At 39.4% G+C, this 72089-nt stretch overlaps 1 protein-coding gene across 3 annotated transcripts; it reads left to right on the top strand.

Moving 5' to 3' along the window:
- Nucleotides 1-30420: 30420 nt before the first annotated feature.
- On the top strand, nt 30421-63355 carry ELOVL4 (ELOVL fatty acid elongase 4). Of its 3 annotated transcripts, none has more exons than XM_017823756.1 (6): nt 30421-30726; nt 48852-49039; nt 52344-52424; nt 59017-59188; nt 61366-61493; nt 61998-63355. In XM_017823756.1, the coding sequence occupies exons 1-6, from the start codon at nt 30627-30629 to the stop codon at nt 62271-62273; spliced, it is 945 nt and encodes a 314-aa protein (XP_017679245.1). In that variant the 5' UTR covers nt 30421-30626; the 3' UTR covers nt 62274-63355. The 3 variants fall into 3 exon arrangements, with proteins under 3 accessions (XP_017679245.1, XP_017679254.1, XP_017679264.1); XM_017823765.1 differs by lacking the exon at nt 30421-30726 and adding an exon at nt 31195-31277; XM_017823775.1 differs by lacking the exon at nt 30421-30726 and adding an exon at nt 31350-31427.
- The last annotated feature ends 8734 nt before the right edge of the window (nt 63356-72089 follow it).

Raw genomic sequence — 72089 nt, 5'->3', positions numbered from 1 at the left:
GGTGGTGAGCAACTATATTTTGCATCAATTGGTTCTCTTAGGTTTTATTTCTCTCTATTTTATTGTTATCTCTCTTTTTTTCATTACAATTATTATTATTATTTTGTTATATTTCAATTAATAAACTGCTTTTATCCCAACCCATAGGTTTTATTTTTTTTTCCCCAGTTCTCCTACTGGTACCACTGAGGCTGGGGTGGGGGTGGTGATGAGTAACAGCTGTGAGGTGCTTGGTTGCTATCCAGGGTTAAACCCTGACTGTCCTTAACAGTTCTTTTTGGCTCCCAACATGAGGCATGATGTCTTGAGATAATGACAAATCTGACTAGAATGCATTAGAATAATTTCATTATAAGCATTTGTTATGTTAGTTTAATAGTCTCTGATCACAATATTGATTTATTTGCTCTCAAAGTTTGTGTGCTTGTTCTCAAAGTTGCATTTTGTAATACTTTACTTGCAGTATATCACCCGTAGGAACCAGGCTATGATTATCATGTTGCTGTACTTTGTAATGCTGGCTTATGATATGATAGAATTGCTGGTTGTGAAACTAATCTGGTATTTGTTCTCAGCATTGCTGTCATCACTGTACTTTGAGAGCCATCTATTGGAAGCTATTAATAATTATAACCTTTTACCTTTCCTTGGAGGGCCCATGCCTACCAAGCCCTGTTCATCCCTATTCAGTACCCTTCAGGGGAAGAGAAAGTCTCTGGATCAGAAAACAAAGTAACAGGCACCATCATTACCCCAACCCAATGACAGACACTGCGGCCAATCCAACCCCTGTGACCGCCACTGCAGTTGAACCTGAGAACCAACCCATGCTGGTATCAGTTGCCCCTATACACAAGAAGAAACGAACATGAAAGTTCACTTAGTAAAGAAGGACAAACCAGAGTTACCACAAGAACAGGAGGAAAAGGAAGAACGAGAGGTAACCAGTTGATCCCTATCCCTGAGTGATGTTTTAAAAGATTTCAGCTGTCATCCAGATGAGCACATTGTCACCTGGCTGCTCTGATGCTGGGATAATGGGTTCAGTGGTCTAGAGTTAGAGGATAAGGAAGCAGCTGTCTACCTTGCTGGGTCTCTTAGAGAACCCTTTTGTTGTGGTGAAGAACAGCAGGTGCTGATCAGTACCATTGCAGTGTATCTGCAGCAATATTGCACTGAGACTCCCTGATTCCCATCCATAAGCTGATTTGTCAGCTGGAGAGCCAAGGAGTGATCAGCAGGACTCACCCTTTAATAGCCTCATATGGCCAGTGTGAAAGTCTAACCGAGAATGGAGACTAAGAATAGACTGTTGTGGCCTGAATGAAGTCATACCACCACTGAGTGCTGCTATACTGGACATGCTGGAACTTCAATACGAACCGGAGTCCAAGGCAGCCAACGGGTATGTCACAACTAATGCATTTTTCTCAGTCCCCTGTCAGCAGAGTGCAGGACACAGTTAATTTTCACTTGCAGGGGCGTCCAGTACACCTGGAATCGACTGCCCCAGGAGTGGAAACAAAGCCCTACCATCTGCCATGGACTGATCCAGGCTGCACTGGAACAGGGCAAAGCTCCAGAACACCTACAATACATGATGATAAATAATTGAAATTATGCAAAGTGGCTTGGTGAGCACCTCTTCCAGTTCCCTCAGTATCCTCATGTGGATCCCATCCAGCCCCATAGACTTGTGCATGTCTAATTGGTGTAGCAGTTGCTGTTTCCCCTTGGATTATGGGGGCTTCATTCTGCTCCTGGTCGCTGTGTTCTAGCTTGGGGGGCTGGGTACCTGGAGAACAACTGGTTTTACTATTGAAGACTGAAGCAAAGGAGGCATTAAGTACCTCAGCTTTTTCTTTATCCCTTGTCACTATGTTCCCACCTCATCCAGTAAAGAATGGAGAATATGAGGAAGAACTTCTGTACTGTGCAGGTGACTACCACTGGAACAGATTGCCCAGAGAGGTTGTGGAGTCTCCCTCAGTGAAGATATTCAGGAACAGTCTGGATGCAATCCAGTGCAATGTGCTCTATGACAACCCTGCTTGAGCAGGGAGGCTGATCCAGATGATCTACTGTGGTCTCTTCCAGCCTTACCTATTCTGTGAGATTCTGTGAGATTTTCCTCAGCCCTCCTTTTGTTGATGAATTTATGGAAACATTTTTATTGTCTTTTATGTCAATAACCATATTAAGTTCTAGTTGGGCTTTGGGCTTCTAATTGTCTCCCTGCATAACCTCATGACATCTCTGTAGTCTTCCAAAACTGCCTGCCCCTTCTAAAGGTGATACACTCTCTTTTTTACCCTGATTTCCAGCCAAAGGTCTCTGTTCGGCCTGGCCAGACTTCCCTGCTGGCTCATCTTTCAGCACATGGAGATGGCCTGCTCCTATTTGTTCCTGCTTGAAGAATGTCCAACCTTCCTGGACTCCTTTGCCCTCAGGATTGCTCCCAAGCCCGTCAACCAGGCTCCTAAACAGGCCGCAGTCTGCCCTTTGGATGTCCAAGGTAGCCATTATGCTGACCCCCCTCCTTACTTGTACAAAAATCGAAAAGATAGGGTTAGTTATACTTCTTTTTTATATGTATTATATATATATGTATATATTCTTTCATAATAAAGACACATCTTCACTCATGTAGTGGTGCGATGTCTGATTGTTCATTATTAAAAGATAACTGCTAGCATTAGGCTTCTAGCTATTACTTAAGAAAAAAAGTAGGGTAGGGTTAATTTTTCCTCTGAACTATCTGAAAGGTGGATAACCAGGCAAAGCTAGTGATTCGTGTTCCCTTTGCAGCCAGCACAGGGGAGACTGTCTAACCCTGCAACCTTTCAAACTGCAGATGAGGTGAGAGACTCTCTGGAGGTATCTTTCTTCCTTTCAGCTGACTATTGAGAGAATGTCTACAGCCATCTTAGTCTTAATGTGTAACTTGCACTCAATTAAATAAGGTAAAATGAATTCTTTCTAAACTGCTTCATTCCACAGGCAATACCGTTTGTCCTCATTCTGTCCTCTGCTGTATCTCCTAACCAAATTTGTTACTAGATTCCTGCTTTCATGGATACACTTTTTCACTGAGTGATCTGTATTTCATTTAAGTTAAAAACTAGATGGCTTTAATTCAGCTGATCACCTGCTTTCCAGGTTTTTAACCTACACCCCTTGGAAGTAACAAGGCAGCCTGTACATCTCAGTGATGAACTGCTAATGCAGTCCAGACATCCATTTTCATCCTATCAGTGCCTGTTCATTTTCAGATGCTTTCCTGTGCATCGCCATCTCATCAGAATGCCTTGAAAGTATCTGAGAATTTTGTATTTGGCACATATGTAAGGCTGAGAAGTATTATTCACATCTTATATTGTAAAACTAAATTGCGGGAAAGTAAGTGGCTTACCTTACATCATACAGGATGCCCAAAACACATCTGTTGATCAACCTCAGAGATCTCAATAGCAATTCAAGCACACTACGAACTTTCTCATTTGAGGATTTCCTTGGTACTCAATAGCTGCACTAATCTTTGAGGAAAAGCATATTATTAGATATAGCCACTTCAAGCAGTGATAATTGTAGACGTATTATAGTGTCAGCTTCTACAGATTGGCACAGAGTACAACAAACAGTAGATGATTGCTCATCTGCATACTGGATAATTACTAATCTGCCATGGACAACTTTTCAGCTGGAGTTCCCCTGTGCTTTGTTTCTGTTATCTGGCCAGTACAATGTATGTAGGAGGCCACACAGGAAATCCATGATGATATGAGAGTTGTGGTACCTCCAGTAGGAGGATAATACCCAGCTGTACACATTGATTTCATCAGATCCAGCTGGTGTTGTTCAGCAGCTTATTTCATATATGACCAAACTGAGTTACAAATTTATGTGGGCTGGAAATAACTAGAAAAGAACAGAGTTGAGAAATTGTAAAAAGGCACTTGTGCAGGTTCACAGCTTTGGGTCATGCTGGCTCCGTAGGTTCTGTTGGATGTCCATGTAAAAAGAACAGAAGACAACATATTTTTTATATATATCTGTCAGAAATTTCCTTTTGAGAGTCTATTTTATGCAGCTAAGCATAGTACAGTTCCCATATCTACTGCACTACACTTTATATTAGTGCATTCTTGAATATTTCTAAAAATGTTAGATAGTATGTATTAACTATTAATAAAACCTTTTAAACTTGCTACACTGGCTGGTACTCAGTTCCTTCGTGAAACGTTAAATCAGACTTTTGACTTCTAAAACTGTCAATAATGCTGACTACTACTTCTGTGATTAAAGCTTTGGCAAAAGCAGTCAGTTTAGGCCAATTATCAGATAGTCACACGTTGCAATCTTTTCTGCCCACATTCTGGTCCAGTTGGACATGGAAGGAATCCAGTTCAGAAAAGACACAATTGTACTGGGAAAGTCCTCTGACACCTGCCTGGAAAGTGCACAGAGTTCCTCTGCCCAGCCTTTAGACTGCATGTGGTTTCTATGTGATTAGCCTAAGTGCGACCAGAGAAACTTGAACCTATTTTTGCCTCTCCCTTAGAAAGCCCTGCAATTTACTTTTTAATGAAAATAAGGGGTGTGGTCGGGGGATATAACCTGTGAATGCCATCCAGTTTGAGAAATCCGAGACTTGAGTTTGTTCAACCTCTATTCTTAACATCATTCCTCATAAATGACTGAATTGAGACTTTGCTATTGTTAGGTTTTGGAGAAAATGCTTAAAATATCAGAAAGACCGAGTAAAAGTAGTTTTATTTGGGCAGCTCGAAGTAGTAAATTTAAGTATGTGCATGAGTGAAAGATGCATTTGTTTGCAATACCAGATCAGGGCTTAAAGTTATTATTACAACATATTACCATTGTTCACTGCATTATTAGAGTGTTTCAGTGAGCAGGTGGCCATAACGCAATAATGTATATCAGTCATTTTAACATGTACCTTTCAAAAGAGCTGTAATAGACACCTAAACAGCAATCAACATTATAGCTGTAATATGACCTACATGTTATGATATCAGACACTTCTTGTTTCAGCATCTAAAAAAAAAAGACTAATACCAAACCACTTTTGTTTATTGCCAGATCGTAGGACTCTGCAGAGAAAATAGGGTAAAGATTTGTATCTGCTAATTCCTGAGTCCATGTGACTGTGTGGGGTCTTTAGAAGGCTGGGAGATCTATAAAATGTTGGTCATGGTGCTCCACAGACTTTGTTAACTCCTGAGATCACTGAAACTGTTAAAAGTCTCCTTTGGTAACTACTGTACTACAACTAGTGAAAGCAAGAAAAGATACTGCATATAATTGTGAATTTTGTCCTGAAAAGGTGATGTCAAGATCTAGATTTGGGTAACCTAAATGATACTCTTATCCAGAAGGACATGAAGTGACTTCTAAATATTTAGCCAAGAAGTCATTTCTTATCAGACTAGTTTCATATGCAGCTTCATAAGCCAATGTTACTGTGATATTTAGTAACAGAAAAAATTCTAAAACAAATAAACAAAACCAACAAAAACAGAAGGGTTGATTTTCCCAAAATCATCTACTGGGAAAAAGAGTAGGATTAGAGAATTAGAGAACTGGAAAGTCTTTGAGGATAACTATATCCGAGAAGGCACAGTCAAGGTCCAACAAGCTTAAACAGAGTCTTCAGACAACAAATCCAACATATAGGAATATTTGCTCTGCCCCTCAGGGGTAATTATGACCCTATTTCTATGCCACCTGTTACTTGCCAGCTGCTTCTTTTCCTAGCATTCCTTTTCAACAATTTTATGAAAACTGACCTGACAAAAAGCTAGTAGGGAAAAGGCTTGTGTTTTCTTTATGTCTTGCACTGTGTTACTGACATGTAGCTAGGGTTTAGAGCTTTGCTTTTTTTTCTTCTTCTTTATCTATGAAAAGTGATGATAATAATGGATTTGTAATCATTGCAGTTCCTCATGTGAAAGATAGTATTATAAATATGTAAATTCAGTTACTGTTATTATTGCATATATAATAACAATAATATATTTGTACTGGAACAAAGTGTCACCTCATGACTAGAAGAAGTAGGGTTCAAAATTTATTTAAGTATCCAATCATTAATACTCCACCCTCTGAATTATCAATGCATCCAAACAATGTATCATTATGCCACGGAGATTGCACTTCTGACCTATCTTCATTAATGACCTTAAGACGGAAGTAAATAAAATAGTAGTGAAATTGGTAAGTGAATGGGAGGAGTTGGAATATAAGTAAAATAAAACAACCTTAGAAAAATACAAAATAAAACCAGAACGGAAAACAAAATTATAAAAAAAAAAAAAAAAACAACAAAACAAACAAACCTGTAAGCATTCAAAAAGAACTAAGAACTAAGTGGGCAATCAGTAAGGCTGCAAGGGAAGTATAGGTGATGTTACACAAGGGCTTAATATGTCATAACTGTCCCCCAAAGCAATTGCCATTTTAAGCAATTGAACTCTGACAGAGTTCTCATGAATCTTGCTTTTCGCCCCTTACCTGATTTCTCCCTCTTTTGTTGGTGGTCATCACTTTCATAATGCAGATAAAGAATGCAGTGCACTTCTTTAATCCCAGTGAAAGCAGGATGCTCCACTGAGGTAATGCACCTCAAATACATGTTCCTTTTGATGCACTCTGCTACAGGGAAAGTGATCTGAGGCAGTGGGATGGAGTATTTCAGACTGATTCACCCCTTTTCTCAGAAGCATGATCAAAACATTCAAGGCCAATTACTCTCAAAATCATCTCCTATCCCTGGAAATGGGTAAATTGTTTTCTACCTTGACAGTTTTCACTGTTTTTGCTGATAATAATGAGAAAACAACTCAAATTATAATAACATGCAGCATTTGATATTTGTCTCACACTCAAGCATTAGTGGAAGACTCCAATGACACAAAGCATTCATCTGCTTATTTCACCAGGAGATTTTCCTATGTTAGATGAACTCTGAGCATGCACAAACCACAACGATACAAGAAATTAATGATCTGCTAATGAAGAAGCCTGACATTTCAGCCAGGATGGCAGGGACATGATTTCAAATATCTTTGCTGCCAGAATTAGCAGAGAGATCAGATTCAGATTTTCTGATCTTCTTTTTCTTTGCAGCCCTGGACAGATTGCATCAAAAGCATATGGCAGCTCCTGATCACCACCTCATCACATCGTTATTATGTTATCACAAACTTATTTACGAATTGGAAAGAGTTTAGAAAAACATTTAAAAATGTAGGCAGTTAGTAAAAAATTGCATAGGGACAAAATTCAATTAATTTTATTTATGAAGCCAGACAAGAAGTAAGAATTTATCCTACCATAACATTCAGATGGACTGATATTTAAAATTACATGCAGTAGCAACAGCTTCTAGTACGATACAGATAGGTCAACTTTGTGTTGCATCATGTCGTTAATTGTCTTGAGCACTCTTTGGATGTACATTGTAATTACTATCCATCAGTAGTGTTGAGAAAGAGAAGCCTGTTGTTTCCAACCATATAGGAAATAGGGATTAATCAGACTTTGCCAGGGAGAAAGATAGAACCCAAGATACAAACCATCTGTTGCAGTCTTAGAAAAATACCTGCTTGTGGATACTACTTAGGCTGAAGTTACATAGATAGTTTTTTAATCACTAATACAGACAAATAATCTCATCAACACTCTCCACAAAAGGCACAGTGTAGAAACTCTTTTCTTTCATTGTCTCTGCTATGAAATTATTTCCCTCAATTTATTTTCTTCAAAAGAGTCAGTAATTCCCTGGAGCTGAATTTTGTGGTTTGATTTTTAATGTTTGAAGAAAATCACTAATATTTGCTCTGCAAGTTTTTAAAATGTGATAGGTTTTAAATTAAGGCTTCTTTTCTTTTTAATGAAAAAAGAAAACTTTGGTCAATTGAAGATAAGTGTTTAAGGGAAGTGAATGTTTCTTTGGCTGTTTTTGAGATACCTTCCAGTACACAGAAGTAAAGAGCTTTTTTATTTTCGTGAGACCATGTAAACAGTGAAGAATGGTATGATTTGAAATATGAGGAATTGTTTCCATTGATGGAATTAAAAAACAGTTTTTAAAGTTCAGCAAAAGAGAAGCAAACTGAAGTTTTAGAACAGACTCAAAATTGATTGAAATGTTGTTTCTGTAAAGCATGAAGGAAATCAAAATTGAAGCTGAAGGAAAAAGTCATAGAATCGTAGATTGTTTAGGTTGGAAAAGACCTTTAAGATCATTGAGTCCAACCATTACCAGCACTGCCAAGTCCACCATTAAACCATGTCCCTAAGTGCCATACCTACATGCCTTTCAAATACGTCCACGGATGGTGACACCACTACTTCCCTGGAGTCTGTTTCAATGCCTGACCACCCTTTTGGTAAAGAAATTTTCCTCAGTATCCAATATAAACCTCCCCTGGTGCAACTTGAGGCTGTTTCCTATTGTCCTATCACTTGTTAATTGGGAGAAGAGACTGAATACTAAGTAAGAGAAAGAACAGGAAGGTATGCTCCTCTCTTGAGAGGGCTATGGGTGGTCTTCTCTGTGACACTCCAGGAGATACGCATTTCAGTCCCTTTCTTCAATCTGTCCCTTCTTTGAAATGATGAATTTGATTAAATTTTCTTATAATTGCTATCATTAAAGGCAACAATTTATGGTATTTGCAATGCAGCTTCCTGCTATGAGCACAGTTTTACCACAGAATATTACTCAGTCACTGATTGTTTAAATTATCTGTGACTGTGATCTGACATCCAGTTCTCAGGATGTACTGCTGAATGCAAGTTTCTAGGTGTCTTTCCAAAGCAATGGTCTTAAGGACTTAGCAGCACTGCCAGTCTAGTCCTCAGTACTAAGTTATTAAAAAGGGCTAATATTGTGATGTTGTCCCACAAAAAGAACTGACTTTTTTAGCTGAAAATGTGATTCAAGATGACACAGCAAAGCAAAGCGAGTGAAAGTTGTTACTAGGCAGATCGCCCAGGACAGAGCCTCAGGAGATATTTAGAAGAGAAAAAACGGATCTAAGCCTGCCAAACATGAGGTACATTTTAAGATCTTATTACTAGAAATAAATATGTAACTGATTTTTATCACAGCTGTAAATACCAGCATGAGTGCCAAAAGATCCACCTCAGGACATCCTTGTTAGAGCTCTTAATTTAACTCATGTTAAATGAGCTAACCTGGTTATTGAAAGCAGTCCAAGAGCAGGAACAGAGAACAACATGGGCTCCCACACTGAGAACTGTTGCACTGAGAAGCCATGCACTATCCTGCATGGTTCTCCATGCCGTCACTGTTACTTCTGGTACCCAAATAGCATCTTTTTAAGGAATACCTATAATATATAGCATGGTACAGACTACTGCTTGATAGAAGGTGTTGCTTTCTCCATAAGAATTTGACTAATTTAAGAGATGATGATAATTTTGTACAGAGCCAGTTCCTCTTTTGTGTCCTGACAGGTTTGAAAGGTGGTTGATAATGAAAAATCAGGTTATTTCCCTGGGAATCAGATCTTGCAGGCTGAGCTGTGCACTTCTCTAATTGATGGGATGAAGCAGAAAATTAGGAAAGGAACCATGGTTTCAGTAGCAGACAGTACTTTTGTTAACTCACTGCAGCAACACCTCCTCCCAAGATTTCTTCAGGAAGGAGGTTACTCAAAAATTAACCCATAGATTAACAGCACAAAGGAACCAACCACCAAGAGTGATTTAATCAAAGGTATGAGAGTTGAAATTATCAATTAGCAAATGTCCAGACACACAATACTGATAAAAAAACCCAACAAACTATTAGAAGGCTTTGTCCACCCTGCTTTCCACTGTGTGTGGGAGCAGCATGAATAGACATGTACGAGTTAGGTTTAGTCCAGTAAGCAGAGGTAACATAGCAGTCAAGACATGGCAGTACAGTGTGGGCCAGTAACCAGTGTATTTTGTATTCACTGTATAACCCTGACTACTGCTGATGTTACAATTATCAGCGCTGTGGCTAACTGATCTAGCCAGAGGACAGCCCACACAGTGGTACTTACCAATGCTGCTGTCCACCCCTTTTGTGGGTAAACATGTGGACAGGCCAGTGGAGGCAGTGGATTATGCTACCAAGAGGTTTCCTGTGGTTACTTGCCAAGGTAACCCCAGGCTCAGTGCAAGGGCTGACCTACTTGTGGTAATCTTGCAGCAACACTTGTTTTCATTGTGCATGAAATAAATACCCAGAGGTAAGACAAGAGAAAACAAAACTTATTTTTAAAAGCAAAGATGTGAATAAACAGTTATTCCATACTTAGAGTGCATCACAAGAGGATTTGTCCCCAGGGAAAAAAATGCAAGAGTGATGGAAGGGGGATCATCATGGCACTGCACATTTCTGATGCTGTCTAGTGGAGAAACAGTTGTCCAGTTTATTACTTTATGCCCTGAGAAGTTGAAGACCATAGGCACTTACAGACCTTAAGACCATTGTCTTAACACAGCTGATACTAAATCCTTCAAAACTGGAGTACAGTCACATTTAGACCCTACCTGTGTGGGTCTAAACTTGATTATTGACTACAGCAATCATTTAGTAGGACATTGGCACTCTAGCCTCACTCTTGCTGAAGAGGTTCCTTATGCCGCTGTAGCTATGTGGTACCCCAGTGTATGCTTATGTAGACTCTGCATGAAAACTAGTTTGAAAAGCTTGTTCCTGACTGCAGTAGCAAGAAGGGAATTTAATTATGATGAAATGAAATATCTTGATTGTCAAAAAGGAAGATCCCATAAAGCCAAGAAGCAATGCAAGGGCTATCTTCCAAATAGAGAATCCAGTCAGGAACCCTTCAAGTTTAACACTGTTTGAAGAATTATGTTGGAAACTTTAAGCTATTAATATCTTTAATCCCAGTAAATGTTTAGAAAGTACTGAACCCATTGAAGATGGCCTGAGTGTTCAACAAGGTAGCAGCAGAGATCAAGGACTGAGCTAGAGGAAAAGTGTGCAGAGGAAGTAACTGGGATATGTTAGAATTAGCAATTAATCTGACCTATCAATGAGTGATACAAAGGAAAGTGCATGGCATCTGAGTTCCTGATTTATTGCATTTCTTCACCAAAAAAACCACAAACCACCTTAAAAAAATGTGCCTAGTTCTCACTCAACATTAGACAGACAGCAAAATTTTCTCACATATGAAACATTATACTCCATGTTGATTGTTTAATTGGAATCTGAATTCCCATGTCTAAAAATACCACAATACTTTATACTAGCTGTCCAGAAGACTGGCAGGGCAACCAATAACATCAGATTTGGGTTTGCCCTAGTCTTTATCTTGCATGTCTTTTGATAAGAATCCATATGTGGTCACATATTAATACCACAAAGGTAAATTGAAGAGATGAATGTATCAGCTAGTTACTGTGGGTTAAGGTAGGACCTGAATTTAGCATAATTGCCTGTGTTACCATGCATTACTGTCTGGTTTAATCTCCAAAGAACATGGTAAATAGATCACTTCCTAGTGAGCTCACTTTTACCACAAGGTGAGAGTAGACACATAGGGAGATACTGATGAGTAGCTGACATATGGGAACTTCAGATCTCTAGATTACTGCTGGCCATCTGTTGTCGAACTTGCTGTTCTGTTCTTGAACCACCACAATACCTCCTGGAGGGAGAAGGCAACCCGGGAGATTTCTGGAGTGCACTGATTTCAATTTCCTGGTATAGTTGGTCAAAGAGCCAATGAAGGGACATGCTCTGCTGGATCTGATAGTTACAAACAAGGGTGTGGGAAGGTTGAGGGCAGGCTTGGCTGCAGCATCCACGGGATGATGAAGTTCCAGACCCAAGGAACAAGGAAAAAGCAAGATCCCTTTTGAAGATTGGACTGACATTTGCTTGCTCACAGTCCTCAGTTACCTGCTCCATTGCCATTACCTTCCAAAGATTAATAGTGTCTTTGCAATGACATTGGCCAGTATTTGTGGGTGCATCCCATCAGGTCCAATGCGTCTCTCCAGTTTATTTAAATAGTCCCTAACAGGATCCTCCTCCACCAAGAGAAAGTCTTCTTTGCTACAGAACCTTGATGTATCTTGGAAAACTCTGAGATATATATGGATTTTCAGGACAGCAAACTTAAAACTCTGATGGTATTGCAAAAGCAAATTATTCAATTCTCATGTATAAAAATTAGGTGGTTAGTGAGTAGGAGCTCAGACATGATTTTACTTTCACATGGTGCTGGTGAGTCTCATATTAGTCAAGAGCAAAGAATCCTCATCTCAAAAAATGAGTCTTTAATTTTAAAAAAAGTCACAAAAATACCTCACACCTGAATGAAATTCCTTTCTAGTTATTTAAAGAGGGGGGAAAAATATGTTTGAGAGATAACTTGGTTGCTGTTTCTATTGTTGCTGGGAGCAAAAAGTGGCTGTTACAAGTAGTGGGAAAAATTCCAAGGAACTAGCGTCTGGAAGATGGAACTGGAGACAAAGCACAGCACTGAGCAAAAGCACTGAAGTAAAGCTTTCAAGAGGACTTGTGAATAATCATCTTTGAATCAAATGTACTCTGAAAGAATGTTTTTGTCAAAAGTTTATTTGTCTCAATACAAAGGTGATACAATGAAATGCATTAGTGGTGATATATCAGCACAGATGTAAATTTCACAGTCCTGTCTGACTTAAAACTATGAAATAATTAATTACAAAGGTCCTGACTGAGTTTGAGGCCAAAACCAATGTCAGACTTCAAAAAGTACTGTCTGTACTGATGGGCATGGTTGATGCTGTACATCTGAAGAATACCAGTCAGGCGGAGGTATTATCTCTGGCTGCTGTCAAGGCATGAACAGCACAATTAGATGGGAACTAAAAACATGTTGTGCATGAAAGATAGATCAGAAAAAGCAATCTAGTAAAACATTAGTTCATTTCATCAGAAGGAGAAGAGATCCCACTAAACACTGAACATTTTGAAACTCCTACTCATCAGTGTTTCGATATAATTTTTGTACAAATGAAGTTACCATGAAATTACATCCATTTTTTGTCATCTTGGAATAATTATTTGTGTATGTACATTGCTCTACATTTTAAAAAATGCAACATTGACTATGGGATTAATTTTGTTGTAAATAAACTTCCCAGAACTATAAAATGCATTGTCATGTTTATTAGTTACATTTTGCTTCCTAAATGACTTGCCATATGCTGAGTGACTGGGTTGCATTGCTGTATAGGAGGTGTAATTCATATGACACGAATATTTTGGGGAACTCTTTTTTGCATCACAAGCCGTTTTCACCACTATGCATCTTAGTCTCATGTCTTCTCTGGTCCATCTGTTTAAATGGTGAATTTGCTAAAGATAGCTTTAAAATGAGACTTCTGAGAGGTAGTTCTCTCAGATATGACCTTTCTGTTGAACAGAAAATACATAATTGTTGCAAGACTTACACAGCTTTTTGTGGAATAACGTATTTATCAAAATTTTTTTCATAAGAAGCAATAAGGAAGAAGAAAGTAAGCTACATTACAGAACTGTAGAATTCCAGAACTCCAGAACAGTTCCAAAGGAATAAACTGAATATTCAGCTATGGTCCCTTTTTAACATACTTCTAAGAAAGGTGGTTGTAGTGCACTCATAAGAGAAGCTACAATTAGATTTACCTGTGCACTTCCTCTCCAATGGTGGAACAGTTCAAAAAGGCCGAGCTCCCGTCACAGTTGAATAATGCTGAAAAGACTCAACATCAATGAAACCCCCATATGCAAATGTTTTGGTGATTTAACAAGATTCTGAAAGTCATCGTAATGGAAGTGTAATAGCACACCTTGTCCTTAAGGTAAAAAATATATAGATGCCTATAATAACACATGGAATCCTGAGGCCTGGTCCAATAACTTCACCATTAGTTCATCTTTTTTTCCTTTTTCCACACTGAATTCTCATCAGCTTTCCATGACACACATATCTGAGGCCTCTATCACATGGCATTATTTTGGAAGTACTATATTCATGTCTTCTCAAACAATCCCATCCTCTTTGAGAGAATTCCTTCCCAAGTCCACGTTATAAAATTATACTCTTATTCTCTCTGACTTCTTATCATTTTTCCCAAACAGAAACATCCATCCATTTCCTTACCTGCATTTGTCTTCTTATTTGCATACAGGTGCAGCTCTACTGCCACATGTTTCACTCCTGTTCTTTTTTTAATGACTTTGTTAGAGTAGCACTGTACTGTAAAAGCCTAAGAAGATAAGGGGCTAATGTGTATGTCTCAAATACTGATAGCCAGATAGCTATGGAGCGAGCCAAGGGTTGTTGATAAGATAAGCACTTTTCTGGGACAGACATCCTTCTTCTGGCTCTTGGAGTTAAGCACAACACAGTCCAACAGAAGCACAGGAATGAGGTCGAGAAGCAGGCATGGACTGTTGACCAAAGGCCAACGGAACGCAGGGATTAAGACCACCAAAGATTCCCCCAAACCCCTCTGAACCATTTCCAGAAACGTCTGGAAAAACGAACTGTTCATGATAACTAATTTGCATAGGAAGTGAGAAACTTAGCTCCAGGGCAGGGAAACTTCTCTATAAAAATGTACCACCATGAAGTCTGGGAGGTAAGTTTTTGCAGACTCTCTGACTTTTGTTTTTCCTTTCTGACCATGAGGATCTACAAATGTGGTGTGCTCCCTTTCCCTAGGGGTCAGATGCCACACATACAAAGTCAGGCCTTGAAATTATACTTCTGGTTATGGGAAAATTCTTCAAACATCCCTGAAATAGCAGCTGTCTGGAATAGGACTTTCCAAGAGTCAATAAGGTTTATTGGTGGTACTCAACCACATGTTATTTGCCCATAAAATGAACACATGGAAAGTGGAGTGCTGAGGCTGCTATTCCATCATTCTCAAGTGGTACTCAACATGAGTATGTGTACATATCATAAAATCACAGAATAATATAATGGTTTGGCTTGGACGGGGACTTGGAAGATCATCTAATTCCAACTCCCTGCCATGGGCAGGACACATTCCACTAGACCAGGTTTCTCAGAGCCCCATCCAACCTGGTCTTGAACACCTCCAGGGATATAAGAAGTATCAGCAAAGGTATATATTGTCACATTGTTAAGGAAGTATGATGTTTGCTTTTTGGGACAACAGAAACTTTACTCCCTTACTGACAAGGTAATCGTAAAGCATGTGATTTTACAGTTGCTGCAAGGAATCCCATTGACCTGCTCCTAGCATGGTGCCTGGTGACTGCAGGATGATGGAAGAATGTGCAGGGTGAAGTGAAAATGTCAATGTGGAGGGAAATACCTGGGTTCCGTCCTGGCCATGTCTTTGCAGTATTCTGCAGCTTACATAGCAAGCATTTACACACTACCCATGTTATCTTCTCATTATCTGAGAAGATAATGGCAGGCTCTGATTGCATACGTTATCTCCATACATACTCAGCTTGTAAATCTGGCACACGGAAACAGAAATCCTATCTCCTCCCTCTAAGGCTAAGGGGAGGCAATCAGGGAAAATGAGGGATGCATCCTGCTCCCACGTCCCTTATTGCAGGGTGACGTGGCTTAGGAATGAAGGAATGCCAGGCAACCGTGGGTCGTGTGTGGTATGGATATCCACTCTCCTGTTAGGGACTGATTTGATGTTGTGCATCAGAGACTTTTGGTTTTATAGACTGTACCTATAAGAAAAGTTTTGGGTGGAACAACATGTTTGTCCTTAAATTTCCAAGCACATTATCAGAGTTTATGAGTAGCTAGCCAATATATCAACAAAATCAAATATATATGCAAAACCAGAAGTATATGCTGAACAACAGAAAATATTTTTAAGGGAAGTAATAGAAAATGTCTTCTTCTTTTCTAGGCAAATAAAGCCTAGTTAGGATTTGTTATCAACATGACATGCATCTATTCCTGTTTGGAATAATATGCATTTGGAAGTCTGCTCTGAAGCAGTCTGGGCCAAAATAAACAAAGAGTTCTCTGTTAAGAATTTATTTTTCTCTATTAGTTAGTAAAAACCTTTAATAACTGGGAAAATGTAAGGAGGATTTGCTAGGGAAAATAATAATAAAACATAGTATGGCATCATTGTGTTGTGTTACCAGAAATGGTTTCACTATTGCTTCATACTCAGTAGGCCCTGGAACACATTAGTAACGGAAACTGAAAACAGGCAAACTGTGGAAAGATAAGCATAATTCCATCTGTTAATGCAAAGGAGATTTCTTCATTAGTCACTGTTGTGACTCAATAGTGTATTATGAACTGCAACATGTGTTATGGAGATTGCCATTGAAAACAAGCAGTCACTAGCCCCTGGTTGACCACTGCAATTCCCCCAGTATGAAGTGGTCTGAGGTGTCCCTTGACAGCTACAGGGAAAATTTAGACAAGCATGAAAAGAAACTGAACTATGACAGGAATTCCAAAAAGCAAATTGTTTCACATGTCTTTCCACACCCCTCTCAGTCAGAAAAAGCTTGCTGAGAAATGGCAAAAGCCAAAGACTGTAACTGTACTGGGTTCCACAGTCTATCCATTTGGGACAATTTTTCAGTGTTAGTTAATCTGTCTCAGTCTGCTGCTAGGTTAGAGCTACAAAAATATCAGAAGAGGTGGGTACTCTTCCTTATTATACCTATATCTCTTATATTTCTGCTGATTACAAAGATGGATCTTCACAGAATATGCTGAGTTGGAAGGGACCCACAAGGATCATCAAGACCAACCCTTAAATAAATGGCCCATATATGGATTGAACCCACAACCTTGGCATTATTAGCACCATGCTTTAACCAACTGAGCTAACTAACTGACAGATTAAAAGAGCCTCTACTTGTATGCTTAAATCACTTCTCTTCCATCCTACATAGTTTACCAGGGATAGGGAAAAAAAAGAAGTGGTGCAAGAGAGATGCTCCTTCTTCCATCTTTACACAAAGATAAATACAATCCATAGCTATAAAACAGTAGTAAATCCAGTGTGTAAAGCTGGATACTGCAACGAAATTCAGGAGTGTCTTGCTGTTCTATTACAACTCACCCATGACAACAGCAAAAAGGATCAGTGGACCTTTTTCCAGCCATACATTCTCTAAGACATGTCCACAGCTCTTACTTAGTCCAGCGCTTGTAGCGTTCAGCAGAACACCTTCTCATTCACGACCCAGATAGCAGCAGGAAAGGTGACTTGGCATTTTGTTGCATGGCATAACTGATGAACTGTGTAGCAAATGGAGAGGGACAGATGGAAATAGAAAGTGAAACATTGTGCAAATGTCAACTCATTAGGAAGTTATCCAGTACATGGAAGAGTGACAGGCTAAAAAAAGCAGGGAGAATAAAAACATGAAGGGAATTGTGTGAATAATACTTTGAGACTAATTTAGCAACATTTGAAGTACCCATGTGTTTGCTGCTTCCATATGGCAAAGCAGAGAGTTAACTGCGCAGGATTTGTCCTGCAGCTCTGGTGATGAACACACTGATGACAGTACGTTCATACAGGCAAATAAGAAGTGCTGGACAAGAATGGCAGTAGGGGAATGAAGCTAGGAGGGGAGAGGAGTGGTGTGGGGAAAAATATACAGCAAATCTGTATTGAAGACAAGCTCAGGAGCAGTAACATGAAGCCCACTGAAGGTGTGAACAAAACCTCGCATCAGTAGATACCTATGTTCCCAATAGTAAGTTGGCAGCAGGGAATGTTCATGATCCTGAAATGAAATCAGCTACACTAGCAAACTCCTAAAATGCTCCCAGTCCTGCTTTCAGCCTGAACCAACTAGTTTTGTTCCCAGCTGTTCTGAAACCTTGCCAAGGGACTGTAACCCAAACACTCTCAGCCTGTCTTTATAGGAGAGGTGCTCCATCCCTTTGATCATTCTTATGGCTCTCCTCTGGACCCGCTCCCGTGCTGAGGACCCCAGGGCTAGACACAGGTGGGGGCTCTTGAGATGGAAGTAGAGGGACAGAATCACCTCCCTTGACCAGTTGTTAACGTTTTTTTGATGCAGCCCAGGATACGGTTGGTTTCCTAGGCTGCAAGTGCACCTTGTCAACTCATGTCCAGCCTCTCATCCACCAGTACTCCCTAGTCCTTCTCGTCAGAGCTGCTGTCAAATTGTGTGTCTTTGCTGAAAGACTGGATTCTGCAGAATCAAAATAAATGAATCATACAGAAACAAAAATATGTTAAGTATGTGGAACAGGTATTTGACCCTTGCCCTGTCGCTCTGTCCTTGGTCTGGCTATATCTATACCAAGCTTAGTGTATGACTGATGTGAACTCATCAGGAATTACCTTGTGCACACCACACCTCAACCTATTTACTGTTGTATAGGGCGGAAGCGAGCACCATATTACACTGTTTGTATTGATTTGGGAACCACACCTTATGATTACCTTATCTTTGGGCTATGATTGTGAGACATCCTCTAGTATTTACATTTATGACACTGGTTTTCTATGCAACCTGGGACAACTTATTTAAACATGCTATGGCTGCATTTCTTCATCTCTAAATTGGGGGCAATTCTTTCCTCATGAGATTGTTATAAAGCCACACTAATTGATGTTTATAAACAGAGGATATCCTGGGGTGAATGAGATAGATACATGAAAAATATTCTTATTATTCATATTGGGACAGCACATTCTGTTTGTACATACATAGAGAATAAACTATCTCAGAATGGGTGAAGTTTACTTAAACAATACATAAGAGTAGTCACTTAACACCTTCTAGTCACTGTTCTAGACTCTATATATTATTGATAGACACAGAAAACCTTAGGCAATGACTTTTTTTATCTAAGGGTGGTAGAATACATCTTCCTTATCTAGGGCGGTAGAACACATCTTCCTCTGCAAGTGTCTGTTTCTCCCCACTGGCTATGAAACCTGGAGTAGTTCATAGAAAATATGCAGGTGTGCAAAGGAAAGTGACATTAAGCACGGACTTACCACTTTGATCAATCAACTGCTACTATTTATTACTTATTCATAAGAATGATAGGGCTAAAATATCACCTCTTCTGCACCTACCATACCCTTTAAATCAAGTTGGACAGCCTCATAAAAGTCATACAAGTGTGTACCCAGTTTTATCATTGTACACGTGGGTTGTTGCTACACTGTGCTATTAAGTGTACAGACAAGACGCAGAAGAATCACCTGGAAACTCTGGAAACTCCAAGTCCTGCAGGCATGAGCTCAGGTTTCTTCATTGAATGCATGGCAAGCCCTAACCCCAGAAACTGAATACGCAGCAAGAATCTATTTAAACTTAACATCAAAGCTGAGCTCACGTTTGGAAAAAGGAGAGGAGGAGTAGGAAGAGCTGAAGGAGGTGGCATCACCTCAGGTACCTATTTAAACATCAGTAAGATCAGTGAATCTTTGTTATAGCTCACTATACCTATACAGGAATAATTTCATGGCAGCCTCTACCCAGAGCATGGCCCAGAGGTCATTTTCCCTAGCCTTCCCTCCCATGGCCAAAGCATTTTTCATACAGGCATGTCAGAGTGTTTTGAAACTGCCAAAATCTGACTTGCCTATAAAATACTTTTATCCAAGCCTATGTTGCAAGGCCTTTATGGCAAGGGCTGTGTTCTGCTGTAGATGTAAGTGATTTCTAGGCATAAGGGTAGTTTCTAGTTGCTATGCCATTACAGATAAACTATTATTATTTGCCATTAATATTTTCCTAAACCTCCTATAATACATAGTTATTATACAATGGATGTATTCTACACATGGATGAAATTCCATTTATACTTGTGTTAGACATACAGAATAGTCACATTTTTGGATATACTGCAAGCTATTCTAACATGTTTGATACTGTCATGCAACAAAAAACTCCATACATTCATAGGGATTTTGAACCCAAGTGGCAATAAAAGTTGCTTGTTTGATTCTCTAAATAAAACAACCTTGCAAACACTCCTGTGATGACCATAGGGGATATTCCTGCTGTAGTGTTACTACTGTTATTCCTATACAGTAGCATATTTGTGGTTATCATCACACTTGTACATTCAAAATACTCCTTTGCAGTATGTCTTATCTGTATCACTCATGAATTTGAGCAAATTTAGTATTATAAATATTAACTGATCATAAGTCCTCTATGATGTACTGTGACATACCGTATACTAGAAGTATAACTCAGGACACATCACAGTGTAACCTGTGTTCTGGGATACATTTGCACATATTAGGGAAAAAACAAAACCAAAATACTGCTAGGAATAGATTTCATTTTTAGTCGCCATACAAAAACTTTTCTGACATTTCTGACACATTAAATGCAATACACATGGAACAGAATACAATTTGACTCCACCACCTCCCTGGACAGCCCATTCCAATGTCTGATCACTCTCTTCATAAATAACTTCTTCCGAATGTCCAATCTAAACCTCCTTTGACACAGCTTAAGACTGTGACATCTTGTCCTACTGCTGGTTGCCTGGGAGAAGAGACCGACGCCCACCTGACTACAACCTCCTTTCAGGTAGTTGTAGAGAGTGATGAGGTCTTCCCTGAGCCTCCTCTTCTGCAGGCTAAACACCTCCAGCTCCCTCAGCCTCTCCTCAGGGGGCTTGTGCTCCATCCTCCTCACTGGCCTCCTTGTCCTTCCTTGGACACACTCCAGCACTTCAACATCCTTCCTAAACTGCTGCAAGCAAGCAGTGTCTGGTTTGGGAGAGTCACGGTGGGGGCACTGAATTGGGGAATACCATTTCTAAACCACAACAGTAAGAAATTAATGTCCAGCAACCTGGTATTATGAAATACAGATTTTGTTAGATAGGCTTACTATTTGAAGATCAAAAGTCTGACTGATAAAGGTAATAGTACTAGTATACAAGATAAGCACCTGAATTCGGTAAGCACCTGAATTACATGAGTTTATGAAAAAAATTAGAGGTGCAAAAATTGATTAAATTATATGGTTTAACAAGTAGTTAAGTGATAGAACATACAGGGTAACTGCTGTATGTACTAAGATCATTATTGAAATATTGTAGACATATCTGGCATTTACATTTCTACAAAAATACTAAAAACTTGCAAAAACTTTGTTGAATGATAAAACATCTGGAATAAGCCTAATAATAACCATCAAAATAAGACTATTCTGATTTGCACTCTAATAAAAAATCAAGAAGTTACTAAATGAAGACATATGAATACCTACAAAGAGAAGAGATTACTGACAGTAGACTGATCTGTACAGTAGGGCTGAGAAAGTATAAAAGCTGCAACTGGAAATTCAGATGAGAAAAATTATTAAGTTCTCATAAGTACTTAATTCAAAATAGAAGAGAAATGGAAACTCTTGTATGTTACAGAGATAAAAGATAGAACTTTTCTTTTTCATTGCTGCAGCAACTTATATGGAGGTTATTTGATAGGCAGCCAGTCTGGGCTGACAAGAAAGCAGAGATGATGACAGCAACCAAGACAGATGTTTCATCTGTTTCTTGACACAATAACCAGCGGGTCTGAGGACTGTGTCTTCTGTACTGCAGCCACTGAGAAGTTCTGGGCTGGAACTGTGTTATGCATGGACCTGCACTTTGGCAGAAGTATCTGGTGCATGCGCTTACCCCCATGTCAGTGAAAGAGAGGAAATAGGTCCTCTTACAATCAGGTACTGTCCTATAAGGTATTTTTATTTAGGTACCAATATTGTACTGTGTAAAACTGTAAAACAAATTAGAAGTATGATTTCCTTTCTGTAGTTAAATAGTCTCTGTGGAGTTTGAATACAGCCCTGGAGCTAGCCTTGTACCTACAGATACCCTTTCTGGAGCATGCTGGTATAATGAATGCTACTGTATACCATATATGTTGTATATATACCTGTACTGTTGCACGGTGTTATTCTATCCCAGATGCCTATTTTCCCTTGATGAATTTCATAAAATGTTTGTCAGCCCATTTCTCCAGCTTGTCAAGGTGACTCCAACCGCAGACAGCACAAAGACTGCTCCCTGCAGCTGGATATCATCAGTGAGCTTGTGGCAGACACATGGTGTTCCATTGTCAAAGCCATGAATGAAGATGTTAAACAATACTGGTCCCAATACAAATGCCTTTTGCTCCAGCCTTTTTTTTACTCACCGTAATTCACCCAGCTAGTCCTATCTCTCTAGCCCCAAATATTCTGTAAGACCAGAGCCAAAAGCCTGCCAAAGTGAAGGTAGACATCCACTGCTCTGCCCTCATCTTCAAATCCAGTCATTACATTGTAGAATGCAATTAGGTTGGTCAAGCACAACTTGCACTTGGTAAATTCATATTATTTTTTTCCCAGTCATTTCTTTTCCCCTTATGTGCCTAGAAATGGCTTACATGAGGATTTGCTCCATAACCTTCACAAGAATGAAAGTAAAGCCAGTTGGTCTCTATCTCCCCAGCTCTTCCTCCTTGTCCTTCTGGAAGATGGGTGTGGCATTTGCTTCTGCAGTCATTGGGAACTTCTGATCACTGCAACCTCTTGAAGAGATAGAGAACAGCCTTGCAGTGATATCAGCCATGCATCCTGCTTGGCTCTGTATTTAAGTTGCTTAAGAAATCCCTAATTCAGTCTTCCCCTGACATTGGTTGCATTCCACCAAACACATGGAAAGCCTGAGAACAGATGTTGCTAGTAAAAACTGGGGAATAAAAACCTCAGCCTTTCTGTCTCCTTCATCACTAGCTTTCCTGTCCACTTGGCCTTAGTCTTCCTCTTTCTACTTTTCTTCCAAGAGAAGCCCTTCCTTCACCAATTTTTACTCTCGCTTAACTTTGGATTTCCTAATTCAATCACTGCAGACTTGGGCATTCCTTCTGTATTCCTTCTGAGCAGCCTATCCATTCTTCCATCTCCCATAGGCTTCCTTTTTCCATCTAAGCCCTGCAGGAGTTCCCCATTTAGCTAGTCTGGCCTCCTTACCCATGCACTGTGTCCTGTGATTCTTCTTGTGCTTTGAGACTCACTCTCCTGGGCTCCTTTGTCTTTCAAAGAAGGAGCTCCTGGGAACTAGCACACCAAAAATCCCTCTGAAGTCCTCTCTTTTGCAGTTCAGAGTTGATATCGCTACTCCCCTCTTTTGCTTTCCATCTTCAAATCCGATCAGTAATTATGTCTAGACCAAAAAAGCCCGGTGCTTTTGTTATTAGAATAAGCTAGGCAGAAATAAAACCAAATTTTATTATTCAGCAAGCTAATTTTTAAAAAAATTATCTTGACATTTATTATTAAATTGATTCTCAGAATATGTTAATATAACTATTATACTGTGCTTTTTTAGTGCAACATCTTTGGCCTCCCTTACATTTGTCACTTTCTCAGTGAAAAGGTGAGTAGTATATTTCTGTTGACGTAAATAACACAACATAGTTGTTTGTAAAGACTCGCTGAATTCCAGAGAGTCCTGTTCATTTATACAAGCTGAGGATCTGTTCCAAGTGTTGGTTCGTGAATTCTTGAAGTAATTTAGATACAGAGTTATTCTTCTGTGTCCATGAGCACCTCTGTTCCTGTGAGTTTGGGGCAGGTATTACACTATTTGGATGGTCTTTGTCATTGAGGCATACTTTAATGCTGCATCTAACAGATAGATCCTCCTCCAGTGTCAGGCTTCCCAGGTTTTGGTTTTATGCATTTTGCTCTATTACATAGGTAAGACATAAGATTTTGAGACAAGACCTCAGGCAAAATAAAAATTTGTGGCTAGACGCAGAGTTGATAAAATGTGCACACAGAATAAAATGAGCATAGTTTGTGCACCTACTCTTATCCAATAGCGGTCTTTTAAAAAACATGACAGTTTAAGGTCTCGCCTTCTCTTTTGGGAGTCCATTTAGCTGCCATGTAGAGCTGCGACTCTTACCTTGGGGACAGGTGACTTCATTCCCACCAGAGCTTTGTAATCCTGGTAAAATCTTCCTGAGTATTAATTGCCTCTTGAGCTAAGAATGGATGGCTCAGCGGCTAACACCAGGCCCAGTGCCACAACACCCTGTAATGGGCAGCGCAAATCCCAGCAGGAAGCATAGTACGCCTACACAGCAGTCCTCCCTGGGGATTTCCCTGCCTATATACAGGAGGGAGAAATGGATGCATGGCAACTTGGGCCAAGTGTGGACGGGAGGTTATAGATGACACTAGCAAGGTCCTTTACAAAGCAATGACTCTTTTTCTGATTTCAACAACTAAATATTCATATGTTGTGTTATCATTTTCTGCTCCTTTCTTTTTTGTTCTCTTCAAATATCATTGCATTATACACACATACAAACACATTACTGCTATAAAATTTTCTATTGAGAACCCTGCCAACTGAAAGCTTTAAAGCAGTTGCTGCACGAAAACTTACAAGAAAATTCTCATATGCTTTGTAAGAGATTTGGAATTTCACTATACAGCGTAGGAAATGCTACGTTTTATATGTATCTCTCTTGCCTATAACTACCTAGTGGATTTTCAGGTTCATTCCAAATAGGCTCATGCTCTAATCGATCATGTCTGAATATGGCATTAGAAAGACCAGTGAACCACAGGTTTATACCATTGAGTGGCCAAGACTTAGCCAACCTGGGGGAGATCCCAAAAGTTTTGCTCTCTTCCATTCCAAAGAGCTGGAACTGGTATCACTTTTCTCTAGGCTTGGTTTTACCATACATAAAGTGAAGGTAATACTTCCAGCTTATCTCAGTAGGGCTATATGGCTAACTTACTGTTTATAAAATGTTTAACCCTGTGGCAAATACTTCCACATGATCTTCCAAGGATAAGTCAACACAAGCCTATAATGAGGACTGGCACTCAGGTTGTCCATCAAGAGTGTACAGATCTACAGAATACCCCCCTGGCAGAGTGAAAGGTGGAGCGTGCACCAGGTCGCACCAGTTCAGAGGCCAAGAGGCTGACACAGCCTTTATGTAACTCCTTTACCACAATTTCATCCTCCACACACCATACAGATAAAGGGGATGGCCAGCACCATTGTTACCACCCATACTCACACAGTTACAGCCAGAGACAGCATAATAGCACTCAACTTGCTCAATCAACGCCCTTCTACCTAACTATATTGCTATAAGCGGCTTCTGTAGGGGACTATGCCCTACATTTCAGGCCATTACTAGCGCAGAAGCAAAGGTGCAAGATCATCCCTACAAACAGCTACACGCCTTCAGGAGGCTGACACACCCAGTGAAGTGGGTGCAGTAGCAGTGACACACACCTGTGGAAAAGACGATTTGGTAGTTAGCGACGTGCTGCAGATCTGACTATACATGTTGCTGTCATTTCAACACAGTGCCCTCAAAACATCAGCCCGTAGTTTAGCATCGTCGTTCTCCAGCATGTACACATATGAAGCCCTCATTGCAAAAGCGTGCTTGCCACACCTCACAAATGATAGATGCTGTGACAGATATCACTGCAGATAAAAATCTTAGCTGTGTAAAAGTATGAGAAACCATGTAAGAAAAGTATCAGTAAGGCAGAACGAGATGGTATACATACAGGTTTTTATAATCCTCATGTCTGTGAAACACTCCTTTTTAAAAGGAAGCTGAAACATGGGTGAAGCTATGAACATGTGAGTATACAACGCATCTCATACACTGTATATGCACATTAGCTTCTTGGTTAGTGACAACTCCCAGAGAGGAACTAATTATAAATTCATCTCTCAGATTGGGGCTGGGAAACACTGAAATAATGGCTCCTCCTCTGGACCAGTACTGAACAGCAGTAGTTTAAGATGGATGTAGCCCAGCCACTGCAGGCCAGTGCTTCAAGTCTCTGTCCAGATTGCAGTAAATGGGGTAAGTTCTACAGTTTAAAACCTGTAAACATAATGATCCGGAGTCAAACCACAGTTAATTAGCTTGGGAGTAAAGCCTGACATGGCTTGGGAGAAAGCTGTCCACCACTTCCCTGGTCTTCTACTTGGGACCAAATTTGCATGCAGAAAGATGAAGAAGAAATGTCAATATGTATAGTGAGTCCTGTGGAAACAAAAGTTGCATTCACTTTGCCACTTGGAATGTTGGATCTGGCCCTTGAGCATTTAAACCAGGATATTAACCACACTTTAATTCTGGTATTTCAGATAGAGCCACAGCAAAAATGGCTGATTTTCAAAACATGAAGTTGACACAGATGAGAAATCCAATTCAGTGCTGATGCCGACAGATGCAAGTGAGGTGGAAGCTAGTGGGAACTTACATCAAAGGTAAGTTTTGGCCAAAGCCTGCACTGAGAATTAACACCCATACTTTCTGATGCATCATTCCAATATATTTGGTTTGGAAAAAAAATATTTTGATGTAGCTAAGTGTACAAAAGGGCAGATGGAATCTAGCAGACAGGTTAGAAGATAAATAGTAGGATCTTTTTTAGCTCCTACAGAAGACTCCCTTTGCAAAAGCTGTGTAATCTGTGTCTGCCTGAGTTACCCCACCTCAAATTATGGAGTTAAAAATATGTTACGTAATAAACAAAAAAAATTAATTAATGCTGAAAGACACTTTGTTGGTTTTAATGTTATTATTTTTAAAAATTATGGTTGTATTAAAAAAGTGTCTTTTAAACTTGTATAGTATAAAGTTGCCTTAAATCAGCCTCTGTATTGAAGCAGATAGCAGTTGTGCTATTGCATATGAATACACTTGAGCCTGTACTTGTTGATTCAAAGATCAGATAAGCTTTTTTTGGCTCAGCTAGCAGTCTTTATAAGGCATATCAGCTTGAAAGCTTTAATGCAAGGAGCATATCAACTGGACAGGCTGTGCAAGAAAATCCCATGCACTGCAAATTAAGGTGCTATTTTATTTCATCGTTTTCCTTCTTGAGACACTGATGAAAACAAATGAAAAAATATGATAGTTCAACAGTTAATCAAAACACATTTCTAAAGTTAAGGTATTTTGAACATTTAAATTTGGTTGTGCTTAACACATATAATACTTTATATGCCTTCCTTATTGGTAAGTGAATAGGCTGTCCCTTACCACATGGTGTAACATTTAGATCTGTCAAATGCTTTGATTCAAGCACCGTTATGCTTTCCCACCAGGAACGTTGCTGATTATGGTGATTCTCTTTGTAGCAAGGCAGAGTTCTTTTATGGCTCTTTTTGTCTTTTGGTGAGCTGTCTGGAGGGATCACTGGTGGCAACATACAAAGTTCTGCCTGCTTTCTTCCTACTACTCTTCATAAATATTACCAAACACACCTGTCTTACATTTTTCCCCTTACAGCAATTTCATTGCTAACCTGAAGTGAAACCTGAGTGGGAATACTTTCAACTAGTGCAGAAGCATCTGCTGATTCATCAAACATTATGATAGAGTATGCTTCACTGAAATTAATGAATATGTGTGTTTTTATAAGCATTACTGAAGGCGCTGGTCATCCGGAATTTGAAAAATTTCTATCACTATTTATTTGTTTCATGAAGAAGCAGAATATGGCTTGAAACAGTTCTGAAATGAGATATAACTGGGGTTTTTTAGCAAAAGATCTGGAAGAAATACAAACAGTTTGTATGTGGAATGGGAACTGTGAGGAGACCTTCCTTGAGGCAGGCTGTCCCACAACTTCCTGTTACCTTCTGCACCCTTCCTGAAGCACATAGACTTGCCTGCTGCCAGCACAAACACCCTGGAGAGCTGGCCAAAGGGACAGAGCGCAGTTGGGAATACATGTGTGCATTCCTCTGGGGTCAGCTGCCACAGGTCTGCCTTCTCCTAGAAGAAATTTGCCCATCTGAGATGTCCAGGTTTTAGGAACATGTAGATTACCAGGTAGAAGATGACAACACTAATTAACAATATTGAAAAATCATCTTTTTCTGACTACCATGCTCCATTCCTGGAGAATGCTTTGATACTATGCCTTCGGATGCCTTTCTCCTTCTGGTCTCTTTAAGTAGAAGACATGGTCTCAGCATTTTTAGATCCACCACATCTTGCTGGGTGCACAAATGTAGGAAAGTAGCTGGAATGTGTTTGGAAGCCCCCAGACACAGACCTAATCTTAAAAGCATGTCCATATACTTGCAGGCTGAAAGTTAAACTAATGAAAATAGTTTGTCATAGATTTCAGCACATTTTTTACAGGCAATCTCAAAGCACAAAGGAAGTTACTGTGGTTAGATTGTTCATCTTCTCCCCATTGTCCAACCTCTGCAGCTCAGTTGTGACTCTTCTCAAGGCTTATTTGCTCTGTAAAATTATCTATGTACAATCCTACAGCCAGTATAAAGGATTTAGTTGCAATCAAGGAAAGTTATTTAATCTGAAATAGATGAAACAGTAAATTGGACTGTATAAACGTTTTATACACAATAATTATTGGTGTCAATTGTGCAAAAAAGTCTTCCACAGAACAAATAAGTAAACATTTTAATACAGAAGTTAGCATATCTAGGCTATTAACTATTAACAGGAATATATATTAATATTGATAATATGTCTTGTTCCTTTTTTGTTCTTTGGTAGGTAGACTGGATCTTCACTCCTTGTGTTGGTGGCACTCTCTTTAGTCTGCATCTTGCCCAACAAAGGCAGTGAAGTGCAATCCTTTGTCATGTTGATTCATTCAGTAGCCCATTCCGTTTCAAGCAAATGGCCATACACCAATTTGAGGATTATGACTCAGTCTTCTGGTTTCCTTTTGATTTAAATGATAGTGTTAAAAAAAGTTCCAAAGCTGTGCTTCAGACAATACTAACCACAATTAAGATTCTAAATGTCCAACAATACACTGCAGTGGTTTCTCCTAAAGGAGGCACGGGAACCACAGCTAACACTACACTGTCTGCCCGCAACTTGGGAAGCAGGTTGCCCTACCCAGTGACAGATCCATTTCAGAGCTCTCACCAGACCTTCTGCCATGATCAGTGCCATCAAAATAAAGCGTAATTCAAGTCACTGTAATTCATGAAGAGTTTTAAATGACGCTTCTCACGTGAGAGAACTAGTAGTTGTCCATACATCCGTGTGCAATAGCCTTGCTTTGCTCCAACTTTCAGGTGGCATTGGGATAAACTGGACTTCCCTGTCCATCCAGGCCTCCAGGGGTTGACATAGCTCCTCTTCTTTTCCCAGTGGAGGTGATTCCTGCTCCCAAACACCTGGTTTTGGTGCAGCAGCTCTGTGGAGTACCTAGTGATGGCCAGTGTGCCTCTCCTGTCCATAGGGCTGGGATCGCAGCAGCCAGGGCAGTCCAGGAGCTAAGCAGATGGTGACTCACTCAGGAGGAGGAGTGTGAGCTGTGCTCAACAAGACTAAGTGACAAGTGACAAAGGTGCTGGTGCACTGGAGAAGGGAGAGGCAAATACCATCTGATCTGCTATCTGCTGTGAGGAAAGCTCACAACTCAGGTGGAGCAGGTCCCCTCCTGCCCCTCAGTGGGCAAACCGATCCCGGGGGTGTCATGCAGCCATCCACACTATGCAGAGAGTGTGGAGAGGGAGGGTGAGAGACAAGCTGGCAGGAGGAGATAAGAAGCAAAGGGTGTGAGCAGCAGCTGGTGCCCTCGCACCAGGAAGGGGGTTCGTTGGGGCTGAAACGCAGGGTGCCGAATGGATGCTCCTTCTGCTGTAGCACCCAGCAACGCTCTGGGCAGGGAAAACCTCTCTGCGCCATGGAGCGAACACACAGGCCTTGGTGTAGCAGATGAGGGGAGAGCGTGGATGGCGCCTGGAGGAGGCTGGTCAGGGAAGTGCCACCAGCCGGTGGGGCAGGGAGGTAGCGAGGTCCCGTTGCCGTTGCTGGTGTTATCCGTGCTGGGAGGAGAAGGGACTTTAGCGGAGGCTCCTTGCAGAAGCAGAAGAGCCGGTACTTCGGTGCGCACAAATGGATGTAACGCGAGCGTGGCGAGCGCCGGTGCCTCGGCATGTCCGTCAGGAGCGAGTGAGAGGGGGGAAGAGAGAAGGAAAATCCAAACTGCTACAAAGCGAGCAGTAAGAACTGCCTGAATTTATTTTTTTTTTTTACCCCGTCTGGTAAAAAAATAACCAAACCAAATCCTATTTGAAAATAAAAAGCCCAGTTAAATCAAGAAGCTCCCCATCGCCGCCCCGCACACTCGGTGAGGGAGGAGCGGGGTCCCCGCGCCGCCCCGCACCTGCTCGCGCCGGGGGCGGCGGGGCGCCTGCGCGGCCGGGCCGTGCGGGGCCGTGCGGCCGCGCACCCCGCGGGCGCCGCCGGCGGGCAGCGGGACGGCGGCCACGTGACGCCGCCGCTCGGCTCCCTGCGCTCGGCTCCGCACCGCGCCGGGCGCTGCGCACCGAGCTGCGGAGCCGCCGCCGCCCCCCGCCTCCGCGCCCTCCACCCTGCCCGCGGGGCACGGGAGCCGGTGACGGGAGCGAGGCGGAGTCTGGAGGGAAGATACCGAGAGATAGAGATTTAAATCACATCCCCGGCTGTAGAAGGGGCAGCAGCAGCAGCAGCCCCGGCGCAGAGGTACGGACGCACGCGCCGAGACAGGTCTGCCGGCTCCGCCGCTGCTGCTGCTGCTCATCATGGGTGCCGCCGCCGCCGAGCCCCCCAGCGCCATGGGCCTCGTGTCCAGCGTGGTGAACGACACCCTCGAGTTCTACCGCTGGACCTGGAGCATCCGAGGTAACGCGCCAGGGCGGCCTCGGCCCCGCCATCGCCGTGCCCGGCGCCCCCCGCCCGCTGCCACTGATGCGCAGCGGCTCAAAATGGCTCCGTCTCCGGGGAGACGCGGAGCGCGCTCCGGCTCCCCGGGACCCCCCGCACCCGCCTCTCCTCCTCGCCCTTCTGGGTGAGCTTGGGTGCTTCGTTTGTTTATCCGCCGTAATCCCGGGTAAGGGCCCGGGGTGCGCGGGGCATCGCGTCGTGGCAAGGTGAGGGTGTCCCTCGGGCGCCCGCGGGCTGGACGGAGCGAAATCCGCTTCCCAGAGCCGTGGCTCCTCTGGTTCCCTCTCGCCGCGGTGTGCCTTGGGGTGGTCATACGGGAATCTGATGCCGGAGGTAAGCGAGGCCCTCCGGTACTTCGTGCCGGAGCTCAGACGGCCTCCGGCTTCTGCGGCAGGTGCCGTGCCGGCAGAAGCCCCGTGCCGGCATCGCGTGGAGTTAAGCAAACGAAATGAGGAAACGATTATTACCGTCAATGCTGAAGCTTTTTGTTTTATATTAAGTGTGTTTGGGTCAGTTTTGCTGTTTTTCATTTTTAATATGCTCCATTTCTGTAATTGCACTCCACGACTGCAATGTGGAAGATGCTGAAGGAAGAGAGAATGTCCTGGAATATGGAGAAATGTGAAAAAGCAGCTTTCAGTGTTGGAACAGTAAACGAGGTGGTAATTTGCTGCAGTGACTAGTAGCTCTGGGGGTGTTATTGGTCAGCGTGAATGGCTCTGTCTCGTTGGTCAAATGAAAGGAGTTGCAGCTTTCATAGCTCATATTGTGAGTAGGCATGGGCATTTGACAGAAGGATCACTTCTCTGGATGTTTTCCTCATTTTTTTAGTTGTCCACGCAGTGATGAGGTCTAGGCTATTTTGATTTAAACCTAAAAACACATGGAGCAAAACCAGAGTGAATGCAACTATGGACGTGTTTTGTGGCAGTATGGTGAGTGGAAATGTGGGGCCTTCATTACAGATGGGGAGCTCACTGCATCAGCAGTCTTTGCTTTTCCACCCCCCTCCTTTCTGCCATCTGTCAGATAATAAATTAATTTTATGTTATAGATGGAAGGAGCTCACTTTTTTCCACAATTTGCCTTCCCATAACATAGGTGTTTTGCCATATTTTAAAAATTAAGCCTACATGCGTATTTTTCTTTTCTGTATTTAACAACTACCAGAATACGAGAGCAAATAAAAATGCTTGCAGCAGCACTGCATTGTAATTTACCAGTGTTTGCTCTCTTTCTCTGCCTCTTGCAACATACCATTGTTTGTAGACTGCCAGGTAATGTGTGAAAGAGATGCTGTTCTAGCCAATCAGTAGCATTTTCAGATGGATATAAAAATGGATGTGAGTACAAAGTTGATATCCTTATGGATTACTTGATTTCTTTGGAAAAAATACTTCAACTTCTGATATGTTTCCTGAACTTCAAACATGTTATTTAAGTCTGTACATAGACCATGTTCGTTGTAAGCAAAAATGATGAGAGAAAAACTAAAAAAAAAAGGAGGGGGATGAAAAAGCAAGTAAATGTAAAGAATGTAACAATAATGTAACTGACAGTGATACTACATATAGAGCAAACTTTCATTTCTTCTCCTCTTTGCAGAATGTTAAGTAGTAGTAGGGTGACTACATTTTGATGGCAACTAAAATATGCTTAAGTCTTACTAATTTTCTAATGCAGAATTTTAAATTTTTGCTCTAAGTTGGGTAGTGTTGCTGTTAACACAGGATTCCATTGTAATGAAATAATCAGTCCTATTTTGTGTAAGAGGTGGAGCGTTTCTTGTTCAAATTCTGAATTTCAGCAGGTTCCTGCAAGGCTAGCTTTGGACAGAGCAGAAAAACATACTACAGTGCTTTATACCCAGTAGTACGTAAACCAAGGTCCTGAAGGGATTACGGTCAGATATGGATAGGCAAAACATGTAATGTCTCACATTGTAGTCACAAGGTAGCTCTGGATAAGAAAATGTCATTCATGAGGCAATGCTGTGTAGCTTTTCAGTGAAATAATTTCTTAATGCATTAAGTTTCACTCAATTTGCTGCTTTTCTGCAAGTGTCTTTGTTCAGACAAAAATAATTGTCTCCATTTGCCATGTCTGAGTGAATATATAGCATCCTTCCAGTACCTAAAGACAGGTGACAGGAGAGGTGGATAGGGAGCTTTTACAAGGCCATGTAGTGATAGGACAAGGGGTAATGGATTCAAACTGGAAGAGGGCAGGTTTAGATTAGATATTAGGAATTCTTTACTGTGAGGGTGATGAGGCACTGGAACAGGTTGCCCAGAGAAGTTGTGGATGTATCATCCCTGGAAGTGTTCAAGACCGGTTGGATGGGGCTTTGAAAGTCTAATGGAAGGTGTCTCTGCCCGCTGTCAGGGTTGTTGGAACTAGCTGATATTTAAGGATCTTTCCAAGCCAAACCATTTTATGATACGTTCAAATCATGAATTCAGCACTGTTATGTGAATTCATGCAATTCACCTTTGTGTCAGGAGCTATGACAGTGATATTGCTCAACAGAAAACTTAAATTATGGCATGCAAGACCATTGCCTAATGTTCAATATCATTAAATAAAAGACTATACCACGCAGCAAAGTTGCTCAACAAATGATGCTATGCAATAGCATTACACAATAATTCATACTGAAACACTACTACACAGCAAAATTACACAACAAAATGTGAAGAAATTTTATTCCCACTACGACTCCTACACTTATTCTCTCCAGTTCCCACTTCCATTTTTTATTGGACACCCATCTGTCTTTAGCCCTGTTCTTAGTATTCAGCAGGATTGTCCTGCCAGCAGGTGTTTTCTCCTGCTGCCTCAGACTCCTGTGATGAGACTTGTGTAGAACTGTGCCAGAATGTCCCACTGAGTTTTGTGCTGCTTTATTTTTGCACATTAAGGATTTGATCTTTTTCCTCCCCTGCTCTGTACTATTTAAAAGCAACTGACCTTTTCTGAGACTAAAAAGAACCCCAAAAGGGTTCTTTATGATGAGCCTAACTGGATTTTGTTTGAATGATGTCACAGGTTTTTTTTCAGCATTAAGCATGCTGTCTAAAGCAGTTTTGTTTGTGGGTTTGGTTTTTTGGAGGTTTTTTTTAGATCTTGCATTTGGGAATAATATTAGTGTTCTGTGCCATTTTCCCCATATATATTATCAAGTACATTTTCAGCCTTACATTAATGTTTTTGCTTGTTCATTTGTTGAAAAATTATTTTTTTTTCTCTCCTTACTTGACTGTGTCTAAAAATCTATTGTAGCTGTATATTCACCTAGGAGGCTGAAGGATATAATTTAGGAAGCCATAAACTTCAAGGGGAGATACAAAGGTAAAAAACATGGTCTTGGTAGTCATCGGAAGAAAAAAAAAGGTGGTCAGAAGAATAGTTACTATCAGGAAGGATGATCTAGGAATTCCATGCCCTTATTTCTGTAAGGGCATGGGACTGGTTCCATGTAATAGCTAGGGCAGGGCTTCCTTCTTTCTCTCAGCTCGAGTAGCTGGTTGAGGTGAGATCTGCCAGGAAGGATTTAGGATATGATTAGATGACTGAGCAAGTGACTTTCAGGGAGGTTCCAGGCTGTGTCCAGGGGAACTATTAAGATAATAACTCAGGACACAATCCAGGAAAGAAGAATGTGGAAATTTCAAAACTTGGGTGAAGAGACCACTGACAGTTGGGAAGGGGGAATAGGAGACTGTGGCTTGAAAAGGAGATTTGTGAAACGCTGTACAAAAAGATTTATTTAGAGGAACTAGTTAATTTGAATGTATTGAGCTAAAGAGCAGAAGGCTTTACTGACTTTGGGTGAGAATGATTGTTCTTGGAGCTCAGAGTTTAAGGAGGCAGGGCCATCCCGGGCCAGCTGGGACTACTTTGGAACAGCAACTATTTACAGCTGTTGCAGTTAATAAGATTACAGACTTTTTCCGTCAGTAGGAAAGGAGAGAGGAGAAAGATGCAAACTTTCACTTTAGTGGTAGGATAGTCTTCTATGTAGCATCTTGTTCAGGAACAATATCAGTTGTAGTTTTTATCAGTTGGGTCAGGAGCATACCACAGTGAGGACGGAAAACATGGGAAATTTACAGCTGCTTGCCTGAAGAGTGAATCAGTGGAACAGCTTTCATGGGAATACAGATTGCCATAAAAACTTTTGCCAGGAAGATCTGGCAAGAATGCCCAAGAAGTTCAGGTTCATTTTCTTTTTCAGTCCAGGGAACAGAACTGCAACAAAACTTGTTTCTTCTTCCCTCATTCATTTCCCCATGGAGAAACCAGCTATGGCCAAAGGATCCTGAATGTTTATGCTTCAGGAAAGCTCATTGGGGTGGTTAGCAGAACACTCTGAGTGCAAGTAGTCCCTTGTATTTGAGGATTTGTGCCAAAGCTGGAGGCAAGTAGAATCCCAGTGAAAGTTCCTCAGAAAGTGATGATGGGGGAGAGAGAATGGTGAGATGAAGGTACAAGAAGCCTATTTCACAGAAACAAAGCAGAATGTGTTCCTAAGCTTTTGGATGGATGGCTGAGCATTAGACTTGGTGATTTGGAATGGTGACTTGGTGATTTTTGATACTTGTCTTGCAGATACAATTTTCTTGGGAAAAATTTCTCAAGGGAACAGTTTTTTCCATCTGTGACCGTGACGGGGTAAAACACAAGGATTAGACAGGAACACACCAAAACCAGGAGAAGCAGTGTAAATGGGCTTGGCTGCCTTGTGGCATAAACACAAAGAAAAAAACCTGTGGCATAACCAGCACTCAGAGAAATTGATTACAGAAGTAAAGAATGTTAAAGACTAGATCATATGAGTCTGCTTTCAACCAAACTGAGCAATAGGAGCATCCCAGTTTATTTGGTTTGTTTCAGATTTAATTGCTTGTCAGTGGAGGGAGGTGATGAAAAAATTATTTATTAGTGACGAAAAAACAGCTGTTGGTATTGAAGACAATTTGCTGGGTGTTTGAGGGGAAATACCACCCACATTTCATCACCAGGAGATTTTATCATATTACAGCACTTGAAAGACATAATCAGAACTAAACAGATACCAAGCATCTTTGGAAATGAAAACATCATTCAGAAAAGTACATTAATGAAATGGAAACGTCTGCTTAGAGATTTTGGATCACCAGGCTTCAAGAACTCGATTATGAGGGAGTAGCATGAAGTGAAGTGAACATTGTGGATGAGGAGCTGAGTTGTGAGTGGAAAACTTCTCTTTCCTAAAATGAAGGGGGGGGACACCACCTGCTCAGCTTGAGCAAAGACACTAAACAGAAAAAAGCCTTCAAAGAGCACCAGCAGGAATGTGATACATAATTCCGTTTGAACACTCATCAGCACAATCCAAAAGCAAAAGGAAGCGTGTAGACAAAATCACAAGAACATAATTTTTGGAAATTAATTTTAAGGCTGTGTAGATAGTGTGTCTTGAAATCTTTGAAGGAAACCAGATATTACAAATACTCCTAAAGGAGAATCCATGGAAAAAGATGGGAAAACAGCTTTATGCAGAATTTAACCAAACTGATTGCATGACCTTAGTACCTATTGCAGAAGGCCAAATAACTAGAAGCTTAAAATTGTCGCACACAGTAAATTGCTGTTGTGGAGTTCTCAGTAAATCATGTTTCTTAGCTGGGGCTGCATGCCATTAGTGAGGTGCAAATCGATATGTGGTCCTGGAGCCGCATACTACAACCAGAGGTGAAAAATCCTTGAGCAGTTGAAACAGCTGTGACATGAAGCAAATTCCACTGGTTGCATAAATTGATCAAGAATAGTATCAGAACTCTTGCTCGTAAGGTAACTTCTCTAGTTGGAGTAACTTGACTAGAAGTTGATTGTAGTAGTCACTGTATTTATTCTGTGCTCAGTGTGAAGAGACATGTAGCAGGGCTATGGTTATAGCTATGGCAGACCAAAAGAGGTTGTATTCAAGGCAGCTGTGCTGTACTGTCCTGTGCAACCAGGGAAGATTGTCAAAGGCTGCATAAAGACAATTAGTAGAGGAAGGTGTAGGAAGCATAGGATGTAGTTCCTTTTAAGGTCTTGTAGATCAGGAGCCATGAGGAATGGGTGAGGCAAAACTCCACTTTTTCCTTTGCCAGTCCAGACAGGTTTTTGGAGTTACTTGATTCACATGGATTAAGAGAGCACTTAGATAAAAGGTGAATGAATGAAAAGGCTCTAAGTGTATATGGAGACAACTTTGAGAGGAAGAATTTGCTAGGATGCGAGACGAAGGGAGGAGAAAAGGCTGTTGTGTGTACTGAAGAGTTTTTTGAGGTAAGGCAAGTGGGGTTGAATGAATGCCCGAATGGCCTGAAAAGCTGCAGCTACATGAGAGTTTATTTATCTAAATAGAATTGGCCATTAAAAGAATGAGACCTTTGGCTTTTAAAGATTGTTGGTATGACTGGAGTGTGCCTGGAGAACAGAAGTTGGCACATTGTGATTTAAAGGACAGATCTGATCCATGAGATAGGACTTCTCTGACTAGTAAATATATGACAGGGCTTTGCTTTCTCAAGCTGTATTTGGAAACTAAATTTTAGCTACCACTGTATTTCATAAGGAACTCTTTGAGTGGGACTGTCTGACTGACATTTTTTTTTAGGAGGATGTCAATGCTGAGTATATAGTTACCAGGTCTCATTTAGGTGACAAGTGGGTACAAGGATACTCAATATTGTCAAGACTCAAGTGCTTCTGAGCATCTGAATTTCAAGGTCTTGTGGCAAATGAAGGCAGCTCTGAAATTCAGGGTTGCAGAGCTCTAAGTGTCAGCTCTGTTGGGATTTTGAGTACTACACCCTAGATTGTAGGCTAAGCAATAAGTAGCTGCAAGGCAAACCTGGAGATGATTTGAGTGTGGCATGGTTTGTATTAACACCCTCTGTGTGTGCTTGGATCTCAAGATAAGCATGAGCTAGTTTATCTTTCTCTCATGGAAGGTGAGGGGGAATAAGCTATCTCAGTTTGGCTTGCAGTTTTGCCATCAAGTTGATTAGAGGCATGGAGCACCTCTCCTATGAGGAAAGGCTAAGAGAATTGGGATTGTTCAGCCTGGAAAAGAGAAGGCTTTGGGGTGACCTAATTGTGTCCTTCCAGTATCTGAAAGGAGACTACAAGAAAGATGGAGAGAAACTTTTTACGAGAGCATGTAGTGACAGGATAAGGGGGAATGGCTTCAAACTGAAAGAGAATAGGTTTAGATTAGATGTTAGGAAAAAATTCTTTCCTGTGAGTGTGGTGAGGCACTGAAACAGATTGTCCAGAGAAGCTGTGAATGCCCTTCCTTGGGAGTGTTCAAGGCTAGGCTGAGTGGGGCTCTGAGCAGCCTAGTCTAGTGTAAGATGGCCCTGTCCATGGCAGGGGGGTTAGAACTAGATGATCTTTAAGGTCCCTTCCAACTCAGTCTGTTCTGTGATTCTGTAACGTATTTAAGAAGAGGGAAAAAAAATGGCGCAGAAGTAATTGCAGCCAGAGAAGGAAGGAGTGAGAATATGTGAGACAAACCACTCTGCAGACACTAAGGTCAGTGAAGGAGGGGGAGGAGGTACTTCAGGTGCCAGAGCAGAGCTTCCCCTGCAGTCCATGGGAAAAACCATCATGAGGCAGGCTGTGCTCCTGCAGCTCATGGAGGTCCACAGGGCAGCAGAGATCCACCTGCAGCCTGTGGAGGAGTCTCATGCCAGAACAAGTGGATGCCTTAAGAAGGCTGTGGCCCTGTGGGAAGCCCATGCTGGACAGGTTACTGGCAGGACTTGCAGACCCCTAGAGAGCAGCCTGCTCCTGAAAGACTGCACCCTGTGGAAGAGACCCACACTGGATCAGTTTGTGAAGACCCGCAATCTGTGGGAAGGAATCAGGCTGGAGAAGTTTGTGGAGAACTGTTTCCTGTAGGAGCGACCCCATGCTGGAGCAGGGGAAGGACTCCTCTTTCTGAGGAGGAAGCAGCGTTAGAAACAACATTTGATGAACTGACTGTAACCCCCATTCCCTGTGTCTCTGTGCAACTGGCAGGGAGGAGGCAGAGAAGCAAGAAGGAGTGGAGGGGTTGGGGAAACTTGTTTATAAGATTTATTTTACTTTTCATTATACTACTCAGATTTTGATTGGTAATAAATTCAGCTAATTACCCCAAGTCAAGTCTGTTTTGACCATGACAGTAATCTGTGATCTCTGTGTCCTTATCTCAACTCATGAGCCCTTTCTTCTGTTTTCTCTCCCCTGTCCAGCTGAGGAGGGGAGTGATTGAGTGGCTTTGGTGGGTACCTGGTCCCCAGCCAGGGTCAAACCACTGCATTCCTATTTCATTTCATCCATCCCCCTCCCACATGTGCTCCTCTCTTTCAACATAATCATGAACTCTTGACTGTTTGGTTTGTTTCTATCACATCTTCCTATTCTTTTTATCTCTTTCAGCTGTATCTCTAAAGTGTCTTCCTCCAGCCCTTGTATATGTTATGCTTAGTTTACATGTTTGACCATGGTGTTTCCGGTTTTTTTATCTGCTTATAGACAACATCTCCTTGTTTCCCTCTCCCAATTATAACCAATATGAGAGGTTGTTTTATTTCTTTCTGAATGCTCACAGAATGTTGCTGGAAGAAGGAAATTTATCAACCATATCTTTAACTTTTTCTATTAAGCCAGGAAATCTTATCTCTCTAGCCAATATTTTATGCCCTTCTATTCTTAGAGTATCATTGTAACACATTGTCTTTAAGATACTCTAAAGGAAAAAAAAGGAAGTAGGAAATACAGCTGTTAAATTGAGTAGCTCAGCTTTAAATAGGAGACTTCATAACCATATTTTTTGTTTGCATTTAATATTTAGTGGTTTGCCGAGAACAGAAATTCTCACACACAGAGTACCACTTTGATAGTTAGGTCAGATTTTTTTCTATACTGTCTAATCTCCATATTGGTGATCCATGAATTTTTGATCAAGAGTAAAACTTTGTTTCAGAAACCGTTAGAGAAGCTTAGATTTAGGGGCCATGTGTTACCATGGAAGGTAACACGACTGTGGAAGTGAGGAGACTTAGTTGTAGCAGTTGTTGGGGCATGGACATTATGTAACTGCCAAACTGATGATTTTGCTACTGTATACTTAGTGAAAGATTCAGACACTGATCATTCTTTTCACCATCTTTGGGTTAAAAACATTTTGGCATTCAGTTCATGTTTTGAAAATCAACATTTCAAAATTAGTCTCTTTGTATGCTGTTGGTTTCTTCACCCCTAATTTGTCATTAACAAAGATGTTAAAGGCATGTTGAGGAGTTAAGTTCTAAATGTTTAGAGAGTTGTTTTTCTTTGGAGGCTTTGACTGATGTATTTGTGTTAGGTTCACAGAAGACCTAATGTATCCCACAACTGTAAAAAATACTTCTGCCTCTGAACTTTGAAGAGCTAATGCATTTCAATAACTCCTTTTGTAGTTTTTAATCAAAACAAAATTCCCTCTTCATTCATCTTTCTGTAAAACCAAAGTGATGAGCATTCTTGTGGTGATGCAAACAGAAAAAACAGGTAGTTTGTCAGAGACATTTCTGTGCAACTTATTGCAAATTTTCTCCAGTAGCTTTCTTCTATTTTTGAGGTAGATTTCACTTGCCGTTGCTGGTTTTCATACATGCTCGAAACTGCATCTACAAGTGTCTAAATATTCATCTGCAGCCCTAAATTATTCTGTGTTACAAGAGCAGCAATGTAAGTTGTTTATGTTTGCAGTGTAGTTAAGCATCACTATCCTTCCACTGTGTTAGCACATTAGCAGGACATGTATCAGTGCTCAATTTACTGTCTCGTGTATGCTGAGTATGTAACACATGTCTCTACAGTGGATAAGGCCTTGCAGAGTTATTATTAAACTGTTGTTAATAATCCTTCACATTTTTCAAGGATTAGATTTAAACTGAGGAAATCTAATAAAAATATCTGTTTATGGAGAAGATAATCATATTCTATGATCATCCCCTTCAGCATTATAAAATACTGGATGGACCAATAGCCTAATCTGTTATTGCAACATTGAATATGCATAAATCCTGTGTTTGTATTGCTGCTTATTGATACCCCTACAACTATTCTCATAGGACCAAACCTCAACACTTTTCTGTGCAGTAATGACGTCTCCAGTTTGAGGTCTGAGAAATAGTTTTGGCAGAAACCAGAGAAGAGTGAGTAAAAGTTTCAGTAAGGAAATCACTGTAGAAGGAAAGTTTTATGCAGTACTTTTATTGCTTTAGATCTACGTAGACATGGACTGGATCATGAAGTCTGCAACTAGTTTATAAAACTGCATCTTGTGCCTGGATTGGGGATTTTTTTTGTTTTCTTCTGTTTATTCTGTAACATACAATGTTTAAGAAAAGGCATGCAGGTATTACTGCACTGGGAATGCATCTTGCATTTGTGATGTTTGGAAAAGTAAGATTTGACAAACAGAAGCCCTCAAGGCATGAAGCATTCTTCTATCTTCCAAATCTTACGTAAGCTTCAATGAGGATTATATTTTTATTATTCCCTGAAACAGAGCATTTGCACTGTCCCCACAAGTAGTCATAATCAATGGAAGAGATAAATCAAATATAATTCGAGCAAAGTAATCTCTTTAGACTTGAAAATCCTCAGACTTGATGTTAAATAGCTGTGTCTCTTGAACTTCATAATAATTCCATTATTATTCTTGTCTTGAAACAAGTAGGTTCTGTAATTGCTATATACAGGTGCAAAGAAAATATGGTATTAATGATTGAATGATGGGAGTCCTGAGAGGACTAGAATGCTAGTTAGAATAATGGGAAGGGTAGATAAAATACACCTGGCCTTTTAACAGCAAGGCATTCCTGTTACTTTATGGAAGTTTATGAAACATGCATATTACACAGATGTTCATTAGCTGCAGGAGATATTGTTCTTAGCTGTGTGGCATTTTGATTTTATGTTTTTGTATATAGCTTTAAGGAAGACTAAGTGGTCGATTACAAAGCCCTGAAATTCAAAACAAAGCCACAACTGGTTATAGGTCATACCTGTTAGTCTTGTCTTGCAGTCCTTTTGGTGCTGGGACAGCTTTCATTATTAATTGCTCTTCAGGCTGAATATTCTTATTCTTGCACCTTAGTTTTTAAAGCAACAGTGCTTTGCCATAAAATTTTTGATGTCTCTTGTTCTTGACCCAAACAAGTTAGTTTGTTCTTAACTATTTAAAGCTTGAGGGAACCTTTATCCATCCTGTGCATGTCATCCTTAGCTTTACCAGTAACACACATAGGACTAGATTCTTTACTGTGAGGGTGGTGAGGCACTGAAACAGGTTGCTCAGGGAAGTTGTGGATGCCCCATCCCTGGAAGTGTTCAAGACCAGGTTGGATGGGACTCTGAGCAACCCAGTCTGGTGAAAGGTGTCCCTGCCCATGGTGGTGGTTGAAATTATGTGATTTTTAAGGTCTCTTCAGTTTAGCAGAGAAAAGTATAATAAACTAATTAAAGTTTAATCCTAATTCCTTTGGATTTAGAGAGCAAATTTATGCAGTGGGTCTAGTTAACATTTTACAGCAAGCTGCTATATGTTCTACTGGGCTTTCCACCTCTGAAAAGACATACACTAAAACAGGAAATTCTTCTAAGTAGGATTGCTTAGCTAATATATGTGTTAAGGGAAGTTTCATGGCCTTTGTTTGTAAATGATGCTGGATTCTTCCTGAATTAGGCACAGGTATCTTTGACCCTGTCAGACTCCTTAGAAATATCCATAGGGCCAGAAGACTGCAGACATTGCCAAGTATGATAGGTAAGAAAGAAGCTTAAACTGGACATTTCTTGTGTCCCAGTTGTTTTGCTTTCCTCTAGCAATCTGTCTGCACAATCCTGCCTTGGAGGACGTAGAGAATTTTTGTGACTGAAACAATGACGAGGCTATAGGCATGTAATTTTAGTTCGTGCGATAGCTTCAATCTACTGTCATAGGATTTCTCATAAATAATACACTGAGATAATTAGCAACATGACAAGAGGAAATGGCCTCAAACTGTGCCAGGGGAGTGTCAGTTTGGACATCAGGAGGAATTTTTTCACAGAAAGGGTGGTCAGACATGGGAAAGGGCTGCCCGGGGAAGTGGTAGAGTCACCATCTCTTGAAGTGTTCAAGAAAAAACTGTATGTGGCACTTAGTGCTATGGTTTAGTTGACACAGTGTTCAGTCAAAGAGTGGACTTAATGATCCTGGAGGTATTTTTCAACCTTAATGATTCTATAATTCTATGAATTGAGGATTAGGGTGCAATATGTGCAATGAATAATCAATATCAAAGCAGGTAAGTTAATTCAAACACTAAAGATGTTTAAAAGAATAATTAATTTTGGGCCATATGAACTGGTCTATTAAAATCATAATAAATAAGTGCATAGAAATTTTTAACATCTATAGATGTTCGATCCAAAAATATATGACCTCTCAATTTTTACTCTGCAGTGGTGCTTCTCTATCAGTCTTCAGTCTCAAGCAGTGCAGCCCATATAGTTAGTCACATACTGTTATAAAGGCTAAGCTTCAGCTGTTTTTGTTCCATTTGTACATTCTGAGATGTTAGTCAAAGACTGAGGGTTTTTTCTTGGAATCTCTACAAACTGGTAACAGTAAATGTACTTCTAAATTGTTCTGATATGTTCATCATCATCATCATCATCATCAGTTTAAAAGCCTAGGGTCTAATCAGGTAGATGCTTTTTCAAGTTTACTTTCAACTGAGCCAGTCTGCAGTGGTTGTGTAGCCACAGTGAACCTTGTATTCACTTGTAAATATTTACATGGCTGAAACAGTATTTTTAATACAAATGGAGAAAGAGAAGTATGCTGTATAGAGTATTTATCTGTAGCCAGAAAGAAAAGGGGAGAATGGGACAATAAAGTACTGCAAAACGATCTTCTGTGAAAGCTTTGTAAACATTTTAAGGTGTGTAAAGTTTTGTTTCTCATGTTTTCTTACACGGGTTTTCATTTTGTAAGAGCCTTCAATTACAGTGCTAGTGTAACTAACAAGACATGGGAAATTCTTAGATAATAAAATATTGTAGTTCATAGAACAGTGCTCCAACTAGCTAATATGGGGTTGCCTTCCTCATATTGTGGAATTTAAAATTTCACTCATTTAAGGAAATCTTTCTTAAACTTGAGATTGGGCTTTGAGAGGACTTCTTCTAAAGTAAACAGTGTGATCTGCAGAGAGCTTTCACAGAACTACTTTTAAACAGTTGCCATTATTTCTGCAGTGTCTTTGGAAATGTAATTGGACAGATGGATGTGCTGGATTGGCACTGTAAGTGTCTTTGCGCTGAGAATAGTATCAATAGCTATTAATAACTTTGAAAGTCTGTTCAGATAAATTAGTGAGTAGCGACCTTATAGCTAAGGAATACATAGTAAAAGTAAAAATAAAGACTATCTAAGTTTTGATTTTTGAATCTAACATGAATGCAGGGAATCTCAAAAATCACGTATTTTAGTAATGTAATATTTTCCCCTAAAACGAGTATTAAAAGCAGAGGTAGTCACCATTGTACTGTTTCAGGATTTCTTTTGGCGAATGTCAGAATGACTGTGCTATGCATTTGTTTGCTTATTTTTAAAGTTTGAACTTCTAGAGGAAAGGAAAAAAAAATTGATCATAGGCTAAGTAGTATGCAGGAAATTGAACCATCTAAAATCCTTTCTGTTGAAAAGGAAATTCTAAACCACATTTAACAGCAGTGTTTGTGTATTGAAACAATTACATTATGTTTCACAGAAGTTCCTTGCGATTTTAATACTAACCATCACTGCGACCTTACATATTGAAATACATCTTCATTTGACATCTATATTTCAGTATAGGTTAATTATGTTCTCTTTGGACATTATCAGGCAGGATATTCAGTGCTTTTCACTGGTCCTGCTCTCGTTCTTCCTTTGAAAAAAAGAATCAGAGGATTATGTGTGTATTTCTTGTTCATTTCCCCACGTAAATATTTCCATCCTGCAAAGGTAGGTACCTCAGGGCAATTTCAATCGTTTTTATATATATATATATATATATACACACACATATACATACGTGCATACATAATAAGTTATTGTGTTTCTTGTCCTTGCAAGGTGAAACTTTAAAATATATTTACACTAAATGACAGAAAACCTTGTGTATATAAACATTTCATACTATTTCCTTGCATGACAGTAATTTTCTATCAGGAACAAGTTAGCAGGTGCCCTATTCTACATTGGATTCATGTTTGCTATAAAGTGCAACTCTAAGTGTTTGTTCTAAAACTTTTCCCACCCTACCAAAACAGAACTGTACTACAGGCTGTGCCATCGCAGCAGACATTTTATTTGTGATCAAATTAGAATCTGGGTCTTGGGATTTGAAAGACAAACGCATTAATCCCCTGAAAGATTCAGTCAATCTCTGTCAATTCTAATCAGGTAAAGGCATTGGTCATTTTGCTTCAAAGCAGCTGGAGGGATTTTTTTAAATCAGGGAGCTGGCCTTTTTATTTCAAGCTTATTTCATCTTGCAGGTAAAAATGTCCCTATTACATGTGAAATAGTGAAGGATTTAATACACTCATATGTCCCCTGAAGCTATCAGAGTGCTTTCTAATTTGCAGAATCTTTTGTGGTCATCAGCACCAGCTACTAAGTAGGACACAAAATTCTTCTGGTTTTGCTAAAACAAGGTGGGGATGGAAGGGAGGAAGGTGTTGGAGTAGCTTGCAATGTTTATCACTAAGCAGATGACTTAAGAGAGTGAATTTATCTTGGTTTGAAAGAGAGTATATGAAAAGAAATTTGGAGCAAGGGTCTGCATGTTACTGTGGTTTTTGTGTAGAACATGGACAAGGAGGCTTGCTGGGTAAACTGAAATGAAATTGGTTTTGGAATATCTTCTGTGCAATAAGAATGATTCGTGGAGCTGATTTTAAATGCAACAAGTTACTTTGCATTATTCAGGAGAGGTCTTGTGATAAAAAAGTTCTGGAATGAATAGTAGCATGTTTTCTGATGCCACAGTACTAGTAAAAAATACTCATATGCAGAGTCTCCTAGATGCCTTTAAAATAAATGTAAGGTCATGTTAGTTAGCACAGCGGGAATTAGAATAAAGTTTTTCCTGTAGATACGTTTCTGTTTTGGCCAGGATGTACTCTAGAACTGAATTGCCTACCCTCTCATACAGGCATTTTGTGTTTGAAGTGTAATTAATTGTCCTAGAAGAAGTCAGGCCCCCAAAATAGCAGTCGGATGCCCTGGGCAGTGTGTTATGAGATCTGTATCAGTAATCTATGTTTTTCTTGCAAATACTTAAAGACTTGTCTCTGAGATGTGGCTCCAAAAACCCTTTGTGGAGGGAAAGTACCAGGCTGAAACCATGGTATGGAGGAGTAATGGCAGCTTTTCAGGTGCTCTTATGTTGTTGTCAGAATTAGTGAAATATATCTCTGGGTTTTTTCCAGTGAAGTTCTTCAATTTGTAGTACTTGTGGAAAGGAGGTGAAAGAATTGTTTACAGTGCTGATGAGGTATGAGGCAAAGCCTAGTTACAGCTGGGCTCTAATATAAGTTGTCCGTTTGTTTTTCCTTTCACCCTCTAGTGAATCCTCATTCTTCCATCTTTGTCTTCTGCCATAAAAAGAAATCTGGAATAGGTCATGGTTTCCTATTTCAGCAGTGGGTGGTAACACTCAACTCCTGGGTAAAATTACAATCTATCTTTTCCCTTTTTTACATTTCTTTGTATTGCCACTTCAGCATTTAATATACCATGAAACACTGTGTTATAAAATAGAAGACAGATTCTCTAATGTGTCTTTGCCTCTTTATTCTCTTTATATTGCTTACTGCAAGAAAGCTGGGAAAGCAACTGTGTCTCTTCCTCACCTGCTGTTAACTCTGTGCACACTACAATGAAGTGAGATGTGGATTTGATTGAGACATGACACACGGACTATTCCCAGAGCTGCTTCCTAACTGACACCTTTCTTCTTGCTTCATGATGAGTCTTTGTCTATTAATTTGTATCAGATAGATTATGAGGTTCTTCATTTCTTTTTTTAATAGTGTTATCTTTTATTTTTAAATTCAGATTGGTAGAACAATTGCTAAAATCAAGCAGGAACTAAAGTGTAAGGGATATAACTGTGTAATAATTGGAATGCATCAGTGATTTCTGCTTCAGTAGGTGATATTCTGGCTGGTTCCAGGAACTTAGTGAAAAGTTAAGAGGTAACTGTCTTCTCTCACTTTGTTCGGTTCTGTTTCCACTGCCTGTGTTTCTACAGCCAGTCTTCTCTTTTTTTTTTTTTTTTGCACTCCTCCCTGTCAAAGCACTCTTTGCTTTGTCTTGCCCTTGGCTTCTGTTGGTGGCTGTGGCTGCAACACTGAATCCCATCATTCTGGCAGTGTCAGTCATGCTGGAGGTTTCCATGCAATTAGGATGAATTCTTTCTTCTGGTATTAACAGCTGTAATGGAAGCAGCTAGGCTGGTTTCTCTTTCTTCATTTCCACTTCTTTTTAGACCTCCTGGTATCTTACTTTGAATGTGCAGCTCAGTTATTCTTAAATCATCTGGATATAAGAAGAATTAGTGTTCTGTGTGCTCTCTTTCTGTAGTTCATAATACTTGTTTATGAGAAATAGAGGGTCTCATGAAATCTGCTCCTAAAATGAGGTTCTAATTTATGATCTTAAGGACAACAAAGGAAATGAGAAAGAAGTGTAGGAGAAGTAATGTCAGTGCTGTTCTTTACTTTCCTCATTGCATTAGAGTTCCTCATTTTCAAGATAAGTAGAGTTTTCTAACTTACTGGTTAGTATGCCTGGGATTAGGAATTACTTTTTGATATAGGGATTTTTCTCTGTCTTTGAGTTCTCTAAAAGAAACTTGTCCTCTAAGTAAGCATGTGGGCAACTGCATTTGTGAGTTTGCCCACAAATGACTGAGGGCATGTGTTTTAGATGTCTGAGCTTCCCAAGGAGCCCTGTGATGTGATTTCCATATGAACTATGACTAGCTTAAGCAACTAGAAGGTATTCCAGTTAATATCAGAGCTGTGCAGTATCTGAAGTTCTGATAGTTATGGATTATTTACCTTTTATATCTTGCTACAACTTGAGATTAGCCTGCAGGGCACAGAGGGCACACACGACACATGGGACGACGCGGGCGCTGAGTAAGGAGGTGTCATTGTAGTCTTGCTTCCTTTCTCTAGCAGAGCCATCTTCTAATCCTACATGTCACTGGTTCATCAGGCTAAGAGCGTTTTTTTGATACTGATCCAGAACTTAATACAGCATATTCTGGGCTCTGAAATATGTGTAATGTAACTCTGAATCCCGTGAGTGGCTGAAGCAGACTATAAATAAAACCTTTGTTTCCCATATGGCAGCACAGATTAACGAGAACCATCCCTTTAAACTCTTCTATTTAATTGTTTTTCAGTACCATTGATAGTATTCTGTTTGTAACATGAGACTGACCTACATCAAATAGCCAAAGTTCTTGATTATCATCATAACACCTGTATAAAATTAATAGGAGGGTTTTTAGTGCCTAATTTTAAACTAATAAAAATTACTGGTTTTATCAGTATTTTCCCAAATTTATGTATCTTTCATTTGCAGTGGTGTTGCATATTTGATTATGTTGCCACTGCAGTCACTGTTCATCATAAGCAAACTGGGTTTGGGGGGATTAGTGGGTTGAGTCGTGTTTGTGCTCATGTGATACTGTTTGCTTTACTGTTTTGGATTGTAGAACTGGACAACAGAGCTTAAATAACATAATGAATCTCTGTGTGAGGTAATATGATATAGTGTGTTTTTTAAAAAAAACTATTTTCTTTAACCTTCCTAGAAAGAATGAGTGCATTGTGTTTCTACCAGCTGATGCAGCTATTCCAGGAGAGAATAATATTTAACAAATTCAGTACTTAAAGTGATGATGAAATATATTTTATTCAGACCTTGTTGACTCCTTCTGTTTGCTTCACCCCCTCAGACAAACGTGTTGATGATTGGCCCTTGATGCAGTCTCCATTTCCAACACTGACTATAAGCACTATTTATCTCCTCACTGTCTGGCTGGGCCCCAAATGGATGAAGACGAGAGAGCCCTTCCAGTTACGCTTCCTGTTGGTTGTTTACAACTTTGGAATGGTTCTGCTCAACTTCTTCATTTTCAAAGAGGTGTGTATGCCCTCTTGCAAGAGGGAATTCTTATTGAGGTTTGAGGATGTCTGCAGGTTGCAAAATGAAAATAATTATTTTGCATATTTTTGATGTCTATTGAGAGTGAATGTTTTGCACAGACTTTCAAAGATGGCTTTGTCTTTGTGAGTATTTCTATAGCTAGGTACTGTCTGTTTGAGAATAAATGCAGTAAATGAGTCTATAGAGAGAATTTGTGTACTAGCTATTCCAAGTTCTTCCTAGACTTATGTTAGTCTAAATACTGGACAGAATAAGTAAAATCTATAGAGATTTAACACTTGTAACTGTTTTTTTTTTCTTTTTAATAATCCTAAAGGGTGTTAGAATGCATCTTGTTTGAATTTGAGCTGTTTGTTCTTGCCTTCAATGTGTTTATCATTTTTAAAAATTCAACTGTCCATTACCTGTAGTGAGGAAAACTGTCTTGTCTGTACATTATCTTTTATAATAAGAATAAAAATGAAGTGAACTATATCTCTAAATAAAAATAAAAGGATAGAGTCTTCTACTACTTGGTTTGAAATGTTCAGAATGTGCTAATTCTAATAAATTTCTGCGTTGCTGCATTTTTCCTTTGGATTTCTGTACAGAGGAAATGAGTAGTAACAATGCAATGGACCAACTCTGTAGTAGTAGCTAACTGGGATTACTTAACATTTTGGTAATTATTATTCAAGGATAGCTGTACAGAATATGGTTGATGCTAAGTTAGTTCTGCTATGACTGCTCATGTGGATCAAGAGGCATCTTCCTGGAAGACCTCGGATCATAGTTTTGCAAAATCTGTTTCCAGAAGTAAGCAAATGAACAGAGTAGTTAAAATTACAGCATTCAAGAACTTTCTGGCTGGCCTGTTCTGTACTTTTGCCAAGAAAGCGTGGTATAGCTGATGGTGATATGCATATTGACCCTTTCCCAAAGCTTCTATAATAAGAGCATTTAACTGATTTCAGCTTCTTTTTAAGACATGGTTCAGTAAAATTTTAGCCATTACATCTCAGTCATCATTTTGTCTAAATTGTTTCATTGGACTATTCAACTAAGTAATTAAGTACTACAGCCACAACAGAATTTAATGCTGACACCCAAGGATAGTTGTGGGAAGAGATTAAATCCAATCATCTTGGCAGGTTAAAACTGAAACTCCTCTGAAATGAATTCTGCAGTGTTACTGCCATCCCTGACTTTTAAATTGATTTATTTTATCCATAAGCTGAATTATACCAAACTTATGGTCAAATGGTTTCCAAACCTATGTTGCATATAGGGTAACGTGTTTGTGGCATTTCCAAGTCGCTGAATTAACACAAAAATGAATGGGACTGCAAAGACATTTTTGCTGCTGCTATGCTGAAAGCTCATAGTTTTAGACACAGAGGTTCTAGTTTCCTGCTCTCTCAAATGTAGGTTGTTATTCAGTGAATGTTAAGGCTATGGATACAGCATTTACAGGAAGTGCCTTTTCTTGATCTTAAGAGACTGATAGGAGGAAGCTGTTCAAGTTTCAGTTGATCCCTTTTACGAGGCAACTTCTCCTTCCATCTACATGAGGTTTACAATACCACTGTGCCACTGTTGTAATTCGCATGAGTTTTAATGGAATTGTTATGAGTAAAATGATGCAGTTTGTATTTTGTGAATGACTGTAAAGTTTCCAGACAATGCTAAGAACAGAAATTGAATGTGAAAGGCCTTTAAATGCTACTTAAATAACCATCCTGTTGGCAAGCTGTTTCATTCATCTGTGGTAACTTACATTAAATAGTAAGTCCAGAAAGCACTGTGAGGATGTCTAGTCCAACACTTCCATATGTTGGATTCAAATGCAGGTTCATATTTGGAGACAATTTTGCTCAGAACATGCAGAAGTCCCTGTATGTGGGGATGTATAGACCCTATGTTGCCACAAAATCAGGACTTTCTTATTCTACTTTGAGGCAGTCTGGTGAAGTCAATTTACTGCCTTTTGCTAAGGTAACCTTGGCCAAGTTACCCAGTAGGTTGCAGTAGCGATTGGTTGATTTCTATAACAGTGTGGACTAAACTTTCCTTGTTCTTCCTTAATAGTATCAAATGTCCTCACACCTGTGTGAGACCACACTGGAGAGTAGGGGTGTTACAGCAGTTTGTAAATGGACTTGGAGGATACAGAAGTATGTTTTCTAGGATAATTTCTGTGGACAGTTCTTTCGTTTACTTACGTTAAAAGACATGTGCAGCAAATATGTCCAGAGCTTCACAGGCTTTTGTATACTGGAGTTTTTTTCTGGATAACACTTGTTTCTGCATCTGACTGCACTCCTAGTGCTGTGTGCAAGATGAGACACCAAAGTAAACTCAAGTTCAGTTCAAATAAGATGGAAGTCAGGTTAGTGGTAAGAGTAGTCAGTGCCTACTCATCCTTTTTTTTTGCCATCTTTTTCTCTCACCCTTCTCTACTTTTACAGCTCCCAATTTACAGGTTATGTCTGCTCTGCTGCTGTCTCTCTTTGATCCATAACAGGGTGGAATTACCTGGCTTTAAACAGTCTTGGATCATAACATTTATGAATGTCAAGATTATTTGAATTTTGTACAGCTCTAGACAAGAGTACTTCTTTCCAATGGGAACTTGCTCAAGTGTCAAGTTTATCTTCTCCTGTCCAGGTTTTTGCAATGTTCTTGGTTTGGAGTGGCCCTACAGGAGCACTTAATGTGTTTTAGGCCATTTCTGTTGGCACAAAATGGGGAATTTTTCTCCATCCGTTTTCTCTCAATGTGTTTTGTGGGTGCTCAGCTTTGGCTGTTCAACCTGGGTTTTTTTCTGGATTGTAGTTGGTATGCTGTGTTAAGAATTGTAGATCCAAATTACCTAATCCCTGTCACATAAATAGAGTTCTCTTGAATCCATCCTGGGAATAGTATTTCTGTCAATTGTAGTGAAAGCAGATAGGTGTTTTCTGTCTCCGAAGCTAGAGCCATCAGAAAGAATACTCATGTTTGAATAGCTCAAGGTCATACTGGAATTTGTAGTAATTTGTATGAGGCTGTAATTATCTGGGCAGATACATGCAGGGAGAAATGAGTACTGTCTTTTTAATTATAAGAAAAAAGTAAGTACTGTGTAACAGCTCGTTAGTACTAAATATTGGCTTTCTCCAATAGTATTCTAAGGATTAATAAGGATACTTTCAATATTTCTGTTCAGGTAAGTTTGATGTAGCAGGAAACTTGCTGATAATTTTTATAAATGTGTTTTATGTAGTATCTTTCCCCTGATGTATGACTTTAATATTTTCAGCTGTTTTTGTCATCAAGAGCTCGAGGGTACAGCTATGTCTGCCAGACTGTGGATTATTCAGATAATGTTTATGAAGTTAGGGTGAGTATTTCTTTTTTTATATTTGTATATGAATGTGTGTTTTATACAGCACCACATGATAGTTTAAGTCTTGTCTGAAAATAGTGGTTCCACAGTTCTGTTGTCAGCCATGACTGTATCCCGTTATATTTTCACAGACTACTTCAGGTTTGACTACACTGTGCACAGGTTTAATGAAAGTGCATCAGCATATTTGCATTAACTTTCATCTGACTGCTACAAGTAAGGGGAATCTTAGATACTATCCTTGGCTTCATCCACGGTTGTACAATCCAGGATAAACTCTGTGCACATACTTTGGTTCCTAGATCTTGCTGAAGTTTATGATACCAGGGTAACCGCAGTAATGGTGGTGTTTTCTAGGTAGATCAAAGCAAGTAAGATTTGTCAGCATATCCTGTGGTTGCACTTGACCCATACTGGTGAGGCAGCTTTACCCATCTTTGGCTTCATGAGGTCTTGCTGGCTTCTGGCAAATGTATTATCAGTACATTTCATTGTAGAATCTTAGATTTCAAATACGTGAGTTTTGGAAAACATCCAAATTAAAAGTGCAGATGCGTGTTAATTTTTGTGTAATGCTGTTGGTTAGCTCATGTACTAACTCTTATCTTCCAGCAGAGCTGACACTTGAGAATCTCTCAACTGTCCTTGCAAGTTTCACTCAGGAATTAGAACATTAGGAAGTGTAACGAAAGTATGGTATAGTCTAAATACATTTAATGTTTATAGCACAGTTGAAAAAATGTTTGTCTACAAGGTAGCTGTTCATGGATAGTATTACTCAAAAGCTTGTGCATGTGGCAAGGCTGATAGTGAGACAGAAAGGTTTGAGTCTTACATGTTATGTGTAATGGCTGATATTGCAGAACAGCTCTGTGTGCAGACTTTATTGGCCTTATAGTAGTTGCCAATCTTTCACCTTTGCCAATACTGTGCTCTCACTATTTCAGTCACTAGAATACATCTGTAAATAATTGTTGAAAAACAAGATCTAGCAAAGTATACCAAGTGCTTGAAAGGTTTGAGGTTTTTTTAATAGATAAGCAAAATAGAATGCCCATGTACTCAGCTGAATGACATTGAGGACTGGTGTGATGTACATTAAAGGAATTTTTATATTAATTTGTATTAATGTACAAGAGGTACAACTTTTAGCATGCAAAAATTCTGTTCTATATCCTCACTTTTAGGTGCACTTGTTTGTGGGAGGCGGTGGGCAGGCCAGACCTGCACAAAAGAATTAACATCTGTTTTGTTTGTTATGACAAGCAGACCATTATTGTATAATGCAATAAATGCAAAATGACCTGCAGAGTGTATTTACAGCATATAATATGTCCAGAAAAGAAGGATTGCTCTAGCAATCTTTGGATTTCCTGACATTTTAATTTTTTTTTGTTATTATTATTATTTTTTACGAACTTATTTAAAATATTTAAATAAAATTTATTTCTGAAGTTTTAAGGTCCAGCATATTCAGTTTGCAAGTGAGGGAGTTGAGGAAGCAGGGAAAATTGAGTTCTCTCAAGTTTTGCAGCAACTGTATAGTACGCTATCAGTCAAGACTCTTACCTTGATAATTTTCTGGTAGTTCTGTGGAATGAATTCTCAATTTAGGTAAATAAGTTGCAAGCAGAAGATTGTTTTCCACAAGTGTACTTTGTCTAACTCAGGAGTCTGGGATACATTTCTGTTCTGCTTTACAGTGTATCATGCTCTGCATTTAGAAGATGTGTTGTTGGTTTTTGACAGTGTTGAACAGAAAAAAAACCAAACCCTCAAACCTCCTCAAGATCCTTTTCGCCATCGTTTTTCATAATATAAACCTGCAAAAGCAATTTTAAAATGTTTTTGCAGTTTTGTGTTTAGAATAGATGAACATTGTAGCACATCCCTCACATCCTTTTAGTAGCTCTAGGTACTAAATGTCTAGTATCTATTGGCATCAGGTTTTCCCTGAAGAGAAATGCTGCATTGAAGCAGTAGAATTCATTACAAATGCAATTACTTTATTTGTAAGAGAATGAGTAAATAAGTCCTGTATTGCTCAGATAAAGGAGACTGGGACTAACTCAAAGGGAAACAGCACTGAGCCCAGAAAGCATTGTGGAACGTGCTCTGGAAAGCAACAGCTTCATATATGGCTTTATTTTGGGGCTTAGAAATCTGGAACAAATATTGAGAAATGTGAAAGTAATTGCATATGATGGTCTAAATGGCAACATAGAAGCCTTGGTATGACCTCTGTTTCTGTCTTTTTGGGAATGTGCCGCTGTGATGTTGCCACGCAGTGACCCCTTTTGTTCAAAGATCTTGATCAAAATGAAGGATCTAGAAAGCATCCTTTGTCCCTCAAGGGAGTGCTCAGAGCTGGTAAACAGTTCCCAGGAAAAAAGTTTGGCTATCCTGGGTGCCAGGGAATGTCTTTCCTTTCTTCTCTAACCCACACTGTGTGTCAAGACAGTAAGTCAGTGGTGATTTTAAGGGAACAGTGTGAGGGCATGTGGTGGCACTTCTGTATAGTTTAGCAACACCAGCAATTTGTAGCTCACATATCTCTTAAGTCGGACATAGCCTCTTTGTTTTGCCAGTTTTTAAGGGGTTGTTTTTCCATTAATTTGCCTGTATGTTTTCTTCAATATTATCAAGCTTCTGGCTTTCACTGATGATGAATTATGTAGGTAGTTTACGCATAATGTGAAGGAGCTGGTCCTCCTCCTATTTACTGTTTTGAACCTACCTACACCGGTTAATCTCATTCAGGCTCTCCTGGCTGTTCTACAAGAGGCAATGGACAACTGGAGCAAGCAGGGATGAAAATTAGATTCCACAGTTGTAGAAATAAACTCCTTTGTGACGGATTTATCTTCTGGGTATAGTAGGTAGCCACCTTACTAACTGCCGGCAGGAAGTTAAATGCATTTTGTTATGAAAAAAATTAAATGTCCGTGGTAGACAAGAAAGAAAAGAGGGAACAAATCTCCAAGAAGGGATTTGGAAGGATCTACTGCTGCATCTTGGAAAAAAAATTTTGGTTATAGCTTAAGAGTCAAAATAATAAATGCAGAGAGGTGAGGTGTTAAATCCACGCTTTGTAGTACTCCCTTGGGAGCTTCAGTGTTTGAAGTGAACAATTTCCTAACACTGTCTAACTTAAGACATGTTTAGTGTCTATGAGTAGCCCTTTTCCCCCTCTGCTTACATTTGTGTGCCCTTGTTTCCCAGGTCAGGGTTCATCTATTTTATTAGCATTTCTGAAGAGCTAAGAAATGGGAATATGGGGTTGTGTGAACTGGGTCTCTAGTTTTAAGCATGCTGATTGTAAATCCTGAAGCTGAGCAATGGTTGTCTCCTGTATTGTGATTGTAATCTGCATTGTTTGTATTTATGTCTAGAGCTTGAGTGGTTTCCTCTTACGAAAAAAAGCCTAATCTTAACTTACATTCTTTTTTCACAGAAGTTAAAAGTGACTTAACAAGTCAAGTCCCGTAAACAAAATTCTGTAACTGGGAAAAGAGTTCTCTTTAAAAGCTACTTTAATTTTTCATATTACTGTGACCTTCCAAGAAGTGCCTGTCCCTTCATACCCCTTGATGGATAACTGTTTCCAACCCAAAATGAGGAAGGATGGTGCAGAAACAGAGTCCTGTGTTAAAACAGCCCTCTATTCAAAACCCTGCAGCAGGCAGAGGACATGGGATTGAACCTCTTGTTGACCCCCTTAATCCTAGGCTGTAATGTAATCTTTCTGTGCCATCTGGTGTTTTAACTGACTTAGGTTGGCACATATGAAAATTACCAGAAAAGATATGGTTTGACTAATATTATTCATTACAGGAATGTGCCTTTTTAATGCATGTTTTCTTTTCAACTAAATCTTTTTTTCATGCTGTGTTCAAAGAAAGACTACAGGTTAGGTCATGATTTCTGAAGCTTTGCAAAAGAAGTTTAGTAGTAGCCACCTGCTCCTGACATAGCTTACATATTAGTATATTGTTCTACTTTATTTCTGCCCTCAGTCACTGATTGCATGCATGGCCTCAAGCAAATGGCATGACTTCTGTTTCATTTTAAAAGCATCTGTATAAGCCATTAGAAGCACTGAAATAGATCATCAGTACACAAAATCTATCAGGTTTGAGAGTAAATGGTAGTAATATTTGATGATAGTGAGAGAGCAAAGAAGCTGACAGGCAAAAAAATCTACAGGAACACAAAATCAGCAGGTATCATCCTGCAAAGAAATAGTCTGTTCTTTTTTGTTATTGTTCTTAAGTAATAGGAAATATTTTGATCAAAAGTTCGAATTATTTTTATCCAGGGGCTGTAATTGCTTTCTGTGCTAGACAGGTGGAATTCAAAAGAAGAGGAATGAGATGTGTTAAGTGACTTGTCCAGGAGCATATACTGATCCTGTGGCATCTTGGGCATAAAACATAAGTATTTTGTCAGGATTTTTCTCCACCTATATTTTACTCTATGTCATACAGTAAATTGGGGTTTTGCTTATTGGCTGTTTGATTTATTGTTCCCCCATTTCATTAATAAAAATATACATTTGCTTTATAAAAGATTTTTGGCAGTTTGCGTGTAACTGGCATATTGATTCTATAAAAGTTTCTCGGAAGGGAGGACCTCCAAAGAGCTAAAGTATTGCAGTGCTGGATTTGTCATTTTATGGATATAGTCCAAAGTGTTTGTTGTTAACTTATGAGATGAAAAGATGCTTGTCTTAATTTATTTAAGAGATGCAGCTTTAGCAAAGATCTATAAAAGATGCTGGACTGTTATGCTAATCCATGGGTGTGAGACAAACCTTGATGTGGGTGTTATTAACCACCTGACTACCTGTCCCAGAGGCAGTACTGTACTAGATATTGAGCAATATATATGTATATGCATATGGTTCTTGCAGCTTGCTTGTGTGAGAACTCTGAGATCTGTGAGAGTCACTTTTCTCTTGCTGAGCCTCTCTCCAACTTTGACAGATATTAGTATCTTTTTGGTATAAAACTGGTAAAATCTGCCTCCTCTTCCTGAGATCTGAAGTAAGCTAAATTAAATCCAGTGAGTGAGAAAGGTGTTCATTAAACAATACATTGAAGTCTGCAGTTTGGCAACAGTAAGATGTGCAGTCCCTTTGGGAAACTGCAGTCTGCAATGCAGATCTGCAGCACTCTTCTCCTGTGCTGCTTTTTTGCTGCTGCTGTAATTTCTCCTAAACTGGTCACCAGTCCAATTATGACTGTGAAAAACTTACTCTGAGGAGAGATGTGTTCCTTTCCCACTAGTTTGGAGAGGTGGAGGAAAACATCATGCACGGCTTGTAGCATTGTACAGCTCATTCCTCTGATCCCGCTTTCTCTCGCTCCCCTAAACACTATGTGTGTAGTTGGGAAGGAAAGCTACTCTGTGTTAACCTTTTTTTTCTTCTGTCTTCCCTGGGGACTGAGGAGGTGGTGGGGTTATTTCACACCAGGTTAAGGTAAGAAAGTCTGATTTGTCATCAGCTGAGTCCTGAAAGACGAGGCAAACTTCTTACAAATAGGTGTGTTGTGACATTGCCTCTCTCCTCTTGCAGGTCGTACCAATTCCAATTCTTTTTTTTTTTTTTCCCATTCTCTATGTGAGTCACCATCTGGGATATGTTCTGGTCCCACCCTTGCATAACAAGCTAGATGACTTACAATGCCAGGAACTAGACTTGTTGCTATGCTTTGGGATCTGGAAGGGAGTCCCTACCACCACCATACTCCCATATCATAGTATGAACAAATTGCTACACAGAGCTTCTGGGCTTCTGGTTTAACAATATCCTGATTTCAGCTGGAAGCCATGTTTATGTTGCATCCTGGGCAAAATTCACTGTGATGGGTGAATTAGAAAAAGAATTTTGGGTGTGTAACACTGCCCTGTTGGGTAAATGGTTATATCTGTGCAGTTTTTATGGCTCCTCTAGTCTCGTTTCTTCTATTCCCTGAATGGCACAGAGCCACTGGGGGAATGCTGCTTTACAGAGGGAGTTAGTGAGCAGGCCAGAAAAAGCTGAGGGAACATTGCTCTAAGGGATGTGAACTCTGTACTACACCTAACTTGTAAGAGTGATTTGGTATCTTTCCACCCATATGCCTGTGGTACTGAAGGTTTCAGTCTTTGCTACTTCATTTTATTGTAATGTTTCTGCCTTATTGTTCTGACCACATCAAAGTGTTGCCTCACTAGTAGGGGAAGCCCTGTGGAAGTCTTCTTTCACAAAGCTTAGGAGAGAGAATGAGGACACAAACTCCCTGTTTAACTGGTAACCTGTTCAGAGATGGCAAAGTTTTTAACTATATTAGCTCTTTTTTTACAGTTGTAATTTGTGAGCAACAGTTTCAGAATAATCTGCTTCCATGTCCAGAATAGATGAAAGAAGTATTGTTTTTGTTGTTATTCTCATACTGTCAGATGCTTGATGACTCCACCTCAACATTTACCAGGATACAGGGAAAGAAGAAGTATCCTTCTCTTGCAGCACATAGGTGGAGAGAACTTTATTCCATTCAGCTTGCAATCACTAAACTTTTGTATTGTCTGTTTTTCATTGCAGATAGCTGCTGCTTTATGGTGGTATTACGTCTCTAAAGGAATCGAATATTTGGATACAGTATTCTTTATTCTGAGGAAGAAATTTAACCAGATTAGTTTTCTTCATGTCTATCACCATTTCACCATGTTCACCTTGTGGTGGATTGGTATTAAGTGGGTTGCAGGTGGACAAGGTGAGTTCCCTTCCTCCCATACCCTTTTGACGGGGCAGAAGGGAGAATTATTATTGTTTTGGAGCAATGGAAAAAAGTTTTGTAGAACTTGACTTTATAATTTACAAGACTGTTTATTAACACGTGCAGTCTGTGGGAAGCATGGGGGAGGAAAAGATAACAGGGCAATAATCTAATGAATTGCAAAACTTCTTTTCCTCATGGGCATCAATTGCAAGCCTGAAGTTCTGCCTTAAAAAGTATCCTTATTCTCTATAAATCAGAAAGATGTATATGTCTTGCCTAACTTCAATTTTTGCAGATACAGAGAACTGCAAAATCTAATTATGGGCTACAATCTGTGTGCAAATTTAATGAAATTAATGGAGATGTCATTTTGGCATTGTATCTGAGTTTGAGGTTTGCTTTCTTTTTTATAAAGAGGCTTGTATAAAATTCTGAAACCTTCCCTTGGAGGTGAGCCAATAAATCTGTTAATACACTTTTAAAACCTATTCATAATGGCACAAGTCTGTAATTCATTATCAGCCTTTTTATCCCATTGCTTCTTTTTTAAAGCCTCCATCAAATAATTTTATTATTATTTATTGTACTTGTCACATTCTCCCTTGCCTGTATTTGTACCCTTGTTCCTGGTGTTTTGCCATTGTCCCTCTGAAATTACAACTCTGCGAAGCTGAGGATAAAGGAAAAGTACCATGTTTTGTTTGTAATGTGCTTTGTAGGCTTATGACACTAAAATTAGCATATAGTAAACACAAAATGCCGTATTATAAACACCAAGTTAATATTTTAGGTTTGGCATTTTTGTTGTTTTTTTTTCTGAACCACACTAATACTTAATGCATGGGAGGTTTATGTTCCCATTTACTGTAGATATTTTGTACTGAGTGGTCACTTATATTCAAAAGAAGAAATATATAAAATTAATACCTGTGACTATCTTTTAATTTCTCTTAAGTAATCTGCAGAAAGCAGGTACTCAGCCAGACAGTTCATGATCTTTATTGGCAACTGCATCTCTAAAATAAGTTTACTGGAGACTGGATGGTTACTTGTGGTCTTGCTTAGAAGTTCTCTGGGTGTCTCAAAAGGCCCTCTCCCTTGTTGCCTTTTCAGAGTTTTCATGCTAAATATCAACAGTTTTCAATACAACCGTTGCGACTATTTCCAAATTTCTTTCAAGTTTTGGTGTTCTTGCACTGCTTCTTAGTTTCTAGGTCCTGCAAAAGGAAAAGCAGAGGTTGCTTTTCTGCCTTTATGCAGCACTACTGCATAAATGTGGATAGATGTGTTCTTCTGTTTTCTAGTTGATAGCACGTTGCTTACATAGACAGGTCTATTGTAAACTAGACCCTATTATAGCTAACTGGGTCTAGACCACATGGACATCTGAGCTGCTTGATGTCAGCAGCTACTGTCTGTGTTGACCTAATCTTAGACATTAGAGCCTTTTTGAGCCTCTCTGTCAGTGTAAGAATACCTTAACAAGATGCAATGTGTGTCTGTTAAATGACTGCTAATCTTGACAAAGCAAAGAGATCTTAATATAAATGAAACTGTCATCACTTCCAACATGGAACGTTCTTGATAATGCTATACTATACACTTATATATTTAAGAATGCTGGATATTTTAATGATAAATAAAGAAACTAAAGATGAATAATTTAGGAAAACTCACCTGGCAATGCCCTTGAAGTTCTTATAACCATAAGTCAGGTTTTACTCTGGTTGATTTTTTTGGCCTATTTAATCAGACTTTCATGTGAGTTTCTTGATTTCTTGCTGAGAAGTGAACCTCATGCATTTAAATTCAGAATATGATACTTTACATTGTCAAATACAGCTTTTAATAATCTCTTAGCAAAACAGTTGCAGTTATACTACAACAACTGATGTGGAATCCATGTCATTTATGTCTGTTAAACGAAAATCTTATGAAAAGCTTTTGCCTAAATAGTTCCATGAAAGGTGTGACATACTACTTGCATGAACAGGTATTTGTGTCAGCATATGTTAACAGTCAGGTCTGTACTATACTATTGAATATTTTGAAGATGGAATCCTGACGTGTCCTGTGCTTTGTAATTTTTACTGTAACATAAATAATAGTAGAAAAGACTTCTCTCTTTCTTCCAAAATTACACGACGATATTCCCTTCTGTTCCATGACAGCTTTTTTCGGAGCTCAAATGAATGCATTTATTCATGTCATTATGTACATGTATTATGGATTAGCAGCTTGCGGCCCTAAATTTCAGAAGTACCTGTGGTGGAAACGATACTTGACCATATTGCAATTGGTAAGTAAAATTTCTCCCTTTATCTCAAAAGGTATTGCCTCTGAGTGGATTTGCATTTGCAGAGCTTTGGAACACATACTGTTCCTTCCGGAAGCTCTTCTCTGTGTGCCACTGACAGCTCAACTTAGAATACTTCCCAGAGATGGAAGCATTTATTCAATTTCTAAAAAAATATGCAGCATAGATAAGAGTTGTCTGAGTTAAAGTCTTTCCTTGCTGGTTGTTTCAACTGAATTGCAAAAACATGTTGAAAAGGTAGAGAAAATCCAGATCTTCTATAATCTTCTCATTTTCCTGTTTCTGAAAACTATGACAGATACTGCAATAAATTGGATGTTCCCGGTCAAGCACAGGTGTGCATGCATGAATGTGACAGCTGAATACAGCTCCCTGCCACCTCCCAGTTTACCAGTTTTCGTAACTTAATGCATAGGTATAAATTGTTGCAGTCAGACCTACAGAATATATCCAGACCTTTTTGATTCTATATTTTCTGTCTTACAGGTGCAGTTCCATGTGACTATTGGCCACACAGCCTTGTCTATTTATATTGATTGTCCTTTCCCTAAATGGATGCACTGGGGTGTCATTTTCTATGCTGTCACCTTCATTTTCCTGTTTGGTAACTTCTACTATCGGACATATAAACTGCCCAAGGAACCTGTAAAGAATGGAAAAATAGCAAATGGTGCTGTTGCAAATGGAGTAAGCAAACCAGAAAATAATGCAGTGGTGGAAAATGGAAAAAAGCAGAAAAAGGGAAAAGCAAAAGGAGAGTAACTTGATCCAGGCCTTAACCATTGTTGGCAGTGAGGAACCTCCGGTTTGGTTTATAAAAGGAAGAAAAAAACACTATCTGTACCAATTAACCTTAGGTTACTGAAGAGCTAGAACACAGATATTTTCATTATTTATGAAGATTGTTTTAAGAACAACACTAAAGTTGAATTTCTATTGTAATTATGTAATTATCATGCATATGGTCTCTGTGTAAACTTGTAGACTGCTGGTGTTGGTGAATGTAAGGAAGAATTGCAGTTGATTCCATGTTTAGCAGTCCAAAAGTTAATACTACCATTGGTAAAGGCAGTTTTGTTGGCACCCACATTTCTTTGGGGGGGAGGGGAAGGAAGTAGTGTTTGGATACTTGTGTTTTCCTTCCAGAAAATTATTAAATTTCAAATTATGATATATTATCTAATCAGAATGTGCAACTTTTCTTGTCCTCCTTGGAGGGTATCTTCAGACACATTATGTGCTGTCAGAACAGTGTTTGAATTTTCAGACATTACTTGATTTAATTGAGTATCTGTTACAGTTTGGTTTTTGTTTTATTTTTTTTGTGTGTGGAAATATACCTACCTCTTCATCTGCTGAAAAGAATATTGAGCATTAAATAACTGGTTTCTGAAATATGGAGTCTTCTAATCTAAATATCTGTTAACACTAATTTAGAAGGAAATATGATTTCCTGTGAGAGTAAAAGGGATTTTTTGTGGTATTTTTTGATCAAGTCATCAATGACCTTTTTTAATGTAAACTGAAATTTTGGAACAGTACTTTTAGTATAGCTAAATCAAGGAAACATTTTAAGAATGTATCAACATGAACGAATATATTGTTTGAAGCAATCAGTAAAAGTAGGCTTGCTGCTTGTTTTCCATGACCTGCATTAAACCTGTGGTGCTGACTGATACTGAAAATGGTAAGATAATGTTACGTTGGAAAGAAAACAACAACATGTAATTCCATTTAGAAATGCTGTGTGCATGGGCAGTCATGCTATCTACAAGACCATCACTGTATTGGGAGAGGAATTTGGATTAAAAGTACTAAATACAGCAAACATAAAACGTTGAAAATGCTGTTACTGCTGGATACCTGTCAAAACTCGATTTGTTAGACTCTTGCAAAGTATTGCTGGTAGACGGGCCACCATTTTTAGTCAAAACTGCTAAAATAAGGAGAAGCCTTTTAGATGGATGTTCATTTGCATGTTATATAAAGGACTTTTTACTGTTACTTTTGGGAAGAAAATAGAGAAAGAGTTATTCGCCTTTTGAATACTGTGATTACCAAGAGATGTTTTGAGCTACTAAGCATGCAGTGAGTATAGGACAGGGATGGAATTAGAAACCATGTCCTGGACTCCTGTGTTCCTTGCTCATCACTTTAAGAGCTGCGTTGTTGCTGTCCAAAAGCATTCCCCCCAGCCCTGGTCAAAAACATGTTCACAGGTTGCAATAACCTTGCATCTGTCAAGTGGCACCATTATTGCAGGAAAAAGTACATGGAGCTGGAGGTGTAAAGTGTGTGACACATTTAATAGATTTTTGCATCTCAATTATCCATTCATCTGTTTATAGTACACAAGCAGGTCACATCTTCTATGTCTCAGGTTTGTCTCTTTTCTCTGTACAAAAAAAATAATCTAAGCCCAAAAACCAGGTCCTAGGAAAAAAATTTTGGATATAGTCTGTTGTATTCCAAACTAGTTTGTAATGCTGGAGTTGGTTCAGCTGAAAGGTGGTTCATCCATAATTGCCACCACTGTGGCAGAATACAGAATTGTGAAAGAATGTCTCTGCTGAACTGTAATGTATGTGACCATTAAGTTTCTATCTGTTGTGTCTTGTGATTCTTCCAGCCTTTGTGCTGATGCTTTTTGCATTTGCATAACTCTATGTATTTTTGTAGTGTAGCATGAGGAAGAGGGACAGCAGTCTGTGCTTCCTTCTTGGACAGATGCCTCTACTCTTAACCAAGCCAAAATGCTGGCTGACTCAGTAACTTTGGAGTGGCTAAAGGAGTAAATAACTACAAAGCAAATTTACAGCAGACCTGCTACTCCAAGGTAATGGGTGGTGTGAATACACCTACCCTACTGTAAATTCAAGGTAGTTTACCTCACTTTGATTAAAGGGTAGCTTCTTTTTATTTACCATGGGATGTGAGCAGCTAACTTTCAAATCTGTATCATTCCTTGAATTATGTTAAATCGGTTACATGCTCTGTCGTTCTTTGGATAAGCCAGATCAGATAAACTGATACTCTTAGTGTGATCTAGCTCTGTAAGAGCATACTGAGGAGCATTTCAGTACAGGTTCAATTATGTCTTTGCTACACTTTCTAAATTAAGGATTATATCTTGCATAATGGCAGATATTTAAATAACTGAAAGTTAAATCTTTCCTTCCCTCATCATGCATGGAAGTGGCTTAAATTGGTTAAAACTTGAACCTTATTAGCAGAACTTGAGTAGGAACTTACTGTCAAACTCTGGGGCAATTGTTAACTTCTAAGAAAAAGTGAAAAAGCACATTGTGAGAGTGCATGGGTACATACACATCATGTTGTCTGGCCCGGTGCATAAAACCAGTTTGAGAGATCACCATTTCATGGGGGAAAAAAAGTTAATTGCTGGAACACTGCTGTTTTGAGTACATCTTCTGCAATATGACTTTCCTAGCTCTATTAATGATATATTTGATTGTTTGTGTAACTAAAGTCCCGTTACAATCTTGAATATAATGGCCTTATTAAATGTGCATTTTTGTAGGCATGGTCTTGAGTGCAATATTTCTGTTTCTGACTGTGCAACCAGACTCACAGGATACAGGGCTGAACTTTTACAGCTTTCTCTTTTTCAAAATTTGAGGCAATGATGCACATGTGAGATATTGACAGATTCATTAAAGTCATCTTTGCGTCTAAGGCACCTCAAAATTTTGCCATGAAGGTAATAGAATATATGTATAAATATGTGTATTTGCTATCCACAGAACTGAAATTTAAATTATACAGTCTACTTTGCATGTTTGTTGTTTTGGGTTTTTTTTTAAAATCCTTCAAATTTATTTAAAAATTAAATTCAAACCATTTGGAACTTTTCTTTTTTTTGCCAATGAATGAGATTTTTTTTTTTTTTTTTTTTTTTTTTTGCTAGGAGTTCTGAAGCTCTTGGACCAGAGTATCATAATTATTTGATGCCATATAATACAATTTCATTTAGCCTCATCTCTAGCAGTGGCAGTTGTTGGATTGTTTTAGCACTTTGTCAGTGTAAAATAAATACAAATTATTGATACATGTCTGTATGTATGTGTACACATACATAGTGTATGTGTGTGTGTGTGTGTGTGTGTGTATATATGTATGGGTTCTTAGCAGATTCTTTCAATATGTGAAGGAAATTATGTTTCTTTAATGTGAAGTTGGCAGGAGCTAAAAGAATGGTTCCTACAGCTTGAGCAGTAAAATTAAGCAGTTTTCTTCCATCCATAGATCCCATATCAATCTTGCAAACATAAATAGTATTTTTCAGTCATTTAGACATAGGATGGCAGACATGACAGAACCATTTCACCCAGTGTAATAAATATTTTGAGGCATCAGTTGTAGATTCTGAGGGGAGGGACCTCAATTCAGTGTAGCTGAGGAAATATGCTGTTTTATAGTAGGAATCATTTTAGGAAACAGTATGAGTAACTTGCTGCAGCTAAGTCTTTGAAATGATTGCAATCATATTCTCTGTTTAACAAAACACTTTGAAAAGTAAATCATAGTCATAGAACCATTTAGGTTGGAAAAGGCCGTAAAGAAGATCGAGTCCAACTGTTGAATAAATGTTTCTCTGTAGATTCAAAAGCATGGCCTATTTGAATATGTGACCATCAATTACTTCCAGCTCCAGATCAGGAGAAAAAGGTGAAGGTAAAATGAAAATGATGCGTATTTTTTTCAGGTTAACCTTAGGGCACATTTCTTCAGAGTAAGCACCTGAACTCCACATGCTGGGGAGAGAAGGTAAGAAAGGATAAATAGCTTTTGTGCTGCAAGGTCTCGGTCCTAAAATAGCTTATGAACATACTTGCTGTCTCTTAAAAACTCAAGTAAAATTGTTAATGGTGCATAAAGTTAAACCTTGCATGCGGGCTGAGAGTCATAATGTTGAAACAGATATTTAAGATGAGATCTGTTTCAGTTAAAATTAAAGATAATGGGGAGCTTATAAAGTATATGGATAGTGTATTTGTCTTGGTTAGAAGCACGGACTTATCCAATCTGACACCTAAAGCAAGACACCCGTGTGACATCTCACTGCATTGTGCTCTGATGCGTTGGCCTCTTTGCTGACATAAGCAGCTGGAGCTCTGTGGGAATCAGTGGGGTGGTTCCCATTTACCTCAGCAGGGTACGTTGAACCCTCAAGAGTGGAGAAAGTACTTGCTTTCTGCCAATATCCTGGGAGGATAAGGGAAATGTATGGCTCAGGGTATTGCTTTTGCATAAGGTGTTCATGCTTTTGTAAACATTAAAAATAAACGTTACTTTTTTCATGCTGTTTGAGTTTGGTTTTATACATTCCGTAGTGTGTTCTTCCGCGTCCCATCTTGCTTTGAGATGCTTGCTAATTTCAGTGTTGTGCAGATCGTATGAGGTAAGATGTTTTGTAGCCCAGAAGTTTGAGAAAAATATTTTTGTGGCACACCCTCCCATTTTAACGTTATGGGGATTACCAAACTTTGAATTTTCCCCCCAAAGAGTAGTGTAGTGGCTTTGAAATCACCCTTAGAGAACTGGTTGAAAATAGGATGTCCACTTATACAAAGAAAACCAAAAAGTTTCCTTTTTTGGTCTTGAAAGTACTAGCAGTTAGGAATACAATTAGCGTGTAGTTAAGCTCTTGTGGGACACTGTGTTGTGTTAATGTGATTTCTCATCCCAGAGAATCTGGAGCACTTTTGGCAGTAGGTACAATTTGTGATTACATGTTGCTGTGTACAGTAAGTTCCTTCAGAGTTAGTTTGCCAATTATGATCTCTGTAATCAACCTCATAATATTTAGTTGCACCCATATTGCAGTCCTTGCACCTAAATGCAAATAGCTACTCCGGATGTCAGGTAGTAGAGAATCAAGTCTACCATCACAGCAAAATATGGTGTGATCAATTATCTCTTGCATAATTCTCAGCTGTTGCTTCAATCCACTGCTTACATCCTCTCTGGAATCTGAAAATACACTACGTGTTCAGAGCAGGATTTGTCTTTTAGATGATTACTATGTGCTGGAGTTAGGCTCTCTGTCCAGGTGTCTTTTCCATAATACTTATTCCACACTAGGAATTAAAAATCAGAACACATGATCAAGTTAGATTCATCAGATGATTGGATGGAATAGACTGGATCCTCTGTTTTTCATGTTCAATTTTCTTTGTTGTATCACTTGCTTCTTGAAGACCAGAAAATTGGGGTTGGGGAAAGGGCTTTGTTACCTGTTTCCTTGCTCAGCTCAAAGCACTGGGTGAACGCAGGCTGTAGTCTCAGACGCACACGAAGCATGTACTCAAGGACGGCTTTGATGGCAGTACCTTCTATGGACTAGTGCCTTTCAGCGTCTTTTTTTGCTTGAGACTTCTCCTAGGGAACTTCCTGAATGCACACACACTTTTCTGTTGATTGCCTGATGTGTCAGTGACATCACATTTGACTTAATTACAAAGATGCTTATTGATGGGCAAGATTAAGGGTCTTGATCATCCCCATGTCAGTTGTCCAGACCCTGATTAGTGTACACTGGTCTATAGTATTAGAATAGTGCTGGCAGTTCCTGCCAGAGCACTGTGCAAGTCAGTGCAGCTTTGAGGGGGAAAAAGCTATTTGCATTTTGACTCTGTATGTGGGAATTGACACGAGCTCATGGCATCATCACTGTCCGTCAAATCAGTATCAGGTAGGTTTCAGTCTGCTAAATGAGAAGAAATCTTTGATTCATGGAATGATTCAAAGATAAGTGTTGTTTGTCCTTATCTTTAAATGGAGAACTGTTATTTTTGCAGTGGTATCACCTTAATTTGTTTCATAAGAAAACTGCCTTTATGCTGATATCTTTTGGAGTGTGTTTATGAGAGAAAACTAGAGAAATACAAGAAATAATTTGGGCCAAAAATTAGAGAACATGGTGTAGTTGCTCCTCTAGTTTTTACCTTTGCCCCTAGATGTTGCAGGAGTTAAATGATTATTTTGACTCTTACTGCTGTGTATTTATTTTTTATAGATGCTGTAATTGTATCCAAGTAGTGTACCTGTGCATAAGTACATTGTGAAGTACATAAAAATTTGCTTTGTCTTAAATGACAATGAAGGGAACTATTTATCTAATCACAAATGTTAGTGGTTAAGTAATGACAAACATTGTAGTCCTGCATTGGCAGGACCCACAAATAATTTATCTTTCCTCTGTATTTTCTGATTAATAATCTTCAGAGCTTCTGAGGAGCTTCTTGCACTAATACAAAACTCTGGAAAACTGAAAATAGCTGTATAACTGATAAAAACCTGTTTTTGCTTAGCTCCTACTATTGCTTAGTTTCTTTTTTATAAATGTATTTTCAGGTCAGGTGCTTGCTTACTAATTTATTTCAGAGTGGGATGTATTTCATAGAAAGACTTGTAGTAGTTGCAAGAGAGTAAAATGTTAAAATGAATTCTGGAGTATTTTATAGGCAAGGGTTTCATGTCCATGGCATCATTTGATACACTGGCTTCACCTCAAATGCTGCTCTTGGACACAGGGCACAGCAGTTGGGGTCCATCTAGCCTGCTAGTCATTACTAGACAACAGATTCTCACCTGGACTTGCTTTCCATACATTTGGCAGATGGGGCAGGAGAAGTCCTTGGACCAAAGAGGAATGTTTTTTGCAGTTCTACATATTCTCAAAACACCAAACTTGGCTGGAGGTGTTGGAACATTTTCTACTGACAGCATGAGGTACAGAGTTCAAAGAAAATGTGTCTCTGGATTCAGTACTTGTAGAGAGCCTATCATGCTTTTCAGTTTTTAGTTGCTTGACAGAAATCAAATATGCTGGAAGTGCTCCAATTAAATAGGAAAAAACCCACACCCTTTTAGGATTTATTCAGGAAATGAGACTTTGTTTAGTAGCTAGATTTTTACTGAGAAATTTTCCTTTTTTCCCCTTTGCCCTCTTCAATCACTGTGCATGCCTCTCTGCTCTGCCAGTGTGGCTCCTTGGATAAAGATTGTGATGTGTGTTCAGGGAATAATTTACTGCTGTGACATTTGTCACCGGGGCATGTGAAGTGACTTTTCTTACTGTCTGAAATGCGGAACAGCAGCCGCACAGTCCGAGCAGGTTGAGTAGTAACAGTATTTTGCATTTAATGGTCTCAAAATACCATAACAAAACTGGGTGTTCTGGATACAGTAAGCTAGAAAAAGGAAGAGGTTTTTATTAAATTTTGTCTTCCTGCTTAGTAAAAATGGGGCTACAAGGACAAACTCCAGTTTTGTATTCTATGATATGAAGGCATATAGTACATTCATAACCAGAGCTTATGGCTGCAAGAGACAGAGTTTACTGCACTATAAAATCACTTTGTTAGAGATTTTATACTGAGCTACTCTTTTCTGTGATCAGAATTTAATAAAAACCAGATTTTTATATAAATCTGACCTTTGGTTTGGGGTTTTTTTATTTCAAAGTCAGGTAACTAGATAAATATTTTCTTGCACAGCTAAAAATTCTCATCCTGGCTTTTTTATGCTTTTTGGTGTTCTATATGTGGAGTTGTACTTATTTCAGTGAGTATTTTCACTAAGGACACTCCATGAAGCTAACAGAATTTATAAGAGCACACTTACCATTTAGACCTCACATTGCACACTAAGAAGTTTGGAGGATAATAAAAAAATAAGTACCAAAATCTTTTTTTTTTCCTATTTAGTTTTTTTTTAATGACTTTACAATGAAGGTATAATTACCTCAGTAAAACACTTGAAGTGGCAATGTATTTTGAACTTATCAGTTCAACTTATCAACTGGGTGCAGCAGATTCCTTACTGAGAAAACCCTGCTTTTGCTGCAGACCAGTGCATAGGCAGACCTTTTTCATGCTTTCTGACACTTTATTAAATCTGCTTTTGATAAGGGATCAGATATGAGACTTTATGTGCAACATCTGTAGCCCAGACTCTCCTGAATGCCTCTGGTTCCACCAGCACTTTGGAATACACCTGTAGTACCATCTTGATAAGCAGTTGGCATAAGTTATCTGTCTCGCAGGTCTACAAAATCCCTTGGATCTGGAAGATGTTGTCTGAAGCCTGTTAAAAACTGTAGAGGTATTGATTTACTAAAATACTTGAACGGAACTATTAGGACAATAACTTGAATTCCAGATTAAGCAAGCCTGTAATTTTTTTCATAGTGACTTTTGCAAGGCACCATATGTGTATGTTTCAGACCATTTTTGGTGATAAGACAGTTTCTCATTCTTTCAACACTTTGAGTCTTTGACTCTGTGAGTCTCTGGTCCTGCCACTGGCTACCAGGGAGCAGCACAGGGCTCTCATCTATTCATGACAAGTACTAGAAGATGGCTGCTCAACTCAATAGGCGACACATGAGGTAGAAGGAATCCATTTACTTTGTTATGTGTTTTGTTTGGAATTTTAACAACTGACTGGAGAGTAAGTGGGTATTTTAATCTGACCTAAATATTCTTGGTATTTTCTTCACATCGTATCTAGACGTATGTTTTTCATGGGCAGCTGGAACATGTACTGGGTTACAAACAGATGCACAAAGCGTTAGTGGTTTCTTGCTTTTGCATTGCAAGGATGCTGAAAATAATGTGTTGTCTTAGCCAGTCAAGTGATTTGGGGCTCTGTTCTCAATTTAATTTTTGGTGTAACAATTTTGGCAGCATGACATCTTGAGGCAGTGTAGTTCTTTGTTAGAACAGGAGCAGAATGCTGTGCAGTGCCTCCTTCACTGAGCAAATCTCCCATTGTAGGCATAATGCCAGACAGCAAGATTAGCTCTCAACATCATTGTGACCTGGTGAGCAGTGTGTTCTGGATCTAAATTACAAACTTAAAAGAATTCCATAGAATTAAGAAAATCATTATCAGGTTTTAAAGCCTCAGCTGGAGTCTGTTTCTCTTTGTTGCTTAGATAAAATAGCCATTACAGTTGTGAAGAGTGCTTTAGAAAAGAGATTAATGATATACTCAATCAGAAATGGTGGTGACTAATTAATTATGTTTCTTGATTTCTTTTTTTCAGTGATATAATGTTGTCTGAACGTTTTTGCCAGAATTTCAGTTCCTGAAACTGGAAATTTCTGTAGCAGAAGGAGCATGTTATGTTAGCAAGGAATAATCCATCCACACCCAGAGGGATGGCCCTGGCATCCTGTGAAAGTCAAAAGAATTAGAAATCATAGCAATATTTGGCCCTGACCCACTTTTAAAATTACAACATTCTCATCACTCATCAATCCTATTTCTTGGGACTAGTTTGCCTTTGAGGACTTATTGGATTGACTGAGCAGCAATTTAAATAGGTAAGTAAATAGAAATAACAGATGCTGAATATTTGTTCCAGGTGATTTAGTAGGGAAGTGAACATTCCCGTAGCTGGAAACTCCATCCACTTGCAAAACATTTTCTGGGTGGCAATTGAGTTTAGCAGGTTTGCGCAACCCGCAAGCTGTCACCAGATTACACGATGCAGGGACAGATACAGGTGAGTGGTAGTGAAGGCACAGCCAGTTGGATGATGTGTTT

This window comes from Lepidothrix coronata, unplaced genomic scaffold (genome assembly GCF_001604755.1).
Source record: "Lepidothrix coronata isolate B3197 unplaced genomic scaffold, Lepidothrix_coronata-1.0 Scaffold4, whole genome shotgun sequence".
Lineage (NCBI taxonomy): Eukaryota > Metazoa > Chordata > Aves > Passeriformes > Pipridae > Lepidothrix > Lepidothrix coronata.
The sequence above is the reverse complement of the archived record's forward strand: the minus strand, read 5'-3'. Positions and strand labels throughout refer to the sequence as shown.

Excerpts from the sequence above, each read along its gene's own strand:
- ELOVL4 (XM_017823756.1), top strand. The coding sequence starts at position 30,627 with ATGGGTGCCGCCGCCGCCGAGCCCCCCAGCGCCATGGGCCTCGTGTCC. Across the intron at positions 30,727-48,851 it reads CTGGACCTGGAGCATCCGAG|ACAAACGTGTTGATGATTGG; the intron begins GTAACGCGCCAG and ends TCACCCCCTCAG. Across the intron at positions 49,040-52,343 it reads ACTTCTTCATTTTCAAAGAG|CTGTTTTTGTCATCAAGAGC; the intron begins GTGTGTATGCCC and ends TAATATTTTCAG.